This window comes from Antedon mediterranea, chromosome 8 (assembly GCF_964355755.1).
Source record: "Antedon mediterranea chromosome 8, ecAntMedi1.1, whole genome shotgun sequence".
Classification (NCBI taxonomy): domain Eukaryota; kingdom Metazoa; phylum Echinodermata; class Crinoidea; order Comatulida; family Antedonidae; genus Antedon; species Antedon mediterranea.
Window position 1 is genome coordinate 7,510,222 of NC_092677.1, and position 59,547 is coordinate 7,569,768.

At 34.2% G+C, this 59,547-nt stretch overlaps 2 protein-coding genes and 1 long non-coding RNA gene across 11 annotated transcripts; 1 reads left to right on the forward strand and 2 right to left on the reverse strand.

The window, feature by feature from the left end:
• Nucleotides 1-6,697: 6,697 nt before the first annotated feature.
• On the reverse strand, nt 6,698-19,673 carry LOC140056125 (sialin-like). 5 transcript variants are annotated; one of them, XM_072101384.1, is made up of 10 exons: nt 19,606-19,673; nt 19,190-19,450; nt 11,920-12,153; nt 11,578-11,665; nt 11,151-11,246; nt 10,431-10,531; nt 9,849-9,998; nt 9,565-9,697; nt 9,181-9,422; nt 6,698-8,914 (listed from the first exon to the last, which is right to left on the reverse strand). In XM_072101384.1, exons 2-10 carry the CDS (start codon nt 19,361-19,363, stop codon nt 8,759-8,761), a joined length of 1,374 nt encoding a protein of 457 aa, XP_071957485.1. In that variant the 5' UTR covers nt 19,364-19,450; nt 19,606-19,673; the 3' UTR covers nt 6,698-8,758. The 5 variants fall into 5 exon arrangements, with proteins under 5 accessions (XP_071957485.1, XP_071957486.1, XP_071957489.1 ...); XM_072101385.1 differs by having other exon boundaries at nt 19,186-19,450; XM_072101388.1 differs by lacking the exon at nt 11,920-12,153.
• A 20,387-nt stretch (nt 19,674-40,060) lies between these two features.
• LOC140056626 (sialin-like) lies at nt 40,061-54,625 on the reverse strand. 5 transcript variants are annotated; one of them, XM_072102056.1, is made up of 10 exons: nt 54,532-54,625; nt 52,410-52,670; nt 45,430-45,663; nt 45,088-45,175; nt 44,661-44,756; nt 43,941-44,041; nt 43,337-43,486; nt 43,053-43,185; nt 42,669-42,910; nt 40,061-42,402 (listed from the first exon to the last, which is right to left on the reverse strand). In XM_072102056.1, exons 2-10 carry the CDS (start codon nt 52,581-52,583, stop codon nt 42,247-42,249), a joined length of 1,374 nt encoding a protein of 457 aa, XP_071958157.1. In that variant the 5' UTR covers nt 52,584-52,670; nt 54,532-54,625; the 3' UTR covers nt 40,061-42,246. The 5 variants fall into 5 exon arrangements, with proteins under 5 accessions (XP_071958157.1, XP_071958156.1, XP_071958158.1 ...); XM_072102055.1 differs by lacking the exon at nt 54,532-54,625 and adding an exon at nt 52,826-52,858; XM_072102057.1 differs by lacking the exon at nt 54,532-54,625 and adding an exon at nt 52,826-52,858 and having other exon boundaries at nt 52,406-52,670.
• Nucleotides 54,626-55,381: 756 nt separating this feature from the next.
• Nucleotides 55,382-57,982, forward strand: LOC140056929 (uncharacterized). Its single transcript, XR_011846844.1, has 3 exons — nt 55,382-55,769; nt 56,118-56,183; nt 57,144-57,982. It is a non-coding gene; the product is annotated as an uncharacterized lncRNA (long non-coding RNA).
• The last annotated feature ends 1,565 nt before the right edge of the window (nt 57,983-59,547 follow it).

Below are 59,547 nucleotides of genomic sequence, written 5' to 3' on the forward strand. Positions count from 1 at the left end.
CTTCAAGAATGGCGATGTCATCGGCAAAGTCCAGGTCTGGTAGTACTTCAGCTGGATGTCTTCTACTACGGCGGAGGGTGAGACCGTCTGATGATGTAGTTGCTGATCGCACTACATAGTCAAGGCAGACAATAAACAAGAATGGAGCAAGAGGGTCTCCTTGAACTACGCCAGAGTCGATGTTGAAGCAATCAGTCTCACCATCTGGAGTCAGGACAACTGCTGATGTATTGATATACATTACTCTGATGGCTTCTACAATTTTATGAGGGATGCCGTATGCTAAGAGGATCTTCATCATGATGTTGCGATTGATGGAATCGAAGGCTTTGCGAAAGTCAATAAAGATAATGACTGCCTCTTTGTGATGGTTCGTAACCTCTTCAACAATTCTCCTCAGTGCAAGAATGTGCGTAGTTGTTGATCGAGCCTGACGAAAGCCATTCTGGTTGGGGCGTAAAACTTCATTAATCACAGGACGTATCCTATTTAAAATCAGGCGATTGTAGATCTTTGCAGCCAATTGTGATAATGAAATACCCCTGTAGTTATCTGGTTTTGAAAGATCACCTTTTTTCAGGATATGAACGAAATTCCCCATTCTGATGGCCTGTATCCATCAAGAATTTGATTGCAGAAAGAAGTGAGAGCTTTCTGGGTGCCAGGTAATTTCCATATTTCGATGGGAAGACCGTCAAGACCAGTTGCTTTGCCAGATTTCATCTGTTTGCAGGCAATTGACACCTCAGCCTCGGAGAACCTCTCGGAGCTTATCTGGTGGTTAAGTTGAAGATTTTGACGATATCCATGTCATCTACCACTGAAGTCTCCACCAATAGTAGTTTGTGGAAGTGAGTTTTCCATGCTAGAAGACAATCCTCTCCCATGATGCATGCACTTTGAGATCTCTTCCCTGAGAGTTGTTTGACAAGTTGCCATGCAGATTTTAAGCTGTTGGCCGATGCTGGTTGATCGACACACTGTATGGTATAAAATGGAAGCATATACAATATGCTACCCATTGCTACCCAACTTGTATTGAAATAATTTTTGATTAGGAATATAACTTTATGGAAAATGTGCATAATTGACTTCAGTATTTAGAATTATTATTAATTTATCTTTATCAACTAGTACGACCTTTCCTGATGATTTGAAGTTGGGTCTAGTTACATTTATTTTAAAGAAACCTTCACTGGATCATACTTCCATGGCAAATTTTTGATCTATTTCTAATGTCGCTTTTTTATCTAATTGATCCTTGAGAAATGCGTTGCTTTAGATCTCATACATTTTCTTGACGACAATAATTTGTTCGACCCTCTTCAATCAGCATATAGAAAGCACCACAGTACAGAGTCAGCCATTCTCAAGGTGCATAATGATATTATTTTAACTCTGAATAAAGGTAATTGTCTTTTTTCTGTGTACCTCGACCTGTCGGCAGCTTCTGATACCATGTACTATTCCATTCTTATTGCAAGACTCTCGTCTATTGTTATATGTGGATCTGCTCTAAATTGGTTCAAGTCATATTTGTCTTCTAGGAAGCAGCAGGTCCGGATTGGTAATGTCAAATCCACCTCTATCGACCTGAAATGCGGTGTTCCTCAAGGATCAATACTGGGTCCTGTATTGTTTTTAGTTTACATCTCGCCCATGAGTGATATCATTAAGAGACATTGTGTCCAATATCATGTGTACGCAGATGATACACAACTGTACATCAGCTTTAATCCAGCAGAGTTTAATGAGGCGAAATCGGTTATCGAAGCTTGTGTTGTTGATGTTCAGGATTGGCTAACTAAAAACATGCTCTTTTTAAACCTGGTAAAACAGAAATCTTATTTCTTCATTCAAAACACTTCAAGAAATTGGCCATTGCTAGAAACATCAATCACATCATCGTTGGAGGTTAGATATATCGGAGTTGTATTTGACTCAACGATTATGTCCAGACATATCAACAACATTAGTAAATCTGATACCTACCACCTTCGTAACATAAGATCAATTCGCAAACACACTCCTCGCTTATTAAACTTGTCCATGCACTAATAACATCACGGTTAGACTACTGCAATGCCATTTTGTTTGGTCTACCAAATAAAGAACTTAATAAACTACAACTAAGTCTTTTCTTTCTTATACCAAATATTTCATTACAACGCTAGAATTATTTCACCTAAAATAAACTTACATTAATTTATACTCATTTTTGTCTAAATTTAATAAAATATGCATATTTTCCAAAAATAACATCACATAATTAAATACAAGTTGGGTAGCAATGGATAGCGTATTGTATATGCTTTCATTTGATACCATACAGTGTGTCCATTGACATTTTAAATATTTAACCCGAAAATGTTTTTTTTTGGTCAAAGGTTAGTAAAAGCATTTCCGGTCATTTTTGGGGGTAAAAGTTGTGTTAGACCGAATATAAATATGTATATTCTGAACAATTTGACACCAAAAGCAAATCTGTATGACAAGTGGTTTTCGAGATATAAGAACCACACATTTCTAACCTTTGACCCCGATTTTGGGCATGTTCGCCCCAGATAACGAATTTGACACATATCCCATGTTGTTCCTTGGGGTCAAATTATCCTATAACAGTTGAGATATTCTCTCCTAAATTGAATGCATACAAATCTTACTGAGGTTCTACACTAGCAGTAGTTATTAATGAATAAAGGTCAATGACCTTTGACCTGACTATCTGACCAATGGCACAAGTAACCCAAAATTTGCAAAAACTTTATTTTGTTGTTTGACCACTAAAACATAGATGTAGAAACCACATTTGTCTTTTTAAACCCAGGAGTTGAGGAGTTATGAGCCATCAAATGCCACAAAAAGGTGACTGACCTTTGACCCTCAATATCTCACTAATGCAGCAACTAGAAGGCTGCAAAAATTTTTTGGTAATTATTGACACCTAAAGCTACAAGAAAATACCAAAAGACCTTTTATTAGAATTTTTTCAAGGTCAAACCATATATAGCCTCTACTAGAGATGTTATAGCCTTTTTAACTTGAATTTGTTTGATCTTTGGAAACGATTTGACAGTTTGAAATGTTGATTCGAAAAAAAGTTCTAATGCGTCCTTATTTTTTTAGGAGTTTTGTTTATTTCTTTTGATTCTAGATAATCAACAATTTTTAGGCCTACGTTGTCATATTTTGGGGCTTTAGATGACGATGATGATGCAGGTTTTGAAGGGGCAGATCTTTTTGGTGCTACTACAATTGACTCTTCAGTAGTGTCCTCTAAACCCAGCTCTTCTGTGAATAAAACCTGATCGTCCATCATCAAATTTAAAAAATCTAAAGAGCTTGAAATTCTGTAAGAAAAAAAGTTTTAATTGTATTAAAGATTAACGTTATTTATTTTCATTAACCGTATTAGGGTCATTGAAAAAAGCTGTTATTTCCGTATTAGGGCCTATAGGTATGTGCGTAGTATAGAAAGCCAGTTTTACTATTATTACATCGATTATAATTAATACTAGTAACTTGGCAGGCCTAGGAGGAAGGCTAGTTCTTCAATCGAATGGCAACTTAATTAATAATAATTATATAATATTAATTATAAAAACTTACTGTCTTGGTTCAAGATATGGAACTAAAAAATTCATCTGATCAGCCCATTTATATTTTTTAACTCCCCCACCACCAGCATCACCACTTTTAGTTGAATTATTTTTTATGGTTCTCTGAAGGGAATCCCGGAGATTGATCCATTTTTTCTTTGCCGATTCACCTGTGATACAACAATATACATATGTCAAATAATAGAGTCATCATATTGTTATTACATAACATAACTTTTAATGATTTAGCAATTACTTGCCTCACTCCATCATGCCTCACGCAAGGCATATTGTTATGCCTTGATATAGGCATATTAGTTGTTGACTTACCATCTACGCCAACCTCGTCCCCAATAGCTTTCCAGATATCTGCTTTTTGTTTGTCTTGCTTATAGTTATACTCATTACTGCTTTTGTCGTACAGTATTTTATTCTGCTGCACAAGCAAAATTAATTTTTCGATGTTCTAAAAAAACAAATTAAAATGTATTTTATTGGCATTACATAGCCTGTGCCCTACTTGGGCCTAGCCTACTACTACTTTAGATATATTAAATAATACACATATTAGGCTTAATCTATAGGCGTAGCCTCTATCTAGGCCCAAGCTAGGCCAATAGTATTATTATTTAATTGTATAGCTGGCCTAGACCTAGCTAGGCTAATAACAATACTACTATATAATAATATAGTATTAGCCTACAGGCCTAGTAATAGTAGTACTGGATGTACCATTATAACAGTTTATATATAGGCCTAGGCCTATAGGCCTAGGCTAGCTAGTTAAGCCCCCACCACTAGCCTAGCTAGGAGGCCTAGGCCTACTACCAAATGTAGCATATCACAGGCCTACTGCTGCTTGCTAGCCCTATCCATCGTCAGTCAATGTAATGCATATATAGGCCTAGGTATAGATTTACTAGGCCTCAGTCTAGGCGCGCTTAGGTCTAGCCTAGACCTAGTCTAGGTAGGCCTAAGGGGCCTAGGCATAGGCCTACCTAGGCCTAGCTAGCTGGGCCTTGGCTAGCCTACTCCTTTCTATCTAGCCTGGCTAGGTCAGGCTTTTATAAATAGCGTATCTAAACCTATGACTTTTTCATAAGATGATAGCACGTAAGATATTGGTTCAATTAAGTTTAATAAACTGTGTATTCTATTAAATTTGTAGCTCAATTTACGTACCATTTTTAAACGTCGCGGTGCACAAACCAAGTGACGTCGTCTGTGGTTTTGATTTTTGCGCGCTGTTTTTAACTTTGACATTACAGGTGCATCCTGATTGGCTATTATAAAATCGTGTCGTGTGTCGTGTCGTGAAAAATGGGTTGTAAACCCATTCAGTACGACCGATTTTTTCCCGTACACGACACGGTTGTCGGAGACGGTTCTAATGTAAACGTTTATATTCTACAACACGTAACCCAATTTATCGTGTCGTCATCGTGTCGTTATCGTGTCGTTATCGTATCTAGTGTAAATGGCGCTTTATTACGCATGGTGGAAGCTACCTAGTATGTTATGCATTTTGAATTCACTCCATCGTGCCACCACCAGTGACCAGCAGAGTGATAAAGGGCTAGCCTATCTAGCTAGTCCTACCCTACTTGCTAGAGAGAGGCACCCTATTAGATTGGAAGATGGTTAACAAGCAGTACTCTATTTGCCTTCTACTAGGTAAGCCTACAAAAGAGTGTAATTTTTACGGCTATTTTATACGCCTATTTGTTCATATTATTATTTAATAATCGTTGATAATTCAAATACCTATCTTGGTCATGTGATCAGTAATAACCTGAGTGATGAAAGTGACATCAAACGTCAATATCGATCTATTTGCATTAGGCCTAGGGCCAACTCTCTAAATAGAAAGTTTGGAAAAATAATGTTCTACTAAGACTAAATGTTATCTATTTAAGAGTTTACTGTGTCAGCATGTACTGTTCAACCTTATGGTGTAGATATAATAAGAGCACTCTGTCTGAGATCACTGAAAGTATGTTATAACAATGCCTTATTTGCTGCTGAAGCAGCCTAGACATTGTAGTGCAAGCATGATGTTTGTCTTAAATGACGTCCATCCTTTGATGAGTTGATCATTAGAAAATCTGTTTTTAGTTTTAAAAATCGTGTGAACGCAAGTAGTAATTCCTTGATCATTGCCATTAATCGCCACGTTCTTAGGGCCTGTTTCTATAGAGCAGAGAATACGGTTGTGAATACCGTTCTTTTCAAGAACCGTTTTTTCTTGCCAGCAGAAATGGGTCCCCACAAAAAACCACAAAAAAGAACCGATCTTAAAAACGGTTTCAAAAACCCCAATTGATTGCGGTCTCGATCGCAAAGAACCGTTCTGAAACCGGTTTCCGCGGAGCAATTTTTAGCTGCAACACAATCGTGGTCTCAATTTGACCCCAAAAACTGAACTCTGCAGTCTGCTACACTGGGACGATTGCGGTCAACTCGCAGTCAAACCTGCGCGATAGGACCTACAGTAGGCCTAAGTCATTTTTATTTCTATAGATAGTGAGTATTTTATTTAACTAAAAAATGTTGACCGATGCCATTACGAGGTTCGTAAAAAAATATGTGAAGGAAAGAAGAAGAGGGGACTTGTCGGGAGTCGGAAGAAAGACTCGCGTATAAACTATACTATAGGCATAGGCCTACATGTTTTTAAGAATATTGTAAAGCGTGTGAAAAATAGACGAGTTCAACTTGACCATATTAGAGGGTGCGATGTACCTATACTTTAACCAAGGACCACAATAACGTTTCAGGTAATAATTCCCCCTTCTATGATGAAATGGATGCTATTTCTTGGGGATCGCGCTATGCGAAAAAAAGTAAACATGACCTCGATCCAATCACGCTTCCTCCTAACGAACTGCATTGTGGTGTATATAATGACGTCATTCATAACGAACGCACATGGACGGAACCGGTTTTATTGGAGTAAAAATTGAGCTGCAACGCGATCTTTATTTATAAACAACAGCCGAAACCGGTTTCCAAAAAACCGTTCTTTTTTTATTTTTCAATAGAAACAGGCCCTTAATGTGTCAAGAATGCACATACAATGGAATGCTTTGTTGCATTGACTTTATTATTTACATAATCTTTGTTTTTGTTCTATGAGCTGTTAGATTAAGATTTTTTTTTCTCTCTTTTGCTATGGATATAATATTATGTCACCATGATATTCCGAAATAAAAAGATAAATGAAATGAAATAATACTGTATATTATAATAATAATGTATATTATTTATATATAGGCCTACCTAACTAGCCTAGTAGGCCTAGGAAGCAGGGCCTACTAGCATGGCATTATTGTGATAATCAATCACAATAATGCCATGGTGTTAATAGTTATAATACAGCTGAGTTGGTGGCCATCATGTCATTCAACATTGACTGATTGAGACTAGCTTTAGACCTCCAAGTCTACCTATATTTTGTAACGTTATTCTTTTTTTTTTCCAAGAAAGTCAACAGGAATTCCACAACATCTTGAATTTAAAGAGCTGAAGAATACAGATTCAGTGACAATGACAAAAAAAAGTAGTTTGCAGTTATATTTATTGTACAGTGTAAGTACATACAGTTCACATAAAAACATGATCTGCAGTACTTCCGTTATCATATATGTTTTCTTTATATTTGTCATACAAAATAAAAAATTATTATCACTATAGTCCTTGTTATCAGGTGAACTGTTACTATACTTGTTAAGTTCACAATTCAGCTGATCACAAACAACTCATGTCATCTTATTCGTAACATTCTGTCTTTTATTTTACAGTGCAAGTACTGTATCTACCAATCTATTAGATTGATCTGAATGATTTCTTCTTAGTAAGAAGAAATCATTCAGATCAATAGTCAGTTAATGGTTTAACTTTGCCTTTGATTGCTGGGAAAAATAATTTAATTAAGAAATATTCTATAGCATTAACAAATTACAAAAAAATATATATAATATTATATCTATTGATTTTTTTCCCATACATCTTGTACTTTAATTACTAACGCCATTTTTACCAATATATTGTAAGTAATGCATTGTACTTCATAGCTAATTATGATTACTTTATACATTTTAGCAACTCATGTTAAGTTGATATTCACCTAATAATGTTCTTTTATTTGTGTAGAAATAAATATTACTATTAATAAATATGTTATCATAAAAAATTAACATGCTCTACATAACATATCTTTTTGATGGTGTTTTTAAAAAAACTGTTCGTAATATCCTGTAATAATATTTGCAATATCCAAGTAAAATTTATTAATTTTGTGATAATTGTAACTTGGTATATAGTATTTATGTTACCAAGTCTCTAATAAATGTGATGAGTATATAAATAAAGGTTGTCTATAGTATACATTGACATAAAAATCATCTTTATGTTTGTTCTTTAAAATTGATATAAAATAATCCTTTTCAATCACATTTCCACTCTATTTTATAATTTATAACGTTTTGATACATACTCTATTTTATAATTTATAACGTTTTGATACATACTCTATTTTATAATTTAAAACGTTTTAATACAAAATCAACAACTTCCAATGTAATATAATACAGTATCTGTGGTACTGCTATGTCTTACTACTGTATTACTATACAGACAGGTACAGTATTGTGAGCTTATTTAATTTATAAAAATGCGCCCTCTATTGGCAAACATAGATATTGTATAATGCAAAAGAATAGGGAGTTTTACATTTTGGCAATAGAGGGCGCATGTTTTTAATTAATAATCTTAAAATCGTTCTAATTAATTAATGTGCAACTTTTTTCACTGGCGAGTTTGGTTTTTATGATAAGATATATGTGTAGAACAATTCTGCAAAAAATGAGGTAGCTGCCAGACGGGTGCCACGATATTTAAAAACTAAGCCACTTTTCAGTGTTCAGCCCATGGTCTAACAGTGGGGGTTATTATACAATATGCAACATTCCGTATTAGGCCTATACAGTTGGATAAAGAATAGATGTTAAAAACATCTTTCCCCGGCTTTACACGTTAAAGTTTCTGCAGTTTTTCTTATTTTGTTCTATCTTGGAAAGACATAATCTTGGGGTAATAATGTAGGCCTACATCGTTAGGCCTATAGTTGCCTAGTCCATATTCTCGTTTCGTGACGATATTCATTTATTAATTAGACCAATTCTCTCATCTTCGTTATTTTTCTGCTCTGACCAAACTTGCTGTTCAGCTTCGGAAAACATGATAAAATACACCATTCCTAGTAAATTGATTCCACCCGTTAAAGAGAATAAGACAGTCCATCGTTCGAGAGAATTCTGAAAATAAACATTTTATTGACATAATTATCATGGTGAGAAGCACGTTCATGGATATCTTAATTCAATTATCTCTTCTCCTCATAACATTTATCTAGAGATGCTGTTATGATCAAATCAAAGCCTTAAATAAAGAAATGAAAATTAATAAAGAAATGGTTCGTTAAGTAAAAATCTATAGTGATTCCGGATTAGCCCTAGTACAGGTCTAAGTTTATTTTGTTGTGGTAAAATAGCCTACGAATGGTGGTTATATTTAGCCCTACCTGTTCTTTAATTAGAAGTCCAGTGACAATCGGAATGATGATTCCGGTGCAGCTTGCAAATGTCTGTGTGGCTGCCGCCACAAATCCAGCATATTCGTCGGTTATATCCATTGCGTTTGGTAAAACCGAAGCACTATTAAAACCACTCGCAGCGAAAAACACAATATACAGAATCTCAACCGCCAATACATTATAACCAGTGACAACAAGTGGAATAAAACCGACAACAGATAGGACAACACCTGTTTCAAACCAGACATTAGAAAAATTAAAAGTTTAAACTTTTAATAATTTTTAAACTACATCGTTTAAAAGTAAATGAAATTACCTTCGCTTAGATTTCACTAAAGTTTTAAAAACTGCACTGTAAAAGATTAGGCCTACCTAATACAAGGAATAGATGTCTTGTTTTCAGAATACTAAGGTATTTTTGTTGAATGATATAGTCCGCAACAGCAGCAGACAGTAAGCCAGTTACTGCTGCAATAAAACTTGGCAATGAGGTTAACAAACCAATCTAAATGATAAACAATAACATTATAAGAACAACTTAAAATGAGTGAGACTTAAGTGATAATCTTACAGCTTTAACTAGATTATCAGAATAGGAAACATACTGAAACTATTTTAAAGAATTAAGTTTTAAGTATATCTTTTATCCGTCTCACCTTATTTACATTAACCCCAAACATGTTCGAAAAAAACGTAGGTACTTCAATTAGAAAGAAGTTGAAAGCAAACGTAGTAGAAAACCTTGCAACGGCAATGGCCCAAACCGGCTTCGACGTGAATATATCGTATAGTGGAATCGCACGTGACTGAAAAAAAGTAATTGAAGGTATTTCCAATAGTTTTTTTCTAATATCCCTACAAATGCTTGCAAACTTACTAATAGCCCTATACGCTACTTCATCAAATTATTACATTTTTAATTTCCCCCCTGCGAGCTATTTTTACACGAGTTGTAATTATGGTCGATTTTTGATATTTGAAATAAAAGTTTAAAAAATACAAACAAAAGTTTGATAAAATTGTCTAAAGCCTTGTGTATAGCCTATAGACTATCAAACTAGTTTGACATAATAGTGATGTGCCCAAATATGGCATCACATTCTTTTGTCACATTTAATAGTAGACAAAGCTCTGGTTATATTATGCTTTATTAGTAAACTTGATCAAATTGTGCAAACTGACTCAGTTTAAACCTAAAGAAACTAGTGTAGAATGGAGGCAAAGGAAGGCATTGATACCTTATTCTTATTTGGTGTATTACTTATGTATTCATCTTGCTCCGCCGGTGACTCTGAAACGAATGTTATCCACAGAATTGCTAAAACAGCTCCAAACATACCTTTAACACATAATGAAAAAGTAAAAATAAACCCGAGTTAGAGCCAATCTTGATTGCTACACTCGCCGCGTTGCAACATGACCGGTATTCAAATCATAAGATATTCATGACTCGCATCTAAATTATTTTAGTGGAATTGGTCAGAAGACTGCTCTGGCTACACTAACAAACTAGTTTGACAAAACATATGTGATGTGCCCAAATATGGTAGTGATATACCCAAATATGGTACAGTAGTATAATATGACATCATCATTTCCATATATGAGCACAGTTGTTTTTCATATAAAGTTTGATACTAGTGTAGACAAAGCTTTAGGACAAATACTATAAGGACTTTTAGAAAAAAAAATCGGTTTTATTTCAAATGGGAAATAAACAAACATAAGCAGGATTCGGGGGATTGAATTTGACTTAGGCCTGGTAATTGGCTGTGACGTAGTTGACATAATCTCTATACCCTTTCAAATTAAAAGTATTTCAATGAAGACACAACATTGTGTATGATTAAAAACATTAGTTAATAGTCTATTAACTTTAGTGACGTTTAGCTTTATTTGTTATAATAATTCAAATATCAAAATACGTATTAGATGTTGAGGAAAACGAAATTCTTTACTGTATATATAAAACGACATTGGCCATCCTCCAATCTTGTACGAGGAACAGATCAGTCCGGTCGTATAACTTGCAATCACGCCTCCAAATGCCTTGCCTTTAAAATAGTATTTAACATGTGTAATATGACGTAGCAGAAAAAAAAAACATTGGTGTCTACGCAACGCAAGGACGTAAGCGAAACGCAAATGAGTTGACCAATAACAAACGACAGTTCAAATATCGCTTGTGATTGGTCAAACTACTGGCGTTGGGCTTACGTCACGTTTTCGTCACGTTTTATAGCAATCATAATGTACTTTTAGGAAGATTACTACAGGAGTAGTCTCAGAAACCGTTATGAATGTACACTACGAATCAGATGTTTTTTCACCATTTCTCTCTATTAACATAGATGCATTTTATATTTAAAAATCATGATTGCATACCAGCAAATACTATTGATACCATTACACTTCGTTCACCGACATTAGCCCATTTGCTCAATAAAGTGAAAACAGCAGGAATCATCATGCTCTAAATAAATTAATTAAAATTGGTTAAAGCCCACAAACACATTAAAATAATATTACGTAGACAGCATTGCTCCACTGCTATAAGAAGAATGGTACATAAATGGTGAACAACCAATAAGAGTCAAAACTGTACCACAAATCAAATATTGACTATTATTTTGATACTATTTAGGCCAATTTTTTTGAAATAATATTTTTCTTTCTATAGATATTTTTACCTGAAATAAAGAATTAATTTGCAATGTTTGAACAAACCTTAATAACGCCGTCCAAAATCCGTAATGTTATAAGTAGACCAACATGTACACTCGCTGCCCATGGTGATAAAGCTGAGATCAAACTCATCGAAATTATCACAAACGTAATTATACATTTTCCTCCTAGTTTAACCGCCAGAATGCCTCCTGGTATTTGCATGACAGTATATCCATAATAAAATGCTCCAAGTAAGGTCTGCTGTGTCATTTTGTCCCAATCATAGGTTGGTATCTGTGATACAGTGAAACCTCGTGTAAGCGGACAGATCGGGCAAAATGACAAATTACTAGGCAGGGCCAGGATCTGTCAAGGGGGTGGAGGGGGGGGGGGGGGGTGTTCGGATACTAAGTATTTGGGACACTGCTTCCCTGTGACCTGAGGGGGAGAAGCGAATTTTGTTAATGACACCCCTAGAGGGACGGAGATGGTACTCTCGCACATAGCATTCATGATAAATGGCACCTCTAATTGGTCGGAAAAGACATTCTCACCCAGAATGTTACCAATGAGCAAAACGATCGTATTTTTTTCCTCCTCCTTCACGTGGACTATTTAACCGCCGATTGTTTGATCATTCATTCGGTATTTTGTTTTGCGTTCAAGTTCAATGTGAACGTACGTCAGCTGGGAATCCCCGAAAAAGCACACTTTGGGTAAGTAGGCAAATTCAATGCTTATTATAGCTCTACATATTTATTTACAGCAATTTATTGAGGAAATGAAATATATCAATGTTATATTTCGTTTGTCGATGATTATTTTTTTACGCAAAGTTCATGTGTGAATGCTTTTAGTAGTCGTCGTCAGAAGTTTATCGAACTAGTTATTTTTTTTCAAAATGTTCCCCGCCACCTGCCCACCACACAGCCCAGGCCTAGTCTAGCCCCTAATACAATATAGGGCTTCCTACTAGATGATATTTTGTTGAAAAAAATACGTTTCACAAGACTTAGATTTAACATATCTGTAATCTACTGTATTTCGTCCATTGACAGCGTTGTAGAAGCTGCTGCTAGGCCTAGACCGTACTAGGCATACAGCGAATAGCCGTCTCTACTCCCCAGCGTGCGGGCTACAGTATAGGGCCTAGCTAGGCTAGCTAGCTAGGCTTCTTAGACGGTGACCAGGCACCACCTAAAACTAACTGTAAACATCGAAGTCGCATTTGGATATTCGAAATTGTTAACATAATTACATTAACGGTAGGTGATTCATAAATCAAGTCCGTAGCCAGGGGGGTTCGTAGGGTTCGAACGAACCCCCTTTTTCCTGAAGTGCCCTTTCAAACCAGACTAGCCTAGGCATAGGCCTATAGCCCATATGATGATTTTTTGCATTTTCTGTAGTATAGCCAGCAGGCAAATGTTACTTTTATTAAATAGCAAGATCGTATCATAAAATAGCTAGGCTAGTATCCCGCCGTTTCCAGTGTATTTCAATTTTCATTTTATTTTCCAAAGAAAATTCGTGATTTTACATCATTTGCCGTCTCTGACTTTAGTATTAGCCCCGCAAAAAAAGTTAGTTCATTTTAGTTACACTGCGCACGTGTTGCTTTTCGTAGGGGACATTCGTCACTGGTGTGTGGTATGCTTATTCTAGGCCTGCTTACATAGGGAGTTCTAATTAAGAACTCCTTGCTTACTTGATCCTTCTTGCGTAGGTCTCCTCTTTGTGACCATCACTCTTTTTACACGATAAAAGGGAATTTCCAAAAGCGACCAGTCCATCATTTTTACGGACCTCAAACCAGCAATTAACGTCGCTAAACCAAATGGTTTCTTTTATTAAACAAATCAATTTGTATGTAAAAAAATATAGTTAATAAAAAAACAATATTTAATAGTAGGCCTAAATAATGTGTAATAATTGGAGAAAGAGATTCTTCACTTCTGTCTTTGATGATTCTTTTCCCCGAAAAATGTCAACCATTTTGGTTACTAAAATACAGTGGTTAAACATGTTCTGTCATCTTTCCAGCTGCTGCTCTTCTAGTATAGCCAAAGAATATGGTATAGCCATAGCGTGTGTGGCAGCCCTTTGTAAACACAGCCATTGACAATCAAATAACCCTTTTTAAGGCACAATATTAACTTTAAAATGATTGTATTTTATTATCAAGATTTTGTTGACTATTTTGCTATATTTTGTTATATTTGTACTGTATTAGTCAAATACATGTAAATAACTCCACATTTTCTGTCCGATTTTTTAGGCCTAGCTAGGCTATCCCCTACCTACTTTAGCTAGCCCAGCCAGGTCAAGTAGACAAGGAGACGTGATGGACTGAAACATGCCAGGTGTGTGTAGGGCACAGTCATGTCGGACAGCAACAGTTTGGTATGATGCCGTGGTGCGGTGTACAGTATCAGGCATATTTTCTACCAAACATCCTGATATTTTCAATAACACTAATTTACAAGCATCTAGCGCAGGGGCAGACCCATGGGTGTTGCCTTAGTGGCCCGGGCAACGCCCTTAATTTCATACTAAATGTTGTTTCTGTCACTAAATTAAAATTGAGTCCCATTTCTTCGTATACAATATCCATCCATATTTATACGTTATAGAAGTCCAGTCTGAAAGAGAATATTTGTAAATTGGCACAGCAGTCACCAATAGGCCTACTATACCACGCACAGATAAAAGTAGATAAGTTTCTGAGCATACGCAGAACAAATTTCTGATTGAATAGTTTCTTGTGGTGCGCGTGTCAGAGAGCAGGGAGACGTAGGATGTATCTCTCTCTTGATGAGAGGTACGAAAGGAGGCCAACACACACTGTGTTCGGGAAAAACCCGTCATATGGGTCGTCAATTTGTTCATAATTATTGCGTTTTTCCATAATTTAAGGCCAAATCATAGTTTTGCGTATAGTTTTATTTTTCCGTGTAGTACCCAGTTTATCTTCATTTTCGTATACGTCCGTAATATGAGGCCGAATTTCAGAATTAACCGCGCCGGTAGCTGAGTAAACTCGAAACTTGATAGACTTAGTCATAAAGTAGTTACAGAGTTTTACGGCAATTTATCATTGTTCAATGTTTTGTTGTTAGCTTATTGTTAAGAAGTAAGTCTGGCGCCAACGAATTTAGCGACCTTCACAACCAAAATGTTTCTTTGTAACAAAAATTATTTTAAATGGAACGCTACAAAAACAATCCTCCGCTTCATCAGTGCATGAATACCAGACAAGATCGTATCTTTGTTACGTTTTACATCAATCCATTTTGATATCACGTAATCCATTTTCAACAATATAGTAGTATGTATAATAACACTTTGATTGAATAGTGAGGGATTAGTTACAGTGTTGACCTATAAACCATTGGTAATTTACTGAAAATCCAAAATGAACTTGTGTTATAATACAAGCAATAAAAACTATCACAGATTTCCTCTAATGGATCAAGCATTCACATATGAACTTTGCGACAAAACAAAAATATAGCTTATATTCATTCCTTTTAAATATTAGGCATATTACCGAGGCTGATAATCGATTTGTCCATAATTATTGCGTTTTGCCGGGGTTTTTTCATAATTTAAGGCCAATTTTTAGGCCAAATCATAATTGTGCGTATAGTTTTTTTTCCGATGCGTGTAGTACCCTATTTATCTTTGCTTCCTTCTGCAAATGTCATATCATAATTTTCTTTGTTTTATTTTGGGTGTGTGGTTTAAGCAACACTTTTTTAAAGATTATAGTGGATAAATGAAAAATGAATTTTTAAAATTGTGGTTTTAACATCTGACTTTATTTAGCATTTACTTGAAAATAACACAATTTAACGTTTTGCGCAATATATTTATAGCAGCAGCTTCATATTTTTTGTATAACTTTTTAAAATGATTAATTGCTAATAAATTTACAATAATTGAGTACAGTTATTAGAATGTAATACCGTACCAGAAGTACTTTCATCGGAAACTTCCCCGTGACGTTCGCATTGAACGAAAACAAAAATGTTATCCTATAGGAGGCCTATTGTTAGTCGCGTATGTTTTATTACCGGTCGAATAACATTATGCTACGATCCTCTGTTTGCTCGCGCACTATAGAGTGAGTGACATTTCCGTCGAACTAGAGGTGCAATTTATTATGAATTTTACGTGCGAGAGTACCATGTAGGGGTGTCAGTTAACAATTTTCTTGCTCAAATACTCATTGTCTACAGCACTGGAGTCTTTGGGCAACCCTCTTAAAATAGTCCTGCGAGTCTGCGACCGCCCCTGTAGCGCTCTATCTTTTCCAATTTTTCTTACCTCAGCACCAACCATGATGAGGCCAAGGTCCTGGGGCAGGAAACTCTTAGGAGAGGGGGTGCTCTTGTGGCTGGTGACCAATATCATAGGTGTTTTGATCGTTTGATATTAAATCATATAATACACCGGAGGTAATTCCCATAAGAGGGGCCTTTTTGGGAAAAAAGAACCCCCCTGTAAAAATCCTGGCTACGGGCTTGCATAATGTATATGAATTGTACACAAATATTAACGAAAACGAAGGCTTATTATTATTCGAAGGCTCGCTCGCTGTTGGTATTTTTTCCGTTGAATTACCGTCGTGGATTGCATGCATTGCGTGGATTGCATGGATTGCGTGTATTATGCGTGCATTGCGTGCCTCGTTGTCATGACTCGCACTTTGGCAACACTCTTATGACTAAATCACGATACCGTGTTGTACCGGAAGTTTCATCAACACGCAGTGTGCATGCAAGGATAAAAGGTCAAATCGTTGATCGCTTGAATTGGCTGGGTTGTCAACAATCATCGTCGCCTCCTCGCTGTCCGATGTATTCGCGCGGTTTTTACCATTTTCATTATTGTATTCGTTCACGTTTGCATTGTTGTTTATTTTGTTCTCGGTTCATTTAAATTAATAAAAGTTATTTTAAGGGTTTCATTGTTTCATCTATACACTATGGAAGAAGATGCCATTTTTGCGATGTTATTTTTTATTCTGTTTGGAGTGAGAAACGATAGAGGCCTACTACCACTACGAGTTTGCCCCACTAGGCTAGGCGTAAAGCTATAGTTCCCACTAGAACGTAACGCAAGGACGTAAACGCAACGCAAGCGTTTTAACCAATGACAAGCGAAGTTATAGACAGTTAGCAATCACAAGCGAATAAGCCATCGATTGTGATTGGTCAATTCACTTGCGTTGCGTTACGTCCTTGTGTTGCGTCGCTAGTGGGAACCACGCTTACGAGGTGGTAGATGATTGCTGGCAGCAATAAATGGGCTTGTTAGCAACGTCGCATGACATGATTGATATTACGACCTGTTTTAACGAGAGGTCAAAATATACCCTGAGGACACTTCCAACACGGTAACGGCGACCGGGAATCCACCAAATTTGCTATTACACGCATATTCTACACGCCTACGAGAAGTGTGTTGTATAACAACAGGCTGAATCCTAAAATTTGGTGGATTCCCGGTCGCGATATTTTTTTACGCTCAACGAAACTGCCAGCTAGCCAGAATACTGTTTTCTGATTGGATGTTGATGTCACGTGAGATGTTCAAATCACTCACGCATGCAGTTTGCCTCAGTAGGTAATTCCTCCTCGCACTCTCCGACCGGTTGGCGTAATTTTTTTTTCCAGGACGAACGTGGGCAGAAATCATGAATAATTCATGAATAATTATGACATAATAGGGAACACTATAGAGGGCGCTATATAAGCATGCAGAGAGATTAAATAATTAGTGTAAACAGCGTTTGCCAACCGAAATGTTTGGTCTAGTGGTAAGGCTTTAACCTATTACGCTGGAGCCCTCGGTTCGAGTTCTTTCATGAGCGATTATCGTTGTGGATAATACTGTAACGTGGATAATAAAGAAATCACGCATTGGCGATAAAACGTTGGTCTGGATGGTGTCAATTTGTTTTTGTTTATGATCCAACTTTGTTGAAAATTTTCAAAAAATGATAATAAATAATCACAAACACTATTTCCCTGTGACTTATAAATATATATTTAGATGAGTTGTTGCTTGTAATTCTGCCAAAGGAATAGAGCCTTTTTTTGTCAGTATATAAATTTTTTTCCAGGACGAACGTGGGCAGAAGTCATGAATAATTCATTACCTTAATTATTTTCTATTATAAATAATTGAAAGATAGCTGATCTACTTCCTAAATATACTAAACCTAACCCTCTAAATAATCTCTCTCAACTATTAAAAAAAATATGTTCATGAAAGAGCTCGAACCGAGGGCTTCAGCGTAATAGGTTAAAGCCTTTACCACTAGACCAAACATTTCGGTTGGCAAACGTTGTTTACACTAATTATTTAATTTCTCTGCATTCTTATATAGCGCCCTCTATAATGTTCCCTATTATGTCATAATTAATCATGAATTATTCATGAATTATTCATGATTTCTGCCCACGTTCGTCCTGGAAAAAAAAGATTACGCTTCACGGTCGCCGTTACCGTGTTGGAAGTGTCCTCAGGGTATATTTTGACCTCTCGTTAAAACAGGTCGTAATCTAATATCAATCATGTCATCATGCGACGTTGCTAACAATATTGGGCCCATTTATTGCTGCTTCGCTGCCAGCAATCATCCTCCTACCACGTCTTGCGCCTAGCCTAGTGGGGCCAACTCGTAGTGGTAGTAGGCCTCTATCGTTTCCCACTCCAAACAGAATAAAAAATAACATCGCAAAAATGGCATCTTCTTCCATAGTGTATAGATGAAACAATGAAACCCTTAAAATAACTTTTATTAATTTAAATGAACCGAGAACAAAATAAATAACAATGCAAACGTGAACGAATACAATAATGAAAATGGTAAAAACCTCGTGAATACATCGGACAGCGAGGAGGCGACGATGATTGTTTGACAACCCACCAGCCAAACAATTCAAGCGATCAACGATTTGACCTTTTATCCTAGCATGCACTGCGTGTCGATGAAACTTCCGGTACAACACAGTATCGTGATTTCTAGTATAACAGCAAACGTTAAGGTGGGTTGACCTCGGTCCGAACAACACGCTAAAAATTAAAGCCGTGTTCAAATTTAGGGTGTTGTATAAACACGACCTGAGATTGTATTTTATTTACTGTAGGCCTAGCCTATACAGAATTTTAACTTAAATCATCTGTTAGCCTATGATTTTCTATTGAGTAAAAAGAGCACTTAGTGAGCGAGCGAATATTAAATATTAAAAAAATGTTAAGAAAAACACCGACCTTTCTTATAAAATAAAAAAAAAATAAAATAATTCACAATACCTACTTGATTAGGTCGATTTGTAATTGAATTAAAGTTGGATTCGTTGTAAGGCGCAAGTGTAAATGTTGAATCGTTTTTTTTAACCATCTCTAAAATGGCGATGTTTATGTTCAATCTTGTACAGTATGATATAATATTTACGAGACAACATGCCACTGATACGAAATACTGTTTCATTTTCTTTGAAACTTATTATTGTTATAGCCAGCTGTGTAATATATATTTACAACTTCATGACGTCATCGTTCGTCTACAAAAACCAACCTAAAGTGGAAAAACATCCAAACAGAGCTGTTCATGTATATTATATATATTATTGATTATATAAGATAATAAAATATAATTTTAAGTAGACCTGCTGATCGATACTTTTACATCGATCGAAACATTTACAAACGTGTTAAGTTATCTATACTTACAGATTCGAAAGGCTAACTTCTCCAAACTCTTTTAGGTGGATTGTAATCAAATACTTTCCATTTCAATCCTTTTATCATTTAGATATTTTTATAATAACAAAAGAAATGCGTTCAACCATGGAAGACGTCCGTCTAAAATAAAATAGGCCAAGGACAACGCATTGATTCGTCTATTTGTTATTTAAATATTTTTATATAGTTTATTTTATATCATTGTTGTTTAATATTCCACAGGTAAACCAGGCATGGAAACCCATCGCCCAACAGGACCTCGTGGTGTTCCGATCTCGAGCGCGAGATCATCGTAAACAAAATTGGTAGAGTCCATTATGTATGGGGTGTTTCCTTTTTACGAACCTATATAAAAACGCGCTTCGACCACTGTGTAGGCAAAATATTTATTTCGTTAATTCCCTAAATTGATAATCTCGTATTCTGTAATCACGTGACTGATGATGTAATCCTCAGCGACGTACTAAATGCACATGATTTAATGTGTTGAGGAAAAAGCTTGCTGTTTACCACATTACATGATTCACGGTGCTATTCGCGTTTCCTTGACGTAAATCGGCGGCGTGTAAATGAAACAATTGTTTTCACCAAATTGCCGTTGTCGACATAGAGCGATCGGCGGCTAGCGTTGGCTAAGATAAAAAAGTACGTATTTTTCAAAAAATTACACTAGCCTAACAAACATTTGCTAGTTTTGAAATTTTTAACTAGCAATTATGAAGAATCTACTAGCAAAATGCTAGTTTGCTAGCCTGAATTTCGAGCCCTACTCTGGAGCTGGGCCGGGCCGCTGAACTTTCCGTTGTATATGGGTAAAAAAAAAAAAAAAAAAAAAAGAGAGGCGGCTGGATAATCAGGAGCGGGCGCTGACGCTTAACAAGTATGTTTTTTTATTTGGCTTGGTAGAGTCCATTATGTATGGGGTGTTTCCTATTTACGAACCTATACAAAAACGCGCTTCGACCACTGTGTAGGCAAAATATTTATTTCGTTAAATCCCTAAATTGATAATCGCGTATTCTGTAATCACGTGACTGATGATGTAATCCTCAGCGACGTACTAAATGCACATGATTTAATGTGTTGGGGAAAAAGCTTGCTGTTTACCACATTACATGATTCACGGTGCTATTCGCGTTTCCTTTACGTAAATCGGCGGCGTGTAAATGAAACAATTGTTTTCACCAATTTGCCGTTGTCGACATAGAGCGATCGGCGGCTAGCGTTGTCTAAGCTAAAAAGTATGTATTTTTTCAAAAATTACGCTAGCCTAACAAACATTTGCTAGTTTTGAAATTTTCAAATAGCAATTATGAAGAATCTACTAGCAAAATGCTAGTTTGCTAGCGTGAATTTCGAGCCCTACTCTGGAGCTGGGTCGGGCCGCTGAACTTTCCGTTGTATATCGGTAAAAAAAAAATAAAAATAAAAAGAGAGGCGGCTGGATAATCAGGAGCGGGCGGTGACGCTTAACAAGTATGTTTTTTTATTTGGCCTTACTGTGTCAGCATGTACTGTTCAACCTTATGGTGTAGATATAATAAGAGCACTCTGTCTGAGATCACTGAAAGTATGTTATAACAATGCCTTATTTGCTGCTGAAGCAGCCTAGACATTGTAGTGCAAGCATGATGTTTGTCTTAAATGACGTCCATCCTTTGATGAGTTGATCATTAGAAAATCTGTTTTTAGTTTTAAAAATCGTGTGAACGCAAGTAGGAATGTGTCAAGAATGCACATACAATGGAATGCTTTGTTGCATTGACTTTATTATTTACATAATCTTTGTTTTTGTTCTATGAGCTGTTAGATTAAGATTTTTTTTTCTCTCTTTTGCTATGGATATAATATTATGTCACCATGATATTCCGAAATAAAAAGATAAATGAAATGAAATAATACTGTATATTATAATAATAATGTATATTATTTATATATAGGCCTACCTAACTAGCCTAGTAGGCCTAGGAAGCAGGGCCTACTAGCATGGCATTATTGTGATAATCAATCACAATAATGCCATGGTGTTAATAGTTATAATACAGCTGAGTTGGTGGCCATCATGTCATTCAACATTGACTGATTGAGACTAGCTTTAGACCTCCAAGTCTACCTATATTTTGTAACGTTATTCTTTTTTTTTTCCAAGAAAGTCAACAGGAATTCCACAACATCTTGAATTTAAAGAGCTGAAGAATACAGATTCAGTGACAATGACAAAAAAAGTAGTTTGCAGTTATATTTACTGTACAGTGTAAGTACATACAGTTCACATAAAAACATGATCTACAGTACTTCCGTTATCATTATTAGGTGATCATTTAGAATAAAATGATCACCTATTATTATTGTATGAAATCTTTATTCTTCTTTTTCTTATTATTTATTTCTCTCTGTACAGATTTTGTGTAACAAATATCTCAAAAAGTTTAATGTTAATGATTACCAAAATTTCACAATGTCTTTCAAATACGTTAACTTAGTCCTAATAAGCTTTTCAGCGTGATCACTCATCCGTGACGTCACGTATACGCCATTTTGTGAAATCACATTATCAATCATATCTCCATAATTCATTATCACATATTAATGAAAATCACTACACGTAAACTTGAGGTCAAGGTAAAAAATATTAGCAAATAAAAACTCGGGCGTTTCAAGGTCATGCGCGTGAAATCGCGCGTTGAAATTTTAAAAAGCTCAACATTTAGTTTTTATCAATTTAGAGCATGAAATAGGCCATTTGCGTGTTTAAAAAAATTACTGCGCAAAAACACATTTTTGCGCACGCGATTTTTAAAAAGGGTAAAAAATAAAATTTGATGTATACATCATATTCTACTCACAATCCTTAGTACATTCTCCGACTTTGAGTCCATTCCGACTTAAAATAACGCTATACGAGCACGTTAAAAATGACAAAATCCCCACATTAATTGTACAAAAGTGCTAAAAATGGTAAAAAATAAGGCCTTTTTAAAATGAATATAACTCTTCAGAATGGCAGGTGACCCCCAAATTTTTTAACTTATTATGGAAGCCAATAAGTTGTAGATATAAATATATATACATATTAGACGTACAAAATGGTATGACGTCATCAAATGGCCACTTGAATTTAAAAATTAGTAATTATTATCTTTTTGTGTGGGTTATCACATTCAATAGAGCGCATCTCCGTTATTTGATCCCGATTTTCGCACACATTTTAGTATGTGCTTGCTCAATTAATTATCTTTCTCATAAGTTGTCAACATTTTTATTTGATGACGTCATCACGCGTAAAAACTTGAATAACCTAGGTCGTGTAATTTCAGCTACACCATACATTTGAATATCTTATAGCTCCTCAGAATTAAAGGTGACCTTGAAGATTATAATTAATTATGAAAGCTGATGAAATGTAGATATGAATTCATATAAAAATTAAGCCTATCGGATGTTGTGATGTTATCATATGGCCAGTTGAAGTTAAAAAGTAGTTTTTAAATTTCTTTAGTCGAAGTTATACAAATTTCAAAGAGCGCGCATTGCGCTTCTACGTGTCAAATTCTCTTCCAATCCTTATATTTATTTGCTCAATTCATTATCTTTCGAAATTATCATCTTCGAGTTTATTTTGATAATTTCATCATACCAAAAAATTAGAACTTGATGTGTGTCCCATAATTTCACCTATGCTACACTGTATATAGATATACAGTATATACTGTACATATTGTATATGGCATATAATAGGCACAACTCAGCACTATAATCGTATGCATCATGTCATAGGATGGCGTACATCAACTTTTTACGATCGTATGTTAAGGTACATGCATGTTTCAAAAATGTTAATTTCATTAAAATTATAAAAATGATCACCTATAATTCGTCAAAGTGACGAATTAAATTCTAGTTAGGTGATCATTTAGAATAAAATGATCACCTATTGTTATTGTATGAAATCTTTATTGTTATTATTATTCTTCTTTCTGTACACTTTTGTTCATCAAATATCTCAAAAAGTTAAATAGCAATGATCACAAAAATGTCACAATGTCTTTCAAATACTTTAACTTAGCCATAATAAGCTTTTCAGCGTGATCACTCAACCGTGACGTCACATATACGCGATTTTGTGAAATCACATTATCAATCATATGTCCATAATTGATTATCACATATTTATGAAATTCTCTACACGTAAATTTCAGGTCAAGGTAAAAAATATTAGCAAATAAAAACTCGCGCGTCTCAAGGTCATGCACGTGAAATCGCGCATAAAGATTTTAAAAAGCTCAAAATTAAGTTTTGATCAATTTAGAGTATGAATTAGGCCAATTGCGTGTTTCAAAAAATTACTGCGCAAAAATACGTTTTTGCGCACGCAATCCTTAAAAAGCGTAAAAAATAAAATTTGATGTATACATCACATTCTACACACAATCCTTAGTACATTCTCCGATTTTGAGTCCAGTCCGACTTAAAATAACGGTATACGAGCACGTTAAACATGACAAAATGCGCACATTAATTGTACAAAAGTGCTAAAAATGGTAAAAAGTAGGGCCCTTTTAAAATGAATATAACTCTTCAGAATGGAAGATGACCCCCAATTTTTTTAACTTAATATGGAAGCCAATGAGTTGTAGATATAAATGTATATACACATTAGACGTACAAAATGGTATGACGTCATCAAATGGCCACTTGAATTTAAAAATTAGTAATTTTTATCTTTTTGTGTGGGTTATCACATTCAATAGAGCGCATCTCCGTTATTTGAACCCAATTTTAGCTCAACTTTTAGTATGTGCTTGCTCAATTAATTATCTTTCTCATGAGTTGTCAACATTTTCATTTTGATGACGTCATCATGCGTATAAACTTGAATAACCTAGGTCGTGTATTTTCAGCTACACCATACATTTGAATATCTTACAGCTCTTCAGAATTAAAGGTGACCTTGAAGATTATAACTTATTATGAAAGCTGATGAAATGTAGATATGAATTCATAAAAAAATTAAGCCTATTGAATGTTGTGACGTTATCTTATGGCCAGTTGAAGTTAAAAAGTAGTTTTTAAATTTCTTTAGTTGAAGTTATACCAATTTCAAAGAGCGCGCATTGCGCTTCTACGTGTCAAATTCTCTTCCAATCCTTATATTTATTTGCTCAATTCATTATCTTTCGAAATTGTCATCTTCGAGTTTATTTTGATAATTCCATCATACCAAAAATTTAGAACACGATGTGGGTCCCGTAATTTCACCTATGCTACACTGTATATAGATATACAGTATATACTGTACATATTGTATATGAAACATAATAGGTACAACTCAGCACTATAAGTGTATATGCATCATGTCATAGCATGGCGCACATCAACTTTTTACGATCGTATGTTAACGTACGTGCATGTTTAAAAAATGTTAATTTCATTAAAATAATAAAAATGATCACCTATAATTCGTCAAAGTGACGAATTAAATTCTAGTGAGAAATTGTTTTTGTAAAAAAAAAATGTTTCTTCGCAATTTCTTTCTGTACACTTTTTGTTCGTCAAATATCTCAAAAAGTTGAATAACAATGATCACAAAAATTTCACAATGTCTTTCAAATACTTTAACTTAGCCATAATAAGCTTTTCAGCGTGATCACTCAACCGTGACGTCACGTATACGCGATTTTGTGAAATCACATTATCAATCATATGTCCATAATTGATTATCACATATTTATGAAATTCACTACACGTAAACTTCAGGTCAAGGGTAAAAATATTAGCAAATAAAAACGCACGCGCACGTAGGGTCAAGCGCGTGGAATCGCGCGTTAAAAATTTAAAAAGCTCAAAATTAGGTTTTGATCAATTTAGAGCATGAGTTAGGCCATTTGCGTGTTTCAAAAAATTACTGCGCAAAAAAAAAATTTTGCGCGCGCGATACTTACAAAGCGTAAAAATTGCAATTTTTTTTTACAAATCGCATTCTACTCACCATCCTTAGTACATTCACCAAATTTGAGTCAGTTCCGACTTAAAATAACGCTATACGAGCAGGTTAAAAATGACAAAATGCGCACATTAATTTCACAAAAGTTCTGAAAATGGTGAAAAATATGTCTTTTTTAAAATGAAAATAACTCTTCAGAATGCACGATGACCCCTAAGTTTTTTAACTTATTCGGGAAGCCATTGAGTTGTAGATATAAATGTATATACGCATTAGACGTACAAAATGGTATTACGTCATCAAATGGCCACTTGAATTTAAAAATTAGGATTTTTTTCCGTTTTGTGTAGGTTATCACATTCAATAGACCGCATCTCCGCTATTTGAGCTCGATTTTTGCACAAATTTCAGTGTGTGCTTGCCTAATTATTTATCGTTCTTATAAGTTGTCATTATTTTCAATTTAATGACGTCATCACGCGTAAAATCTTGAATAACGTAGATCGTGTAATTTCACCTTCGCCGTAAATTTGAATATTTAACAGCTCTTCAGAATTGAAGGTTACCTTGATGATTATAATTTATTATGAAAGCTGATGAAATGTAGATATGAATTCATATAAAAACCAAGCCTTTCGGATGTTGTGACGTTAACATATGGCCAGATGAAGTTAAAAAGTAGTTTTTTCATCTTTTTCGTCAAAGTTATACAAATTTCAAAGAGCGCGCACAGCGCTTCTACGTGCCAGATTCTCTTCCAATTCTTATATTTATTTGCTCAATTCATTATCTTTCGAAATTGTCATCTTTGAGTTTATTTTGATAATTCCATCATACCAAAAATTAGAACTTGATGTGGGTCCCGTAATTTCACCTATGCTACACTGTATATAGATATACAGTATATACTGTACATATTGTGTATGACACATAATAGGTACAACTCAGCGCTATAAGTGTATATGCATCATGTCATAGGATGGCGTACATCAACTTTTTACGTATTGTATGTTAACGTACGTGCATGTTTAAAAAATGTTAATTTTATTAAAATGATAAAAATGATCACCTATAATTCGTCAAAGTGACGAATTAAATTCTAGTGAGAAATTGTTTTTGTTAAAAAAAAAATTTCTTCGCAATTTCATTCTGTACAGATTTTGTTTAACAAATATCTCAAAAAGTTTAATGTGAATGATTACCAAAATTTTACAATTTCTTTCAAATACTGTAACTTAGTCCTAATAAGCTTTTCAGCGTGATCACTCATCCGTAACGTCATTTATACGCGATTTTGTGAAATCACATTATCAATCATATCTCCATAATTCATTATCACATATTAATGAAATTCACTACACGTAAACTTTAGGTCAAGGGTAAAAATATTAGGAAATAAAAACGCGCGCGCACGTAGGGTTAAGCGCGTGAAATCGCGCGTTAAAAATTTAAAATGCTCAAAATTACGTTTTGATCAATTTAGAGCATGAATTAGGCCATTTGCATGTTTTAAAAAATTACTGCGCAAAAACACGTTTTTGCGCGTGCGTACATAGAAAGCGTAAAAAATAACAATTTCTTGTACAAATTGCGTTCTACTCATCTTCCATAGTACATTCACCAAATTTGAGTCCATTTAGACTTAAAATAGTGCTATACGAGCACGTTAAAAATGACAAAATGCGCACATTAATTATACAAAAGTGCTAAAAATGGTAAAAAATAAGGCCTTTTTAAAACGAATATAACTCTTCTGAATGGCAGGTGACCCCCAATTTTTTTAACTTATTATGGTAGCCAATGAGTTGTAGATATAAATGTATATACACATTAGACGTACAAAATGGTATTACGTCATCAAATGGCCACTTGAATTTAAAAATTAGGATTTTTTTCCGTTTTGTGTAGGTTATCACATTCAATAGACGCATCTCCGCTATTTGAGCTCGATTTTCGCACAAATTTCAGTGTGTGCTTGCTTAATTATTTATCTTTCTCATAAGTTGTCAGTGTTTTCATTTTGATGACGTCATCATGCGTAAAAACTTGGATAACGTATGTCGTGTAATTTCACCTCCGCCGTAAATTTGAATATCTTACAGCTCTTCAGAATTGAAGGTTACCTTGATGATTATAATTTATTATGAAAGCTAATGAAATGTAGATATGAATTCATATAAAAACCAAGCCTATCGGATGTTGTGACGTTAACATATTGCCAGATGAAGTTAAAAAGTAGTTTTTTCATCTTTTTCGTCAAAGTTATACAAATTTCAAAGAGCGCGCACGGCACTTCTACGTGCCAGATTCTCTTCCAATTCTTATATTTATTTGCTCAATTCATTATCTTTCGAAATTGTCATCTTTGAGTTTTTTTTGATAATTCCATCATACTAAAAAATTAGAACATGATGTGTGTCCCGTAATTTCACCTATGCTACACTGTATATAGATATACAGTATTTACTGTACATATTGTATATGGCATATAATAGGCACAACTCAGCACTATAAGCGTATGCATCATGTCATAGGATGGCGTCCATCAACTTTTTACGATTGTATGTTAACGTACATGCATGTTTAAAAAGTTTTAATTTCATTAAAATGATAAAAATGATCACCTATAATTCGTCAAAGTGACGAATTAAATTCTAGTGAGAAATTGTTTTTGTAAAAAAAAAATGTTTCTTCGCAATTTCTTTCTGTACAGATTTTGTGTAACAAATATCTCAAAAAGTTTAATGTCAATGATTACCAACATTTCAGAATTTCTTTCAAATACTTTAACTAAGTCCTAATAAGCTTTTCAGCGTGATAACTCATCCGTGACGTCATTTATACGCCATTTTGTGAAATCACATTATCAATCATATCTCCATAATTAATTATCAGATATTAATGAAATTCACTACACGTAAACTTTAGGTCAAGGGTAAAAATATTAGCAAATAAAAACGCACGCGCACGTAGGGTCATGCGCATGAAATCGCGCGTTAAAAATTTAAAAAGGTCAAAATTACGTTTTGATCAATTTAGAGCATGAATTAGGCCATTTGCGTGTTTTAAAAAATTACTGCGCAAAAACACGTTTTTGCACGTGCGTACTTAGAAAACGTAAAAAATAATATTTTTTTTGTACAAATTGCATTCTACTTATCTTCCTTGGTAGATTCACCAAATGTGAGTCCATTTCGATTTAAAATAATGCTAAACGAGCATGTTAAAAATGACAAAATGCGCACATTAATTGTACAAAAGTGCTAAAAATGGTAAAAATTAAGGCCTTTTTAAAAAGAATATAACTCTTCAGAATGGCAGGTGACCCCCAATTGTTTTAACTTATTATGGAAGCCAATAAGTTGTAGATATAAATATATATACATATTAGACGTACAAAATGGTATGACGTCATCAAATGGCCACTTGAATTTAAAAATTAGTAATTTTTATGTTTTTGTGTGGGTTATCACATTTAACAGAACCCATCTCCGTTATTTGAGCCCGATTTTCGCACAAATTTTAGGATTTGCTTGCTCAATTAATTATCTTTCTCAGGAGTTTTCAACATTTTTGTTTTGATGACAGCATAATGCGTAAAAACTTGAATAACCTAGGTCGTGTATTTTCAGCTACACCATACATTTGAATATCTTACAGCTCTTCAGAATTAAAGGTGACCTTGAAGATTATAATTTATTATAAAAGCTGATGAAACGTAGATATGAATTCATATAAAAATTAGGCCTATCGGATGTTGTAACATTATGAAATGGTCAGTTTAAGTTAAAAGGTAGTTTTTTTCTCTCTTTCGTCAAATTTATACAAATTTCAAACACCGCGCATTGCGTTTCTACGTTTCAAATTCTCTTCCAATCCTTATATTTATTTGCTCAATTCATTATCTTTCGAAATTGCCATCTTCGAGTTTATTATGATAATTCCATCATACCAAAAAATTAGAACATGATGTGGGTCTTGTAATTTCACCTATGCTACACTGTATATAGATATACAGTATATACTGTACCTATTGTATATGGCATATAATAGGCACAACTCAGCACTATAAGCGTATGCATCATGTCATAGGATGGCGTACATCAACTTTTTACGATCGTATGTTAACGTACGTGCATGTTTAAAAAAAATTTAATTTCATTAAAATGATAAAAATGATCACCTATAATTCGTCAAAGTGACGAATTAAATTCTAGTTAGGTGATCATTTAGAATAAAATGATCACCTATTGTTATTGTATGAAATCTTTATTTTTATTTTTTTTCTTTCTGTACACTTTTTGTGTAACAAATATCTCAAAAAGTTGAATAACAATGATCACAAAAATTTCACAATGTCTTTCAAATACTTTAACTTAGCCATAATAAGCTTTTCAGCGTGATCACTGACCCGTGACGTCACGTATACGCCATTTTGTGAAATCACATTATCAATCATATGTCCATAATTGATTATCACATATTTATGAAATTCACTACACGTAAATTTCAGATCAAGGTAAAAAATATTAGCAAATAAAAACTCGCGCGTCTCAAGGTCATACACGTGAAATCGCGCATTAAAAATTTAAAAAGCTCAAAATTACGTTTTAATCAATTTAGAGCATGAATTAGGCCATTTGCGTGTTTCAAAAAATTACTGCGCAAAAAAATTATTTTGCGCGCGCGATACTTACAAAGTGTAAAAATTGCAATTTTTTATACAAATCGCATTCTACTCACCATCTTTAGTACATTCGCCAAATTTGAGTCAGTTCCGACTTAAAATAACGGTATACGAGCAGGTTAAAAATATCAAAATGCGCAAATTAATTGCATCAAAGTGATGAAAATGGTGAAAAATAAGGCCTTTTTAAAATGAATATAACTCTTTAGAATGGCAGGTGACCCCCAATTTTTTTAAGTTATTCGGGAAGCCATTGGGTTGTAGATACATATTCATGTACACATTAGACGTACAAAATGGTATGACGTCATCAAATGGCCACTTCAATTTAAAAATTAGTAATTTTTATCTTTTTGTAATGGTTATCACATTCAATAGAGCGCATCTCCATTATTTTAGCTCGATTTTTGCAGAGGTTTTAGTATGTGCTTGCTCAATTAATTATCTTTCTCAGGAGTTGTCAATATTTTTATTTTGATGACATCATCGCGCGTAAAAACTTGAATAACGTAGGTCGTGTAATTTCAGCTACACCGTACATTTGAATATATTATAGCTCTTCAGAATTAAAGTTGACCTTGAAGATTATAACTTATTATGAAAGCTGATGAAATGTAGATATGAATTAATATAAAAATTAAGCCTATCGGATGTTGTGATGTTATCATATGGCCAGTTGAAGTTAAAACGTTGTTTTTAATTTTCTTTAGTCGAAGTTATACAAATTTCAAAAAGCGCGCATTGCGCTTCTACGTGTCAAATTCTCTTCCAATCCTTATTTTTATTTGCTCAATTCATTATCTTTCGAAATTGTCATCTTCGAGTTTATTTTGATAATTCCATCATACCGAAAAATTTGAACATGATGTGGGTCCAGTAATTTCACCTATGCTACACTGTATATAGATACAGTATATACCGTACATAATAGGTACAACTCAGCACTATAAGTGTATATGCATCATGTCATAGGATGGCGTACATCAGCTTTTTACGATCGTATGTTAACGTACGTGCATGTTTAAAAAATGTTAATTTCATTAAAATGATAAAAATGATCACCTATAATTCGTCAAAGTGACGAATTAAATTCTAGTTAGGTGATCATTTAGAATAAAATGATCACCTATTGTTATTGTACAAAATCTTTATTATTGTTATTATTCTTTCTGTACACTTTTTGTTCATCAAATATCTCAAAAAGTTGAATAGCAATGATCACAAAAATTTCACAATGTGTTTCAAATACTTTAACTTAGCCATAATAAGCTTTTCAGCGTGATCTCTCACCCATGACGTCACGTATACGCCATTTTGTGAAATCACATTTTCAATCATATATCCATAATTCATTATCACATATTTATGAAATTCACTACACGTAAACTTCAGGTCAAGGGTAAAAATATTAGCAAGTAAAAACGCGCGCGCACGTAGGGTCATGCGCGTGGAATCGCGCAGTAAAAATTTAAAAAGCTCAAAATTACGTTTTAATCAATTTAGAGCATGAATTAGGCCAATTGCGTGTTTCAAAAAATTACTGCGCAAAAAAAATATTTTGCGCACGCGATACTTACAAAGCGTAAAAATTGCAATTTTTTTATACAAATCGCGTTCTACTCACCATCCTTAGTACATTCACCAAATTTGAGTCAGTTCCGACTTAAAATAACGCTATACGAGCAGGTTAAAAATAACAAAATGCGCAAATTAATTGCATCAAAGTGCTGAAAATGGTGAAAAATAAGGCCTTTTTAAAATGAATATAACTCTTCAGAATGGCAGGTGACCCCCAATTTTTTTAACTTATTCGGGAAGCCATTGGGTTGTAGATACATATTCATGTACACATTAGACGTACAAAATGGTATGACGTCATCAAATGGCCACTTCAATTTAAAAATTAGTAATTTTTATCTTTTTGTGTGGGTTATCACATTCAATAGAGCGCATCTCCGTTATTTGAGCCCGATTTTCGCCGAAATTTTAGTATGTGCTTGCTCAATTAATTATCTTTCTCAAAAGTTGTCAACATTTTTATTTTGATGACGTCATCATGTGTAAAAACTTTAATAACCAAGGTCGTGTAATTTCAGCTACACCATACATTTGAATATGTTATAGCTCTTTAGAATTAAAGGTGACCTTGAAGATTATAATTTATTAGGAAAGCTGAATAAATGTAGATATGAATTCATATAAAAATTAAGCCCATCGGATGTTGTGATGTTATCATATGGCCAGTTGAAGTTAAAACGTTGTTTTTAAATTTCTTTAGTCAAAGTTATACAAATTTCAAAGAGCGCGCATTGCGCTTCTACGTGTCAAATTATTTTCCAATCCTTATATTTATTTGCTCAATTTATTATCTTTCGAAATTGTCATCTTCGAGTTTATTTTGATAATTCCATCATACCAAAAAATTTGAACATGATGTGGGTCCCGTAATTTCACCTATGCTACACTGTATATAGATATACACTGTACATATTGTATATGACACATAATAGGCACAACTCAGCACTATAGCGTATATCAGGATGGTATACATCAACATTTTCCTATTGTATGTTAACGTACGTGCATGTTTAAAAAATATTAATGTCAGTAAAGCGATAAAAATGATCACCTATAATTCGTCAAAGTGACGAATTAAATTCTAGTGAGAAATTGTTTTTGTTAAAAAAAAAATTTCTTCGCAATTTCTTTCTGTACAGATTTTGTTTAACAAATATCTCAAAAAGTTTAATGTGAATGATTACCAAAATTTTACAATTTCTTTCAAATACTGTAACTTAGTCCTAATAAGCTTTTCAGCGTGATCACTCATCCGTAACGTCATTTATACGCGATTTTGTGAAATCACATTATCAATCATATCTCCATAATTCATTATCACATATTAATGAAATTCACTACACGTAAACTTTAGGTCAAGGGTAAAAATATTAGGAAATAAAAACGCGCGCGCACGTAGGGTTAAGCGCGTGAAATCGCGCGTTAAAAATTTAAAATGCTCAAAATTACGTTTTGATCAATTTAGAGCATGAATTAGGCCATTTGCATGTTTTAAAAAATTACTGCGCAAAAACACGTTTTTGCGCGTGCGTACATAGAAAGCGTAAAAAATAACAATTTCTTGTACAAATTGCGTTCTACTCATCTTCCATAGTACATTCACCAAATTTGAGTCCATTTAGACTTAAAAAAGTGCTATACGAGCACGTTAAAAATGACAAAATGCGCACATTAATTATACAAAAGTGCTAAAAATGGTAAAAAATAAGGCCTTTTTAAAACGAATATAACTCTTCTGAATGGCAGGTGACCCCCAATTTTTTTAACTTATTATGGTAGCCAATGAGTTGTAGATATAAATGTATATACACATTAGACGTACAAAATGGTATTACGTCATCAAATGGCCACTTGAATTTAAAAATTAGGATTTTTTTCCGTTTTGTGTAGGTTATCACATTCAATAGACGCATCTCCGCTATTTGAGCTCGATTTTCGCACAAATTTCAGTGTGTGCTTGCTTAATTATTTATCTTTCTCATAAGTTGTCAGTGTTTTCATTTTGATGACGTCATCATGCATAAAAACTTGGATAACGTATGTCGTGTAATTTCACCTCCGCCGTAAATTTGAATATCTTACAGCTCTTCAGAATTGAAGGTTACCTTGATGATTATAATTTATTATGAAAGCTAATGAAATGTAGATATGAATTCATATAAAAACCAAGCCTATCGGATGTTGTGACGTTAACATATTGCCAGATGAAGTTAAAAAGTAGTTTTTTCATCTTTTTCGTCAAAGTTATACAAATTTCAAAGAGCGCGCACGGCACTTCTACGTGCCAGATTCTCTTCCAATTCTTATATTTATTTGCTCAATTCATTATCTTTCGAAATTGTCATCTTTGAGTTTTTTTTGATAATTCCATCATACTAAAAAATTAGAACATGATGTGTGTCCCGTAATTTCACCTATGCTACACTGTATATAGATATACAGTATTTACTGTACATATTGTATATGGCATATAATAGGCACAACTCAGCACTATAAGCGTATGCATCATGTCATAGGATGGCGTCCATCAACATTTTACGATTGTATGTTAACGTACATGCATGTTTAAAAAGTTTTAATTTCATTAAAATGATAAAAATGATCACCTATAATTCGTCAAAGTGACGAATTAAATTCTAGTGAGAAATTGTTTTTGTAAAAAAAAAATGTTTCTTCGCAATTTCTTTCTGTGCAGATTTTGTGTAACAAATATCTCAAAAAGTTTAATGTCAATGATTACCAAAATTTCTGAATGTCTTTCACATACTTTAACTTAGTCCTAATAAGCTTTACAGCGTGATCACTCATCCGTGACGTCATTTATACGCCATTTTGTAAAAAAACATTATCAATCATATCTCCATAATTACTTATCACATATTAATAAAATTTACTACACGTAAACTTCAGGTCAAGGGTATAAATATTAGCAAATAAAAGCGCACGCGCACGTAGTGTCATGCGCGTGAAATCGTGCGTTAAAAATTTAAAATGCTCAAAATTACGTTTTGATCAAATTAGGGCATGAATTAGGACATTTGCGTGTTTCAAAAAATTACTGCGCAAAAACACGTTTTTGCGCGTGCGTACATAGAAAGCGTAAAAAATAACATTTTTTTGTACAAATTGCATTCTACTCATCTTCCATAGTACATTCACCAAATTTGAGACCATTTCGACTTAAAATAGTGCTATACGAGCACGTTAAAAATGACAAAATGCGCACATTAATTGTACAAAAGTGCTAAAAATGGTAAAAAATAAGGCCTTTTTAAAATGAATATAACTCTTCAGAATGGAAGGTGACTCCCAATTTTTTTAACTTATTATGGAGGCCAATGAGTTGTGGATATAAATTTATATACACATTAGACGTACAAAATGGTATGACGTCATCAACTGACCACTTGCATTTAAAAATTAGTAATTTTTATCTTTTTGTGTGGGTTATCACATTCACTAGAGCGCATCTCCGTTATTTGAACCCGATTTTCGCACAAATTTTAGTATGTACTTGCTCAATTAATTATTTTTCTCATGAGTTTTCAACATTTTCATTTTGAAGACGTCATCACGCGTAAAAACTTGAATAACCTAGGTCGTGTAATTTCAGCTACACCATACGTTTGAATATCTTACAGCTCTTCAGAATTAAAGATGACCTTGAAGATTATAACTTATTATGAAAGCTGATGAAATTTAGATATGAATTCATATAAAAATTAAGGCTATCGGATAATGTGATGTTATCATATGGCCTATTGAAGTTAAAGAGTAGTTTTTAAATTTGTTTAGTCAAAGTTTTACAAATTTCAAAGAGCGCGCATTGCGCTTCTACGTGTCAAATTCTCTTCCAATCCTTATATTTATTTGCTCAATTCATTATCTTTCGAAATTGTCATCTTCGAGTTTATTTGATAATTCCATCATACCAAAAAATTAGAACATGATGTGGGTCGCGTAATTTCACCTATGCTACACTGTATATAGATATACAGTATATACTGTATATATTGTATACGACACTCAGCACTATAAGTGTATATGCATCATGTCATAGGATGGCGTACATCAGCTTTTTACGATCGTATGTTAACGTACATGCATGTTTAAAAAATGTTTATTTCATTAAAATGATAAAATGATCACCTATAATTCGTCAAAGTGACGAATTAAATTCTAGTTAGGTGATCATTTAGAATAAAATGATCACCTATTGTTATTGTACAAAATCTTTATTATTATTGTTATTCTTCTTTCTGTACACTTTTTGTTCATCAAATATCTCAAAAAGTTGAATAGCAATGATCACAAAAATTTCACAATGTCTTTCAAATACTTTAACTTAGCCATAATAAGCTTTTCAGCGTGATCTCTCACCCGTGACGTCACGTATACGCCATTTTGTGAAATCACATTTTCAATCATATATCCATAATTCATTATCACATATTTATGAAATTCACTACACGTAAACTTCAGGTCAAGGGTAAAAATATTAGCAAGTAAAAACGCGCGCGCACGTAGGGTCATGCGCGTGGAATCGCGCAGTAAAAATTTAAAAAGCTCAAAATTACGTTTTAATCAATTTAGAGCATGAATTAGGCCAATTGCGTGTTTCAAAAAATTACTGCGCACAAAAAATATTTTGCGCACGCGATACTTACAAAGCGTAAAAATTGCAATTTTTTTATACAAATCGCGTTCTACTCACCATCCTTAGTACATTCACCAAATTTGAGTCAGTTCCGACTTAAAATAACGCTATACGAGCAGGTTAAAAATAACAAAATGCGCAAATTAATTGCATCAAAGTGCTGAAAATGGTGAAAAATAAGGCTTTTTTAAAATGAATATAACTCTTCAGAATGGCAGGTGACCTCCAATTTTTTTAACTTATTCGGAAAGCCATTGGGTTTTAGATACATATTCATGTGCACATTAGACGTACAAAATGGTATGACGTCATCAAATGGCCACTTCAATTTAAAAATTAGTAATTTTTATCTTTTTGTGTGGGTTATCACATTCAATAGAGCGCATCTCCGTTATTTGAGCCCGATTTTCGCCGAAATTTTAGTATGTGCTTGCTCAATTAATTATTTTTCTCAAGTGTTGTCAACATTTTTATTTTGATGACGTCATCATGTGTAAAAACTTTAATAACCAAGGTCGTGTAATTTCAGCTACACCATACATTTGAATAAGTTATAGCTCTTCAGAATTAAAGGTGACCTTGAATATTATAATTTATTATGAAAGCTAAATAAATGTAGATACGAATTCATACAAAAATTAAGCCTATCGGATGTTGTGATGTTATCATATGGCCAGTTGAAGTTAAAACGTTGTTTTTAAATTTCTTTAGTCAAAGTTATACAAATTTCAAAGAGCGCGCATTGCACTTCTACGTGCCAAATTATCTTCCAATCCTTATATTTATTTGCTCAATTCATTATCTTTCGAAATTGTCATCTTCGAGTTTATTTTGATAATTCCATCATACCAAAAAATTAGAACATGATGTGTGTCCCGTAATTTCACCTATGCTACACTGTATATAGATATACAGTATATACTGTACATATTGTATATGGCATATAATAGGCACAACACAGCACTATAAGCGTATGCATCATGTCATAGGATGGCGTACATCAACTTTTTACGATCGTATGTTAACGTACATGCATGTTTAAAAAGTTTCATTAAAATGATAAAAATGATCACCTATAATTCGTCAAAGTGACGAATTAAATTCTAGTTAGGTGATCATTTAGAATAAAATGATCACCTATTGTTATTGTATGAAATCTTTATTATTATTTTTTTTTTTTTTTTTATTCTTTCTGTACACTTTTTGTGTAACAATTATCTCAAAAAGTTGAATGGCAATGATCACAAAAAATTCACAGTGTCTTTCAAATACTTTAACTTAGCCATAATAAGCTTTTCAGCGTGATCACTCAACCGTGACGTCACGTATACGCGATTTTGTGAAATCACACTATAAATCATATCTCCATAACTCTTTATCACATATCAATAAAATTCACTATACGTAAACTTCAGGTGAAGGGTAAAAATATAAAAAAAAAAAAACTTACGTGTTTCAAGGTCATGCACGTGAAATCGCGCGTTAAAATTTTAAAAAGCTCAAAATTAAGTTTTGATCAATTTAGAGCATAAAATAGGCCATTTGCGTGTTTTAAAAAATTACTGCGCAAAAACACGTTTTTGCACGTGCGTATTTAGAAAGCGTAAAAAATACAATTTTTTTTGTACAAATTGCATTCTACTCATCTTCCTTGGTAGATTCACCAAATGTGAGTCCATTTCGATTTAAAATAGTGCTATACGAGCACGTTAAAAATGACAAAATGCGCACATTAATTGTACAAAAGTGCTAAAAATGGTAAAAATTAAGGCCTTTTTAAAATGAATATAACTCTTCAGAATGGAAGATGACCCCTAATTTTTTTAACTTAATATGGAAGCCAATAAGTTGTAGATATAAATGTATATACACATTAGACGTACAAAATGGTATGACGTAATCAAATGGCCACTTGAATTTAAAAATTAGTAATTTTTATGTTTTTGTGTGGGTTATCACATTCAACAGAGCCCATCTCCGTTATTTGAGCCCGATTTGCGCACAAATTTTAGGATGTGCTTGCTCAATTAATTATCTTTCTCAGGAGTTGTCAATATTTTTATTTTGATGACATCATCACGCGTAAAAACTTGAATAACGTAGGTCGTGTAATTTCAGCTACACCTTACATTTGAATATATTATAGCTCTTCAGAATTAAAGGTGACCTTGAAGATTATAACTTATTATGAAAGCTGATGAAATTTAGATATGAATTAATATAAAAATTAAGCCTATCGGATGTTGTGATGTTATCATATGGCCAGTTGAAGTTAAAACGTTGTTTTTAAATTTCTTTAGTCAAAGTTATACAAATTTCAAAGAGCGCGCATTGCGCTTCTACGTGTCAAATTATCTTCCAATCCTTATATTTATTTGCTCAATTCATTATCTTTCGAAATTGTCATCTTTGAGTTTATTTTGATAATTCCATCATACCAAAAAATTTGAACATGATGTGGGTCCCGTAATTTCACCTATGCTACACTGTATATAGATATACAGTATATACTGTACATATTGTATATGACACATAATAGGCACAACTCAGCACTATAAGCGTATATCAGGATGGTATACATCAACATTTTCCTATTGTATGTTAACGTACGTGCATGTTTAAAAAATATTAATGTCAGTAAAGCGATAAAAATGATCACCTATAATTCGTCAAAGTGACGAATTAAATTCTAGTGAGAAATTGTTTTTGTAAAAAAAAATGTTTCTTCGCAATTTCTTTCTGTACAGATTTTGTGTAACAAATATCTCAAAAAGTTTAATGTCAATGATTACCAACATTTCAGAATGTCTTTCCAATACTTTAACTTAGTCCTAATAAGGTTTTCAGCGTGATCACTCATCCGTGACGTCATCTATTCGCCATTTTGTGAAATCACATTATCAATCATATCTCCATAATTAATTATCACATATTAATGAAATTCACTATACGTAAACTTCAGATCAAGGGTAAAAATATTAGCAAATAAAAATGCACGCGCACGTAGGGTCATGCGCGTGAAATCGCTCGTTAAAAATTTAAAAAGCTCAAAATTATGTTTTGATCAATTTAGAGCATGAATTAGGCCATTTGCGTGTTTTAAAAAATTACTGCGCAAAAACACGTTTTTGCGCACGCAATTCGTAAAAAGCGTAAAAAATAAAATTTGATGTAAACATCACATTCTACTCACAATCCTTAGTACATTCTCCGATTTTGAGTCCATTCCGACTTAAAATAACGCTGTACGAGCACGTTAAACATGACAAAATGCGCACATTAATTGCACAAAAGTGCAAAAAATTGTAAAAATTAAGGCCTTTTTAAAATGAATATAACTCTTCAGAATGGCAGGTGACCCCCAATTTTTTTAACTTAATATGGAAGCCAATAAGTTGTAGATATAAATGTATATAAACATTAGACGTACAAAATGGTATTACGTCATCAAATGGCCACTTGAATTTAAAAATTAGGATTTTTTTCCGTTTTGTGTAGGTTATCACATCAATAGAGCGCATCTCTGCTATTTGAGCCCGATTTTCGCACAAATTTCAGTGTGTGCTTGCTTAATTATTTATCTTTCTCATAAGTTGTCAGTGTTTTCATTTTGATTACGTCATCACGCGTAAAAACTTGAATAACGTAGGTCGTGTAATTTCACCTTCGCCGTAAATTTGAATATCTTACAGCTCTTCAGAATTGAAGGTTACCTTGACGATTATAATTTATTATGAAAGCTGATGAAATGTAGATATGAATTCATATAAAAACCAAGCCTATCAGATGTTGTGACGTTAACATATGGCCAGATGAAGTTAAAAAGTAGTTTTTTCATCTTTTTCGTCAAAGTTATACAAATTTCAAAGAGCGCGCACAGCGCTTCTACGTGCCAGATTCTCTTCCAATTCTTATATTTATTTGCTCAATTTATTATCTTTCGAAATTGTCATCTTTGAGTTTATTTTGATAATTCCATCATACCAAAAAATTAGAACATGGTGTGTGTCCCGTAATTTCACCTATGCTACACTGTATATAGATATACAGTATATACTGTACATATTGTATATGGCATATAATAGGCACAACTCAGCGATATAAGATTATGCATCATGTCATAGGATGGCGTACATCAACTTTTTACGATCGTATGTTAACGTACATGCATGTTTAAAAAATGTTAATTTCATTAAAATGATAACAATGATCACCTATAATTCGTCAAAGTGACGAATTAAATTCTAGTGTTTTCTTTATATTTGTCATACAAAATAAAAAATTATTATCACTATAGTCCTTGTTATCAGGTGAACTGTTACTATACTTGTTAAGTTCACAATTCAGCTGATCACAAACAACTCATGTCATCTTGTTCGTAACATTCTGTCTTTTATTTTACAGTGCAAGTACTGTATCTACCAATCTATTAGATTGATCTGAATGATTTCTTCTTAGTAAGAAGAAATCATTCAGATCAATAGTCAGTTAATGGTTTAACTTTGCCTTTGATTGCTGGGAAAAATAATTTAATTAAGAAATATTCTATAGCATTAACAAATTACAAAAAAATATATATAATATTATATCTATTGATTTTTTTCCCATACATCTTGTACTTTAATTACTAACGCCATTTTTACCAATATATTGTAAGTAATGCATTGTACTTCATAGCTAATTATGATTACTTTATACATTTTAGCAACTCATGTTAAGTTGATATTCACCTAATAATGTTCTTTTATTTGTGTAGAAATAAATATTACTATTAATAAATATGTTATCATAAAAAATTAACATGCTCTACATAACATATCTTTTTGATGGTGTTTTTAAAAAAACTGTTCGTAATATCCTGTAATAATATTTGCAATATCCAAGTAAAATTTATTAATTTTGTGATAATTGTAACTTGGTATATAGTATTTATGTTACCAAGTCTCTAATAAATGTGATGAGTATATAAATAAAGGTTGTCTATAGTATACATTGACATAAAAATCATCTTTATGTTTGTTCTTTAAAATTGATATAAAATAATCCTTTTCAATCACATTTCCACTCTATTTTATAATTTATAACGTTTTGATACATACTCTATTTTATAATTTATAACGTTTTGATACATACTCTATTTTATAATTTAAAACGTTTTAATACAAAATCAACAACTTCCAATGTAATATAATACAGTATCTGTGGTACTGCTATGTCTTACTACTGTATTACTATACAGACAGGTACAGTATTGTGAGCTTATTTAATTTATAAAAATGCGCCCTCTATTGGCAAACATAGATATTGTATAATGCAAAAGAATAGGGAGTTTTACATTTTGGCAATAGAGGGCGCATGTTTTTAATTAATAATCTTAAAATCGTTCTAATTAATTAATGTGCAACTTTTTTCACTGGCGAGTTTGGTTTTTATGATAAGATATATGTGTAGAACAATTCTGCAAAAAATGAGGTAGCTGCCAGACGGGTGCCACGATATTTAAAAACTAAGCCACTTTTCAGTGTTCAGCCCATGGTCTAACAGTGGGGGTTATTATACAATATGCAACATTCCGTATTAGGCCTATACAGTTGGATAAAGAATAGATGTTAAAAACATCTTTCCCCGGCTGTACACGTTAAAGTTTCTGCAGTTTTTCTTATTTTGTTCTATCTTGGAAAGACATAATCTTGGGGTAATAATGTAGGCCTACATCGTTAGGCCTATAGTTGCCTAGTCCATATTCTCGTTTCGTGACGATATTTATTTATTAATTAGACCAATTCTCTCATCTTCGTTATTTTTCTGCTCTGACCAAACTTGCTGTTCAGCTTCGGAAAACATGATAAAATACACCATTCCTAGTAAATTGATTCCACCCGTTAAAGAGAATAAGACAGTCCATCGTTCGAGAGAATTCTGAAAATAAACATTTTATTGACATAATTATCATGGTGAGAAGCACGTTCATGGATATCTTAATTCAATTATCTCTTCTCCTCATAACATTTATCTACAGATGCTGTTATGATCAAATCAAAGCCTTAAATAAAGAAATGAAAATTAATAAAGAAATGGTTCGTTAAGTAAAAATCTATAGTGATTCCGGATTAGCCCTAGTACAGGCCTAAGTTTATTTTGTTGTGGTAAAATAGCCTACGAATGGTGGTTATATTTAGCCCTACCTGTTCTTTAATTAGAAGTCCAGTGACAATCGGGATGATGATTCCGGTGCAGCTTGCAAATGTCTGTGTGGCGGCCGCCACAAATCCAGCATATTCGTCGGTTATATCCATTGCGTTTGGTAAAACCGAAGCACTATTAAAACCACTCGCAGCGAAAAACACAATATACAGAATCTCAACCGCCAATACATTATAACCAGTGACAACAAGTGGAATAAAACCGACAACAGATAGGACAACACCTGTTTCAAATCAGACATTAGAAAAATTTAAAGTTTAAACTTTTAATAATTTTTAAACTACATCGTTTAAAAGTAAATGAAATTACCTTCGCTTAGATTTCACTAAAGTTTTAAAAACTGCACTGTAAAAGATTAGGCCTACCTAATACAAGGAATAGATGTCTTGTTTTCAGAATACTAAGGTATTTTTGTTGAATGATATAGTCCGCAACAGCAGCAGACAGTAAGCCAGTCACTGCTGCAATAAAACTTGGCAATGAGGTTAACAAACCAATCTAAATGATAAACAATAACATTATAAGAACAACTTAAAATGAGTGAGACTTAAGTGATAATCTTACAGCTCTAACTAGATTATCAGAATAGGAAACATACTGAAACTATTTTAAAGAATTAAGTTTTAAGTATATCTTTTATCCGTCTCACCTTATTTACATTAACCCCAAACATGTTCGAAAAAAACGTAGGTACTTCAATTAGAAAGAAGTTGAAAGCAAACGTAGTAGAAAACCTTGCAACGGCAATGGCCCAAACCGGCTTCGACGTGAATATATCGTATAGTGGAATCGCACGTGACTGAAAAAAAGTAATTGAAGGTATTTCCAATAGTTTTTTTCTAATATCCCTACAAATGCTTGCAAACTTACTAATAGCCCTATACGCTACTTCATCAAATTATTACATTTTTAATTTCCCCCCTGCGAGCTATTTTTACACGAGTTGTAATTATGGTCGATTTTTGATATTTGAAATAAAAGTTTAAAAAATACAAACAAAAGTTTGATAAAATTGTCTAAAGCCTTGTGTATAGCCTATAGACTATCAAACTAGTTTGACATAATAGTGATGTGCCCAAATATGGCATCACATTCTTTTGTCACATTTAATAGTAGACAAAGCTCTGGTTATATTATGCTTTATTAGTAAACTTGATCAAATTGTGCAAACTGCTTGTTGGCTCATGTTTAGAAACTAAAGTTTAAACTTAAAGAAACTAGTGTAGAATGGAGGCAAAGGAAGGCATTGATACCTTATTCTTATTTGGTGTATTACTTATGTATTCATCTTGCTCCGCCGGTGACTCTGAAACGAATGTTATCCACAGAATTGCTAAAACAGCTCCAAACATACCTTTAACACATAATGAAAAAGTAAAAATAAACCCGAGTTAGAGCCAATCTTGATTGCTACACTCGCCGCGTTGCAACATGACCGGTATTCAAATCATAAGATATTCATGACTCGCATCTAAATTATTTTAGTGGAATTGGTCAGAAGACTGCTCTGGCTACACTAACAAACTAGTTTGACAAAACATATGTGATGTGCCCAAATATGGTAGTGATATACCCAAATATGGTACAGTAGTATAATATGACATCATCATTTCCATATATGAGCACAGTTGTTTTTCATATAAAATTTGATACTAGTGTAGACAAAGCTTTAGGATAAATACTATAAGGACTTTTAGAAAAAAAAATCGATTTTATTTCAAATGGGAAATAAACAAACATAAGCAGGATTCGGGGGATTGAATTTGACTTAGGCCTGGTAATTGGCTGTGACGTAGTTGACATAATCTCTATACCCTTTCAAATTAAAAGTATTTCAATGAAGACACAACATTGTGTATGATTAAAAACATTAGTTAACAGTCTATTAACTTTAGTGACGTTTAGCTTTATTTGTTATAATAATTCAAATATCAAAATACGTATTAGATGTTGAGGAAAACGAAATTCTTTACTGTATATATAAAACGACATTGGCCATCCTCCAATCTTGTACGAGGAACAGATCAGTCCGGTCGTATAACTTGCAATCACGCCTCCAAATGCCTTGCCTTTAAAATAGTATTTAACATGTGTAATATGACGTAGCAGAAAAAAAAAACATTGGTGTCTACGCAACGCAAGGACGTAAGCGAAACGCAAATGAGTTGACCAATAACAAACGACAGTTCAAATATCGCTTGTGATTGGTCAAACTACTGGCGTTGGGCTTACGTCACGTTTTCGTCACGTTTTATAGCAATCATAATGTACTTTTAGGAAGATTACTACAGGAGTAGTCTCAGAAACCGTTATGAATGTACACTACGAATCAGATGTTTTTTCACCATTTCTCTCTATTAACATAGATGCATTTTTTATTTAAAAATCATGATTGCATACCAGCAAATACTATTGATACCATTACACTTCGTTCACCGACATTAGCCCATTTGCTCAATAAAGTGAAAACAGCAGGAATCATCATGCTCTAAATAAATTAATTAAAATTGGTTAAAGCCCACAAACACATTAAAATAATATTACGTAGACAGCATTGCTCCACTGCTATAAGAAGAATGGTACATAAATGGTGAACAACCAATAAGAGTAAAAACTGTACCACAAATCAAATATTGACTATTATTTTGATACTATTTAGGCCAATTTTTTTGAAATAATATTTTTCTTTCTATAGATATTTTTACCTGAAATAAAGAATTAATTTGCAATGTTTGAACAAACCTTAATAACGCCGTCCAAAATCCGTAATGTTATAAGTAGACCAACATGTACACTCGCTGCCCATGGTGATAAAGCTGAGATCAAACTCATCGAAATTATCACAAACGTAATTATACATTTTCCTCCTAGTTTAACCGCCAGAATGCCTCCTGGTATTTGCATGACAGTATATCCATAATAAAATGCTCCAAGTAAGGTCTGCTGTGTCATTTTGTCCCAATCATAGGTTGGTATCTGTGATACAGTGAAACCTCGTGTAAGCGGACAGATCGGGCAAAATGACAAATTACTAGGCAGGGCCAGGATCTGTCAAGGGGGGTGGGGGGGGGGGGTGTTTGGATACTAAGTATTTGGGACACTGCTTCCCTGTGACCTGAGGGGGAGAAGCGAATTTTGTTAAATGACACCCCTAGAGGGACGGAGATGGTACTCTCGCACATAGCATTCATGATAAATGGCACCTCTAATTGGTCGGAAAAGACATTCTCACCCAGCATGTTACCAATGAGCAAAACGATCGTATTTTTTCCTCCTCCTCACACACGTGGACTATTTAACCGCCGATTGTTTGATCATTCATTCGGTATTTTGTTTTGCGTTCAAGTTCAATGTGAACGTACGTCAGCTGGGAATCCCCGAAAAAGCACACTTTGGGTAAGTAGGCAAATTCATAGTCTGGGTTCCAGACGGAGTTTTGTCTTAATATTAGTAAAAAGATTAATATTTTGGCACATATGGCGTTTCATACGTATACTACTTGATTTTGGATACTCCGTCTGGGGAAACACGCACAAGTCACGTGGTTTGACACCAAGAATTCTTGGTGCATACGATTATCCGGTTGACTAGTTTCAGCTGCATGCGATTGGCTACTCACTCGTACACCGTTTTAATATTCATATTTCAGAATTTCAAAGACTCAACAACTAAGATGATGCGCATGCGCTATGTTACGTTTAGACAACGTGTACTTGGGTACATTTATGAAAGTTTCTGAAGGCTAGACATAATTTTATATGCCTAGTAGTCTGGTAAACATTAGATGGGATTTTTCCCAAGAACATGAAAACTCGTGATATGATAGGCTAGCTTCTCCGCAAATCAAACATTGAATGGATCATTTATTACGCGGAGATAATTTTGATTTAATTCCCACCCAGACCCTGTCCTGTTCTGTGTGGTAGTGTAGCCCTGTTGTTGTGTGCCGCCGGTGGTGGTATGTAGGCCTACTTTATTGGCGTTTTATTTGGCAGGTCATACGTGCGAATTGAGTAGGACCTACGAAAGAGGCCTAGGCCAAGGACTAAACAATTAACGCCGTGGTTAGGATTCCGGCACCGGAACTCAACTGCCCAGCGTTAGGGAATCCGACACGCTATTGCGCATGCCCAGAGCGAGGTAATCGGCGACTCTATACTTATCAACAGCGATGGATTATTTCATAGCTGCGCCACACGGCGAACTAGCCTAGATGCCTACTAATAATATGGGATCCACTAATCTAGGCTAGGGCTACCAGTTAGACTACGTGACCAGTGGGCCTATAGTATTTATTTTGTAATTAAAAAGTGGTTGCTTCATTCATATATAAAATTCATATCATTATGAATTATATAATTACATGACTAGTTTTATGATTTTTCATAACGCATTATACTGTACATATACAACATGCAATCACAAGTTGATTTGTTGACGGCAGCGCAGCCACCGCGTGGATGTGAAAAAAACTGTTCGGGAAGTCAGGGTCGCAACGCTAAAAACAGCATTACGATTCTTAGATAGATACTGATACTTATTAATATCATTATAATTATTTTAACGCGTGGCGTAGTCATATTTTAATTATTAATTCATGTATGGCATAGGCCTAGGCCAAGTTTCATCCATCGCTCTCTCGCTCGCGCAACGACTATCTAGGCTACAGTAAATCCCTATAACACTAGCTCCGACTCTCCGTGGTGTGGCACTATTATTAGTGTGCAAGCTATAATTCACTTCCCAGAGCTCTGGGCATGCGCAATAGCGTGTCGGATTCTCTAACGGTGGGCAGTTGAGTTCCGGTGCCGGAATCCTAACCACGGCGAACAATTAATAAACAAAACAACTTGGCATTACGATTTTATATTTCAACAGTCTCGATCGTACATTCAGCACTGTACGTACTCGATCTTTTTCATTTTGAAACAAAATGATCATTGGTTGATTCGAAATCCATATTTATATACCGCCCGCCCCATATAGCCAAATACGGTATGATAAACTACGTCATTCTTATCGGATGTTTGCGGTCTGCAAATCGATTTCTATACGTGTTTCACAAGTCTGTATTTTCAGACAAAAATCGCGGTCGAAATAAAAACAAATAAATAAAAAAAAAAAGATAATACAGACTTGGGGCAAGCCTAGCAAATTCAATGCTTATTATAGCTATACATATTTATTTACAGCAATTTATTGAGGAAATTAAATATATCAATGTTATATTTCGTTTGTCGATGATTATTTTTTTACGCAAAGTTCATGTGTGAATGCTTTTAGTAGTCGTCGTCAGAAGTTTATCGAACTAGTTATTTTTTTTTCAAAATGTTCCCCGCCACCTGCCCACCACACAGCCCAGGCCTAGTCTAGCCCCTAATACAATATAGGGCTTCCTACTAGATGATATTTTGTTGAAAAAAATACGTTTCACAAGACTTAGATTTAACATATCTGTAATCTACTGTATTTCGTCCATTGACAGCGTTGTAGAAGCTGCTACTAGGCCTAGACCGTACTAGGCATACAGCGAATAGCCGTCTCTACTCCCCAGCGTGCGGGCTACAATATAGGGCCTAGCTAGGCTAGCTAGCTAGGCTTCTTAGACGGTGACCAGGCACCACCTAAAACTAACTGTAAACATCGAAGTCGCATTTTGATATTCGAAATTGTTAACATAATTACATTAACGGTAGGTGATTCATAAATCAAGCCCGTAGCCAGGGGGGTTCGTAGGGTTCGAACGAACCCCCTTTTTCCTGAAGTGCCCTTTCAAACCAGACTTGCCTAGGCATAGGCCTATAGCTCATATGATGATTTTTTTTGCATTTTCTGTAGTATAGCCAGCAGGCAAATGTTACTTTTATTACTAAATAGCAAGATCGTATCATAAAATAGCTAGGCTAGTAATCCCGCCGTTTCCAGTGTATTTCAATTTTTATTTTATTTACCAAAGAAAATTCGTGATTTTACATCATTTGCCGTCTCTGACTTTAGTATTAGCCCCGCAAAAAAAGTTAGTTCATTTTAGTTACACTGCAAACGTGTTGCTTTTCGCCACTTGTGGTGTGTGGTATGGTTATTCTAGGCCTGCTTACATAGGGAGTTCTAATTAAGAACTCCTTGCTTACTTGATCCTTCTTGCGTAGGTCTCCTCTTTGTGACCATCACTCTTTTTACACAATAAAAGGGAATTTCCAAAAGCGACCAGTCCATCATTTTTACGGACCTCAAACCAGCAATTAACGTCGCTAAACCAAATGGTTTCTTTTATTAAACAAATCAATTTGTATGTAAAAAAATATAGTTAATAAAAAAACAATATTTAATAGTAGGCCTAAATAATGTGTAATAATTGGAGAAAGAGATTCTTCACTTCTGTCTTTGATGATTCTTTTCCCCAAAAAATGTCAACCATTTTGGTTACTAAAATACAGGTGGTTAAACATGTTCTGTCATCTTTCCTGCTGCTGCTCTTCTAGTATAGCCAAAGAATATGGTATAGCCATAGCGTGTGTGGCAGCCCTTTGTAAACACAGCCATTGACAATCAAATAACCCTTTTTAAGGCACAATATTAACTTTAAAATGATTGTATTTTATTATCAAGATTTTGTTGACTATTTTGCTATATTTTGTTATATTTGTACTGTATTAGTCAAATACATGTAAATAACTCCACATTTTCTGTCCGATTTTTTAGGCCTAGCTAGGCTATCCCCTACCTACTTTAGCTAGCCCAGCCAGGTCAAGTAGACAAGGAGACGTGATGGACTGAAACATGCCAGGTGTGTGTAGGGCACAGTCATGTCGGACAGCAACAGTTTGGTATGATGCCGTGGTGCGGTGTACAGTATCAGCCATATTTTCTACCAAACATCCTGATATTTTCAATAACACTAATTTACAAGCATCTAGCGCAGGGGCAGACCCAGAGGTGTTGCCTTAGTGGCCCGGGCAACGCCCTTAATTTCATACTAAATGTTGTTTCTGTCACTAAATTAAAATTGAGTCCCATTTCTTCGTATACAATATCCATCCATATTTATACGTTATAGAAGTCCAGTCTGAAAGAGAATATTTGTAAATTGGCACAGCAGTCACCAATAGGCCTACTATACCGCGCACAGATAAAAGTAGATAAGTTTCTGAGCATACGCAGGATAAATTTCTGATTGAATAGTTTCTTGTGGTGCGCGTGTCTGAGAGCAGGGAGACGTAGGATGTATCTCTCTCTTGATGAGAGGTACGAAAGGAGGCCAACACACACTGTTTTCGGGAAAAACCCGTCATATGGGTCGTCAATTTGTTCATAATTATTGCGTTTTTCCATAATTTAAGGCCAAATCATAGTTTTGCGTATAGTTTTATTTTTCCGTGTAGTACCCAGTTTATCTTCATTTCCGTATACGTCCGTAATATGAGGCCGAATTTCAGAATTAACCGCGCCGGTAGCTGAGTAAACTCGGAACTTGATAGACTTAGTCATAAAGTAGTTACAGAGTTTTACGGCAATTTATCATTGTTCAATGTTTTGTTGTTAGCTTATTGTTAAGAAGTAAGTCTGGCGCCAACGAATTTAGCGACCTTCACAACCAAAATGTTTCTTTGTAACAAAAATTATTTTAAATGGAACGCTACAAAAACAATCCTCCGCTTCATCAGTGCATGAATACCAGACAAGATCGTATCTTTGTTACGTTTTACTATCAATCCATTTTCATATCACGTAATCCATTTTCAACAATATAGTAGTATAATAACACTTTGATTGAATAGTGAGGGATTAGTTACAGTGTTGACTTTGAATAAACCATTGGTAATTTACTTAAAATCCAAAATGAACTTGTGTTATAATATAAGCAATAAAAACTATCACAGATTTCCTCTAATGGATCAAGCATTCACAAATGAACTTTGCGACAAAACAAAAATATAGCTTATATTCATTCCTTTTAAATATTAGGCATATTACCGAGGCTGATAATCGATTTGTCCATAATTATTGCGTTTTGCCGGGGTTTTTCCATAATTTAAGGCCAATTTTTAGGCCAAATCATAATTGTGCGTATAGTTTTTTTTTCCGATGCGTGTAGTACCCTATTTATCTTTGCTTCCTTCTGCAAATGTCATATCATAATTGTCTTTGTTTTATTTTGGAGTGTGGTTTAAACAACACTTTTTTAAAGATTATAGTGGATAAATAAAAAATGAATTTTTGAAATTGTGGTTTTAACATCTGACTTTATTTAGCATTTAATTGAAAATAACACAATTTAACGTTTTGCGCAATATATTTATAGCAGCAGCTTCATATTTTTTGTATAACTTTTTAAAATTATTAATTGCTAATAAATTTACAATAATTGAGTACAGTTATTAGAATGTAATACCGTACCAGAAGTACTTTCATCGGAAACTTCCCCGTGACGTTCGCATTGAACGAAAACAAAAATGTTATCCTATAGGAGGCCTATTGTTAGTCGCGTATGTTTTATTACCGGTCGAATAACATTATGCTACGATCCTCTGTTTGCTCGCGCACTATAGAGTGAGTGACATTTCCGTCGAACTAGAGGTGCAATTTATTATGAATTTTACGTGCGAGAGTACAATGTAGGGGTGTCAGTTAACAATTTTCTTGCTCAAATACTCATTGTCTACAGCACTGGAGTCTTTGGGCAACCCTCTTAAAATAGTCCTGCGAGTCTGCGACCGCCCCTGTAGCGCTCTATCTTTTCCAATTTTTCTTACCTCAGCACCAACCATGATGAGGCAAGGTCCTGGGGCAGGAAACTCTTAGGAGAGGGGGGTGCTCTTGTGGCTGGTGACCAAGGGCGCGTTTATACAACACGCTATTACACGCATATTCTACACGCCTACGAAAAGTGTGTTGATAGAGATTCCGTGTAATGAGATTTTAATTGCAAAAAAGGCTACTTGGCTGAATCCTAAAATTTGGTGGATTTCCGGTCGCCGTTACCGTGTTGGAAGTGTCCTCAGGGTATATTTTGGCCTCTCGTTAAATTAGGTCGTAATATCAATCATGTCATGCGACATTGCTAACAAGATTGGGCCCATTTATTGCTGCTTCGCTGCCAGCAATCATCCTCCTACCACGTCTTACGCCTAGCCTAGTGGGGCCAACTCGTAGTGGTAGTAGGCCTCTATCGTTTCCCACTCCAAACAGAATAAAAAATAACATCGCAAAAATGGCATCTTCTTCCATAGTGTATAGATGAAACAATGAAACCCTTAAAATAACTTTTATTAATTTAAATGAACCGAGAACAAAATAAATAACAATGCAAACGTGAACGAATACAATAATGAAAATGGTAAAAACCGCGCGAATACATCGGACAGCGAGGAGGCGACGATGATTGTTTGACAACCCACCAGCCAAACAATTCAAGCGATCAACGATTTGACCTTTTATCCTAGCATAACGTTAAGGTGGGTTGACCTCGGTCCGAACAACACGCTAAAAAAAGCCGTGTTCAAATTTAGGGTGTTGTATAAACACGACCTGAGATTGTATTTTATTTACTGTAGGCCTAGCCTATACAGAATTTTAACTTAAATCATCTGTTAGCCTATGATTTTCTATTGAGTAAAAAGAGCACTTAGTGAGCGAGCGAATATTAAATATTAAAAAAATGTTAAGAAAAACACCGACCTTTCTTATAAAATAAAAAAAAAAAAATAATTCACAATACCTACTTGATTAGGTCGATTTGTAATTGAATTAAAGTTGGATTCGTTGTAAGGCGCAAGTGTAAATGTTGAATCGTTTTTTTTAACCATCTCTAAAATGGCGATGTTTATGTTCAATCTTGTACAGTATGATATAATATTTACGAGACAACATGCCACTGATACGAAATACTGTTTCATTTTCTTTGAAACTTATTATTGTTATAGCCAGCTGTGTAATATATATTTACAACTTCATGACGTCATCGTTCGTCTACAGAAACCAACCTAAAGTGGAAAAACATCCAAACAGAGCTGTTCATGTATATTATATATATTATTGATTATATAAGATAATAAAATATAATTTTAAGTAGACCTGCTGATCGATACTTTTACATCGATCGAAACATTTACAAACGCGTTAAGTTATCTATACTTACAGATTCGAAAGGCTAACTTCTCCAAACTCTTTTAGGTGGATTGTAATCAAATACTTTCCATTTCAATCCTTTTATCATTTAGATATTTTTATAATAACAAAAGAAATGCGTTCAACCATGGAAGACGTACGTCTAAAATAAAATAGGCCAAGGACAACGCATTGATTCGTCTATTTGTTATTTAAATATTTTTATATAGTTTATTTTATATCATTGTTGTAATACTTTGGGAGTACGGAACCTGAACTCTTGTTATAGTGATTAGGTTCACTTTAACAGGAACCTAAATAAGTAGTAATTCATTGGACATAGCCCAAAGAAAGCTTAGACCCACAAGAACAAAGAATGTGTATAATTTGTGTAGGCTTACTGTATTTTTTTAATTCTGCTATTTTATTATCAAACAATATGCATGTACTCAAAGGAACTTTAAAAATGCGCGTATATGAACACATGAGATGGGAAGATTTGACCCACGAGAATAAAAAATGTATTTTTGTGTAATGTTTATTGACTTATTACTCGGATTGTGTCATTCACACACACGTCACACACACCCAAACAGCTACTACTAGAATAGACTGGGTTTAGAGACTAATAATTAGGCCTAATAGTATTAATAGAAACTATAATTTTAACACGTATTTCTTTAGTAATAAATTATATTAAAAACACCATAAACTAAAGGCTGATTATTTCAACAATCCACACAAAACGCCGCTATTCTTCTATGAAATCGTACGCCGCAACAACAGCGGAGATAGGCCTAGAATTGTACCGCACTTGTGTAATGTAATCACTTCTTGTTGCTATACGCTTGGGTGAACACGGAACAAGAAAATTTAACTGATGAATTATTCATGTTTATTTTGTGACGTTTCATGAGGGGGTCCCCAACTTATGTACGAAAAAAAAATTCGCTCCCGGGAGTAGTAGGCAATTTGTAAGTTTTATAAATAGTTCATAAAATCTAATTTTTCTTCATTTAATTGTTTACCGATTTACAAACATACGCTCCACTTTCCCAATGGAACCGTAAATTGGTAGCGAAAATTGCGCTCCGTCGGTCAGACTCTGCTGATGAAGTTAGGGAGCAAATGGAGTCGATATTTGGAAGTATGGCATACACATTTCTGCAGGTAATGATAACACAAAAAACACAAAAAAAGAAAGAAACACAAAAAAAACATGTAGGCCTATAACAAGTTACGGTACTTTCATAATAACAATTGTGTTACAATGCGTTATATTTTGTGTTATTTATTTTAGATACTACCTGGTAACAAAAAACTGTCAAAACCTCTATTTTCGAAAAATTGCCAGTTAAACGGCGAGACCGTTCTGTCTCTTTCACCACAAGGCAGAATCTATTCCCTGGCACTGGAAGAGGTAAGTTTCCTAATATTACTTAAACATGCGGAACGATTCAAATTAAATGAGAGGGTTTGATAGTGGTTAACAACCTCATGGACTTACAAAATTAAATAAAAATTAAAAAAACATATTCAAATTGTAATTATAGTACCGGTACGCTTTACGTACTCGGTATAGCATTACTATTTTCTAAACAGAGATACTCTGAAAAATATATAGTTGTTTATTATGTATTATGATTCTATAATTAAACTATATTTCAGACTACAAATACTAACAAAGAAGTGTACATAACCGATGACAAACCACTAGAACCAGACAGGCTTACTGACCAACCATTGGCGTCTTCGCCTCCTGCTTCGTCATCTTCAGTAACGTTTCTGGTCAATTTTAAAGTTTCCAACTGAATGTAATGTGTATTATTGTGTAGATGACTTCTAGAATAATACTGATAAGAATAACATCATAATACAACTATTAATTCATACATTTAGAATTCATTATCTTTTATACATTTTAGGAATCTATCAGTGAACCACCAGAACCAAGGTCACCACCACCAATAGTAAGTTCCTCTTTGTTGCGACTTTGTGTTAGAATAAATCTTTAGCCAAGTTGATTTATATTTCTATCTGAGTTATTCTGAGTTGTTTTCAATACATAAACTTCTTTTAAAGCACTTTTGCCTTTTTATGTTTTGATTTTCAAATTGTTCGATATGTTTTAATACTCTATATATAGTCAAGCTGATAAATTAGACATTGTACAACAGACTTACTAAATTTGTTTTTCATATTTCATTCGTTTTTTTAGACTCGATGTTCTTAAAATGGTTTTATTACCGAGCATATGTAATTCTTATTTTTCCTTATTCTCTTATATTGATAATTTCTTTAATAGTTTAATTTTGTTTAAATCCAAATTAAGAAATATTTGTAGTTGGTTTAAGGTGCTTTGTTTTGTTGATGTTCCAGTTGACTCGTATTACTATGGGCCTGTTTCTATAGAGCAGAGAATACGGTTTTGAATACCGTTCTTTTCAAGAACCGTTTTTTCTTGCCAGCAGAAATGGGTCCCCACAAAAAACCACAAAAAAGAACCGATCTTAAAAACGGTTTCAAAAACCCCAATTGATTGCGGTCTCGATCGCAGAAAACCGTTCTGAAACCGGTTTCCGCGGAGCAATTTTTAGCTGCAACACAATCGCGGTCTCAATTTGACCCCAAAAACTGAACTCTGCAGTCTGCTGCTGCACTGGGATGATTGCGGTCAACTCGCAGTCAAACTCGCGCGATAGGACCTAGGCCTAAGTCATTTTTATTTCTCTAGATAGTGAGTATTTTATTTAACTAAAAAATGTTGACTGATGCCATTACGAGGTTCGTAAAAAATATGTGAAGGAAAGAAGATGAGGGGACTTGTCGGGAGTCGGAAGAAAGACTCACGTATTATAGGCCTACATGTTTTTAAGAATATTGTAAAGCGTGTGAAAAATAGACGAGTTCAACTTGACAATATCAGAGGGTGCGACGTACCTATACTTTAACCAAGGACCACAATAACGTTTCAGGTAATAATTCCCCCTTCTATGATGAAATGGATGCTATTTCTTGGGGATCGCGTTATGCGAAAAAAAGTAAACATGACCTCGATCAAATCGCGCTTCCGCCTAACGAACTGCATTGTGGTGTATATAATGACGTCATTCATAACGAACGCACATGGACGGAACCGGTTTTATTGGAGTAAAAATTGAGCTGCAACGCGATCTTTATTTATAAACAACAGCCGAAACCGGTTTCCAAAAAACCGTTCTTTTTTTATTTTTCAATAGAAACAGGCCCTATGTATTTCGTTCTGTGAGTGACTGAATTAAAAAACGATAAAAGCTATTCATTTAGGCCTATTATCATTCCAGGAGAATGTTGAACTATCTTCGGAGCCAAGGTCACCACCTCCACCACCACCAGAACTGTCGTTTTATGTAGGTTGGGCTTATTCGACTATAAGTGATATTACTAGGGCATTGTATACCAATTACAGTACATTGCTAGAGTGCTTTGCTGTGTAACCAATCGATTTATATACCAGTTAATTTTTTAAATATACAATAAAGTTATGAAGTAATCAGTGTAGATAGTTTAGGATATTTTGGAAAGTTGCATTTTTTTTTGCTATATTTGATAAAATGTGGATATGTTGTAGAATAGACATCACTGAATCCAAAAAGTATTTGCTCCATTTTTTTTTTCATACGCAAGGGGGGTTGGCAGCCATTTCAAAATGGCCGCCATTTTGGACAAAATATTGTAAGTATATGGCATTAAAAGATGTTATCGAGATAGAAATTCAATCATAAAAGTAACAATAAATGTTCATATACTATTTCACATCATTTTTGTAACTGAACAAGCCAAAATGGCCGGCATTATGCCCAAAATGGCTGCCATTTTATCCAACATGGCCACCATTTTATCTAAAATGGCCACATATATCAATCAAATATTTTTTAAAACTTTTATTCACATATATTTGGTAAAAATTAGATATGTTGTAGAATAGACATCACTGAATCCAAAAAGTATTTGCTCCATTTTTTTTTCATACGCAAGGGGGATTGGCAGCCATTTCAAACTGGCCGCCATTTTGGACAAAATTGTTTCAAATATTGTAAGTTTATGACATTAAAAGATGTTATCAAGATAGAAATTCAATCATAAAAGTAACAATAAATGTTTAAATAATATTTCACATCATATTTGTAACTGAACAAGTCAAAATAGCCGCCATTATGCCCAAAATGGCTGTCATTTTAGCCAATATGGCTACCATTTTATCTAAAATTGCCACATATATCAATCAAATATTTTTTTATTCACCTATATTTACAATTGGGTAATAGGCATAAAGTACAAAATATATATATGTTTCTTTTTCTGTTTAGGTGTGCAGAAAGACAATTTATAGGTGGTTGTTAAAATACGGTCTTAATTACGAGAGGTTTACAAATATATCTGATGATGAACTTGCCAACATCATTCGACATATAAAGAAGACACACCCGAACGATGGGGAAGTACTAATGGATGGCCATTTAAAAGCTAGAATTTCCCCAATTAAGATACAAAGACAAAGACTGAGAGCGGCAATACGTTTGGTTGACCCAGAGGGAGTTAAAAGGAGAAAAAGTGTTGCCATCAGACGTCGGCAGTACTCGGTGCCTTGTCCACATTATATGTGGCATGTTGATGGAAACCATAAGCTGATAAAATACAAAATAGTCATACACGGAGGAATAGATGGTTTTACAAGACTTGTTGTATTCATGAACATATCACCTAATATCCGAGCAACGACAGTCGAAGCCGGGTTTTTACAGGTAACTAACGAATTCGGTTGGCCCATTCGAGTACGCACTGACAAAGGCGGAGAAAACGCAATTGTATGGGACCATATGGCACCGGTGCATATGGTGTCTAAGAGAGGTGAATCTTCTGCTTTGCTTGGGAGTTCAGTCCACAACCAACCAATTGAACAGTTATGGGGGAGATTATAAATGACAGAGGTACTTCCCAATTCAAAGTATTATTTAGAGACATGGAAGTTGGGAGTTGGATGTTGAAAATGAAACGGACATCCTTTGTTTACACTGGGTTTTTTTACCATTAATACAAAACACATTAACTGAACTAGCGAAGTCATTAAATAAAAGAAAATTGTCAACTGAAAAATAGCGCACACCTTTTCAGCTGGAGGCTGAATATATTCATCTGAAAAACCAATATGAGGTAAATCCAATTGCAACACATGGTGGTGTGGACTTTCCGTACTTGGATCCAACATCACTAGAGAGGCCACTCCAGCAGGTAACATGTGAGCAGTTTGAAGCTTTACCTGAAGAGGTCCTAGACAATTTGCGTAATCTTGGAGAAGCCCAGACCCTCAGTCAAGGCAGAGCCATGTACAGGGGTGCTGTTCGAGTGGTCTCGAATTACATGCTTTCATAACTGCAAGATACACGCCAAATCGAGTATCCATGACGATTGCTTTCAATTTATAGACCTAACTTTGATAGCCCCTTGTTATTACTTGCAAGCATACCTGCCCAAGGACGGGTTTCAAATGTCATTCCCAGTACAATTCTTATCACTTTGATACCGATCATTACCCACATAACTCTAGTATCTCCGTAATACTCACCCACCCCTACACTTCCTAACACCAGGGAGTTGTAATTACAACTCCCTGCACTCGGGTGACTTTTTGAAGTACAGTATATTGTTTAAAACCTTCCCAGGGTTAGGTTTGTTGATACGTATTACACGTGCACCATTTTTGTGGACGCGTGTATTAGCATTATTTTTGTAAAACCCAGCAAACGCAAACTTACTAATTCTGTCTCGATTTATTTATGTGGTCTGTATTAAATTTAAAATATGTTTTGTTACAAATATGTAAATTTTGTATCTGTATATGTTTATATGATTCTATATTTAAATTAACTGTTTTTAGTTTTTCTATCTAGTTAGGTTTTATATTTACTTTTGTTTTTAGTCGCACGAAAGCGACTCTATAGTTCACTATGTCGGTCGGTCGGTCGGTCCGGTATCACTTTGCGTTTTATCGCGTTTTCTGTACTCTTTGAACTGCACGCGACTTACAGTGGCTGTTGGCCTTGTTTGCTATATGCTTTTGAAAGAAAAATGGTAAAGCACTTTCTTTACCTCGACTCACGAATCAAACGATTTAAATTGAAAACAGAGTCCGATGCTGTTGTTTGAATATAATAATGTTAAAAATGCTAGATATAAATGTTATGTTTCTATGCTTATTACAACTTCATGGTTGATTTTATTTATTAAACATTATTGCTAATTGCAAATAATTGTTTATAGGTTTACATTGTTCTTTGTACTTTTGATGTACGTATTCAGTCTTTGTTGGCTGGCTTGATAAGATTGATGTTAAATAAAAATGCATTTTCCACTAATAAAATATGGAGTTGTATCGAGAGAGTAGGCCTATCGTAATTTCGGGCAGAATGGTTTTCGGTCTGGAAAGGTCATTATTACACTGTCTGGGGTGTTGATATTTATACATCGAATGTTTTATTGGCATTCAGTCCTGAACCTAGCCAACGTAGGCTACCTGGCCTACTTACTACTGTAGGTTAGAGGTTATTAGGTTTCGCAGGGTGGATGACTGTTATAATAAAACTAACGTGAACAATTTTTTTGTAGTCAGTTCTTTAAATGTTTTTTTATCTTCAAATAACGGACAGCTTTCAGCATCATTATTTCTGCAATGATTATTATTATCTTAAAGATATATTGTCCCCTGAAAAAATG

Excerpts from the sequence above, each read along its gene's own strand:
- LOC140056125 (XM_072101384.1), bottom strand. The coding sequence starts at position 19,363 with ATGAAACAGTATTTCGTATCAGTGGCATGTTGTCTCGTAAATATTATA. Across the intron at positions 9,999-10,430 it reads ATACACCAAATAAGAATAAG|TCACGTGCGATTCCACTATA; the intron begins GTATCAATGCCT and ends ACTTTTTTTCAG. Across the intron at positions 8,915-9,180 it reads GACTTCTAATTAAAGAACAG|AATTCTCTCGAACGATGGAC; the intron begins GTAGGGCTAAAT and ends GTTTATTTTCAG.
- LOC140056626 (XM_072102056.1), bottom strand. The coding sequence starts at position 52,583 with ATGAAACAGTATTTCGTATCAGTGGCATGTTGTCTCGTAAATATTATA. Across the intron at positions 42,911-43,052 it reads ACATCTATTCCTTGTATTAG|GTGTTGTCCTATCTGTTGTC; the intron begins GTAGGCCTAATC and ends GATTTGAAACAG. Across the intron at positions 42,403-42,668 it reads GACTTCTAATTAAAGAACAG|AATTCTCTCGAACGATGGAC; the intron begins GTAGGGCTAAAT and ends GTTTATTTTCAG.